The sequence below is a fragment of the Aythya fuligula genome, chromosome 2 (assembly GCF_009819795.1).
Source record: "Aythya fuligula isolate bAytFul2 chromosome 2, bAytFul2.pri, whole genome shotgun sequence".
NCBI lineage: Eukaryota > Metazoa > Chordata > Aves > Anseriformes > Anatidae > Aythya > Aythya fuligula.
Genome location: NC_045560.1, coordinates 29588393 through 29660481, shown reverse-complemented (window position 1 = coordinate 29660481; position 72089 = coordinate 29588393). Strand labels below are relative to the sequence as shown.

General features: G+C 36.6%; 1 protein-coding gene across 1 annotated transcript in view; it reads right to left on the bottom strand.

Moving 5' to 3' along the window:
* Positions 1 to 70348: 70348 nt before the first annotated feature.
* Positions 70349 to 72089, bottom strand: part of LOC116485338 — a 3009-nt gene continuing 1268 nt past the window's right edge. Inside the window, exons 3-4 of the mRNA XM_032180608.1 lie at positions 71621 to 71762; positions 70349 to 70442 (exon numbers count right to left, since the gene is read on the bottom strand). Of these exons, the coding sequence (XP_032036499.1) occupies positions 70349 to 70442; positions 71621 to 71762 (236 nt within the window). The remainder of the gene's footprint in view (positions 70443 to 71620; positions 71763 to 72089) is intronic.

Below are 72089 nucleotides of genomic sequence, written 5' to 3'. Positions count from 1 at the left end.
ATTAATTACAGTGCCGAATTTTATATTCTGAGTATAAGCCTCAAATAATAAAGGAAAAGAAGAAAAAAACAAAAGTCCGTCTAAACACATAGATACACAACAACTATAATTTAAACCATCTCAGATCCATTCCAGGATCTCCAAAGTAAATTATGGCTGTACAGGTAGGATACAGTAGACACTAATTCTCAAGTATGACATGGATTGCTAAATCAAGACAGTCACTAGATAGAAATACAATCTTGAGGCATTTCATTCTAACATCCCATGCTGTACAGGTGTTTTCTACAAGCTTTAAATCCACTTTAGAGACCAATGAGACCCTTCTGCATTTTCAGCCTTTGCCTCCCTTCCTGTACTCTTCCAACAGTACTTCAAGACAGCCATTCTCATTATTTTTCTGCTTTCAAAGAATTTGTAATCTTTATGAAATGCACATACCTCTCATGTTTTTACATTTGCTTTTATCCTAACAATGGCAGATAGGCAATTCCCGCTTCAAAGCTTAAGTTAATAATTAATGAACAGAACCAACACCACAGCCTGAGACTAGGAGATCTAGTGACTTCAGACCTTCAGGAAATGAATCAGCATGCTTTGTTTACAGGATCTCCATGAAGTTCTTGCAGTACCTAAATCAAAAGACAAAGTCAGCAGGGAACCTATATTAATATCTCTGTGTGTGCATATTTATATAAATACATATTCACACAAAACTGCACAAGGCAAACGTGAAAGGCTTTACTTTCAGTGTCTCTGAGCATTGATTATTCTAGCATGCTGAATAATTTGAGTGAATTTGCTTTTTAGTTCTGTTTAAGGTTTTGAAAGAAGGTTAGATAGTATATATAAGCAAGATACCTTATATTGCTCAAGTCTAACAGTGATTAAGATAATTCACCTCTCTCTCCAAATCATTTCCCCTCAACAGTTGAAAATTACCAAGTCTCTGGTGCTGCTACATGGATTGTAGACAGGGTTGTCCCTGAGTTGTACACAGATTGGCTCCATTCAAGTGGCATTGACACTGTATATCCTCTGGAAACGAGAGTGTGAAATTTCTTAACTTAATGATTTCAAACAGAAGAGATTGATTGAGATACAATTCTTGGAGGGTTCTTCTAATAATTGCCCTAGAAAGAATTCTTGTTATAGCACATCTGACCAAGGTATCAGAGGCATGTAACAACCTCATACTTTGTATAAAAAAGCGTACATCATCAGCAGGGCAGCTTTTCCTATTCACTAGTGAATCAAAGTGAACAGATAACTGCACTAGATAACTGCTGTGAAATGTATTTGAAACTGCCATACATAGTTGAGCCAATGATCAGCTAGCTTTTGCTAATATAATATTGGTGAACAAGATTACTGAATAAAAGGGTGCTGCCAGTGTGTTCTTCTACATAGGTAGAACTTTTAGATCTAGTAAGACACCTTTTTGTTCTTGTACTGAGGCAAAAACTCTTTCAGGAAGATCCTGGTAAATTGAAAGGTATATTTCATACTGCAACCAGTGTAAAGCAAGAGTTTTTTATCATCATCTTGCTACACATATAAGATGTGAGGGAGGAAGAACAGCCAGAGTTAAAATCTGATGGAAAGAATGAATTATAATGTAAGGACTTTTTTTCTGTCTTTGCCACATAGCCCAATCTCTGACACTAGCAGAAACAGATATGCAAGGAAAAGTGTAAGAACAAGATAAACATTTTGTGATACTTCCCTGTGTACTGTAACAGTCTCAAAAATTTGAAGCTCAGCCTCCTAAAACCACATGCAGATTCTTCATATGTAGTAATTTTCAATGGATTTCCTTCTCATAACACTACCCAACATATCTTTCAAGCAGTGGAGCCACTATATAACCTGATAGAGTGAATAACCAGGACCGGTGTGATGCGGATGTATGTGATCAACACACAATCTAAACTGGCTATAAATATGATGCATTCTAATGATCATCAAATGTCTAGAAATCATCACTTAAGGTCTAAAAGTCTTGTATTTTGTTTCTTCATTTCTCTGTAGCTCACAAAGTGTATTCTGAGGTTGAATTCATTCAGTTTGTTACTAATTTGGTCTCTGAAAATGGAAGATGCTCTAAAAGCACAGACTTTCTCCTTAACTGGTTGAAAATAAAGGGGGAAGGAGGGGGGCGGAGGGTGCAAGGAAAAAAAATTGACCTTACATTTTAAATTGTGAATATACATGTAATCTTTGTAGAGAATTGGGATAAAAAGGGGTTCTAAAAAGCACACTTGCATACACATTAATCTCATAGAGAAAGTACTGTTGGGATTTGTATTTTTAAGTTTTAATACTTTGCAACTTACAAACAAACAAAAAACAACAAGCAGCTTATTTCATGTTAAAAGTTAATAATACAATTCAGATTTTTTAAGACATGAAGGACACTGCTCATGTATTCATGTTCTTTTTTATATTGACCATACTGGAGGGATATGTGAATGAATACATTTCCAAAATTGGTTTGCTTTCATTCACAGAATTTAAAGTTTGCTACATGATGATTTTGTTGTGAAGTCATTCACTGCAAACCTGTTCTGATCATGAGATAGAAGTACGTGAAAACAAAGATAACTACAGTAAGATGAGGATGTTATTATCATTAATACTATCTTTTAATAATGCTACCTAATGATTTGTGCAGATTTATGTCATCATGCAGGAGAGCCAAATTTGATTCTAATCTCTCATTCTCCTACTTGGATCAACCTTATCATGTTAGGTCCTAAACAACTGAAGTGTTTGGCTTAATTTCAAGCACATGGCTAATTCCATTAAATCAAAAGGTTCGTTTGCATGCCTGCTATTACAAATGTACTTTATAATCATGCCAAACTGATAAATGCATCATCAAACAGTACATACATCCTAAACCACAGCTTCATCAGGGCCTATGACAGTTGAGGAGAGAACACATAAAACTTAACTCCCTGCAGCTTCTCCCTTCCCCTCAAAATTTCCTCAAAAGATTCCCTCAAAATTTCCCTTCAGAATACAAAAGCAATGAAATTAAGGTTTTGGTCCCCATTTTGGGGGACTGACCTGATGTTAATCAAAGAGTTTTTTCAAGGAAAATACTTGCAAAAGGATGTAATTATATGATTACTGTAATGGAAGTTGCAAAATCATAGCATCCTAGAACTCATTTCAATATCATCTTCCTAGCACTGAGTAAGACTGGAGTGAGTGCTCACTACATGTAGATTACCTTGCATTTTTCTGAATTAATTCAGGTCATAGATTCTTGCATAGTATTTCTTTAAGTGTCTCCTTGAGTGGGGTGTTTAGGCCTCGAGAAAAGAGATTTATTTGATCACAAAGTCCCAAATCTCATAAGCTGCAAACAATCAGATTGAAATAACATTTTGCAAAGTGTATATTGAAGATGCTACCATGTGTTTATGTCCCTCTATGGTGCCAGTGTATTAATACACTGTGGTAACCACACTAACTAGAACAGGTAATAAAGTTAGCCACCATATTTAGCTGGAATACAAAATGGCATTTTACTATTAACAACACAGAAGGAAGGTGTTTAATTCCTCTGTGCCCATTCAGAAACACAATGGAAAAAAAATAAATTATTTGAAGATATTCTGAATACCCAATCTCATGAACTCTTCAAGGTGTTTTTTGCTCTTTATGCTCTGTATGTATACAGAGGGAATAGAGGGAGGTATCTTACGTTTAATTAGAGTACATGAAGAGAAAGTGTGAATGAGAATTTAATACTACAATTTGTTTTACACTTTTAAAAGCTATAACCCATATTTTCACAAGAGTTATCTAAAATCAAACTTCAATCTCTTCTTAGAAAACATAAAAATGCCTGCTACATCAAGGGATAGATTTTTTTTCCATTCAGATTTTTTTTTTTCCTCATAAATAACTTGTGATTCTCTATTTGTTACAACAATGGAGAAAAATAAGTGAAAGACTCTCATTCTTAATCGTCTTGATGATGACATGTTTCTGGAGAATATTGATTTCAAATAATGAGGTTTGCAAGTTTGTTTCTTGAATTAAAAAGAATGCACTGAACCTGGATATTTTAGATCCAACCATAGACTTCAGCAATGCTGACCACTCTGGTTCACCAGATAAGGAACTCAGAAGGAATCAGACTATCTGGGAAATCTTTTGGGGCCTGTATCTGACAAAATTTATAAGTACTGATAAGTCATTCTTAGGATTCTACCTTTCTCTCATATTTTGCTGGAATTTTCCTGCTTAAACTAAAATTTGTTATAGTGGTGTCAGTCTCTCAGATCACATAACACAAGGAAAGCCTGACTCTGACATGACTTCTTAGAATTAAAAACAATCTAAAGCTAGGATGTGTTGCAGCACTACCTAACCATATACTTCTTCAGCTTGCTTGAATTGTCATGATACCATTGAACCACATTTTGTATCACTGGGGTGTGGTGAAGAAAATGATACAACAAGGATCTAACTTGTTAACAGACTTACTTGACTCCTAGTGTCATAAAGAGCATAACTTTATTAACCTGTCTTCTAGTCTGTGCTTCTCTGGATACCAAATCTTGATAATGCAAAAGAAACTGCACTTATCTTTCAAATAGTTTTCACCACTATTTGTTGGTCCACCCGTGAATAAAATGTTTCCCTTTAAACCTCATGACAGCATCTGGGTCCAAAAGTATTATTTGTTTCATAAAATAATGGTTGATGATTGGAAGACACTCAGCATGGTAAGTAACTGTACAGTAAGGAAACATAAAATCACTTCTAGCAATGTGGTTTAAGATATTCCCCCAAAAACATATGAGGAATCATATTCACCGGGTAGAGGCCATACGGTTATAGACAGAAAATTGACTTGGAGAGATAGAAAGAAAGATTGTTCAGCATAAAGGGTTGGGTAAAGGCTAAATGATATAAATGTTACAGCTTATGCTTGATAACAAGCAGCAGAGATCCCTGGCATATTCACAAACCTTTCCAAGGATTGTTAGAAATGTTTGCTCTCCAGAAACACTTTCTACAGTCTTAACAGCTTTAAACACAGTGTTTCTTTCCCAGGGTATTCTAAAAACATATTTGTTGACCCTTCTGCTCTAAGTGAAGGGCAGAAGAAAAAATGGAGACACAGGGTCCAATAATGATGAAAATTGCTATCTGCATCATCAGGATTTGGTGTCAGATTCAGATCATCACATCTTTTATGTTTTTTTGTTTGTTTGTTTGTTTTTGCTTTTTTTGTTTGTTTGTTTGTTTTTCCCAGCAGTCTAATGCACAGAGGAAAATGCAAATAAATTTTCAGAATTTTCAGAATGCAAATGAATTTTCATCAAGCCCCCATCATGACTATCCTGCCACATTGGCTAATGAGAAAGGAGCAAGGAAATTTTCAGAGATTTTTTGTTTGGCTGGTTGTTGTAGTTTTTAATGTAGAGTTCAATGTTGTATTACAAAAGTCAAATAAAATCAAGAGGACTGAATAAATCCATGAGAATATGAATGCTTGGCTGAGACATCTAAATTTGCAATGATGGATAAAGCATGGAAGTCAGGTAAAGTCAGACAATAGAGGAGATTCTAGAACTGGAGCTATAAGAAAAGGGCAAATCACTTATGCATTAAATTACCATTGGATGCATATCTCTGAAAGGTACTTCTTCAAAAAGAGATAGAGAAGCTAGAAGGCTAGTTTCCATCTTATTTGAAAGGGTAGGCTTCTCATATACCTTTGTCTCACTTATTTTGGTTGGAAATGTTGCTTATAAATTGTGCAAAAGCAGTATTATATGACTGAGGAAATATTTCCATGCTCCAAATCTGAGACTACTGAAGTTTCCTGTCAGAAAGCAGGGAAATCCCATTCCTGAGTAGGTGATTACATCACTTGGCTATCTTCACTCAAGATAAAGAAAAGTCAGGTTTCTTTTTCCACAATGGTGGAGTCAGGCCAGGAGTTTAGAACCAGCTCCTAATACCCAAACTCCCTTTCCTTTCCTCATTGCTGCTGGGCAGTTTTCAGGCACATATTTCTTTGGATATGACCAGAGATTGAATCTTCAATCTGAGACATATTTTCTGGCAATCACTGGCCAGCACATTTACATGGAAATTCAAGTTACAAATGGATTATTTTTTTTATTTTTATTTTTTTTTGGCAAAACTACTCATGATGCAATGTGATTGGCATAGGACCAGATGCAAGGAACATAACATATCTCCTTTCACAAAAGCTACTGGTTCTTTTCTCTTCTCCCTGTAGCACAGCAATTCTGCCATCTGCTCCAGCCATTAGTGCAAACACAGCACCAACACATTTAATCAGTTTGTCCTCTCTAACCTTTTGAAATAAGCTGTAATCACCTATAAAATGTGAAAAGCCCAGACCCCACCCTGTCTTCTCTTACAGACATCTGATGAGAGCATTGAAAAGGACACAATTCAGCAATGATCAGAAATGCATTTCTCCCTTGATCCTTCTTTCAAGCACAACTTTCATGTTTGACATCAGATTCCCCACCCTGCGTCTGGTAGCTATGGTTTATTGCAACACTCAGGCTATCCTCCTCCTATCGCAGCTGTTTCCCCTTGCCTCACTTCCCCCTCCACTTCATCTACCCACAGCTCTGACTGGCAGCTCAATGACACTACATCATACAATCAGACTTCTCCTTTGCTTCTGCCAAGCAGACAGGAATCTGACTCCTTTTGCATGCTCTAACAACTCTTTATCATGTCTAGCTTTTACACAATATGATTTCTCTCAACATTTTTCTCCAGCTTATTTATCTTCTCTGATGCTTTTGAGTCACAGGAGTGACTGGACTGCATGAGATTAGCATATGAATGATGCTTTGCCAACTCCTAATACCCTTAAATATTGTAACTTGATCCAATAATACATGTAATTTCCATCGTTCTTAAGAGTTCTGAATTATTTTTGCATATTAATTGTAGTCACAGACAGAGTTATAAATATCTTATGAATTCCTGGTAATTTTACAGTGTGCTATATACTCTGAAAATATAGAATATCCAGACAGCATGTTTGAACTCAGGTGGTTGATGACAGACTCTTACTCAAGTAATGATGTAAAGAAAAGTCAGTGTATGGGTTTGCAATAAAAACTTTGACATTCATAAAAGTTTTAAAGACATTCATCCACTTCACAAAGACTCCTATAGAAGAATAACATTTGTTTTTTGCTTTACTTTGCAGGAAAAAAAAAAAAAACTACATCAAAATGAAAAAGCTAGAGTTAGACACACAGAGGAGAAAAAACAGATATTTTTTCAGAGCCTACATGTTAAGAAAGAATTAATTTTCTCTAAGGACCTCATTCTAAGCCAACCTGAGAAGAAAAGCCAATGCTTTTTAAGCAAATGATCTGAATTTTACTATAATTGTCTCTTGAGCTAAAAAAAAAATAAAATTTCAAATTGTTTATCTATGAAAAGAATCAGTCTATCCATCATCTGAAGATTAAAGAAGAGGGACTCATCTGTTTTGCTGCTGCTGTTTATTTGTATATTTGTTTTTTAAGTTACTTTGTTTTGCTTTGGATTTTGTATTTCATTTTTAAATCTTTTGGTGTGAAGATGGATGTGAATTCCGTCTTTTTTTTTTTTTTAAGGTATACATACTACAGTTGTTATTCAAGTATTATAGAATAATAGAAGGATTTTAGCTGGAAGGAACTTTTAAAGATCATCTAGTCCAATCCCCCTTCCATAGGCAGGGATACTAGACCAGGTTTCTCAAAACCCCATCCAACCTGGCTGTGAACACGTCCAGCATCCTCAAATCTGGACAACCTATTCCAGTATCTAACCATCCTTGCAGCAAAGAATTTCTTTCTTGTATTCAATTAAAATACACTCTCTTTTGGTTTTCATAATATCTAGTACAATAATAAGCTTTTCTTCTACCTTAGATCCTTCAGCTTTCCTCCAGAAAAAGCACTTCAAACTTTACCTCCAAAAATCTCCTAATTGACTTGTTGCTTGATGTTTATTTTTATTTCTTCACTGTCTCTCCTTCCTTACCTCTCTCATTCTTCACACAAACACACACACACACATACACGCTTTCATTGAATACCTTTCAGGAATTAGCTCTGTGTATCTATTTTGGGGATGTGGCCCTAAAAATCCACTGGTTTCCATTTTGACTGTCAGTGGTGATAGTTTCAATCATTTATTTGTTTCCTCCAGAGTTATCTCTAGTCTTGTATGCTATCTATACATGTATAAAAATCAAGAAAACAAACAAACATACAATTCAGATCTATGAAGTCTCAAACTCCTCTGAAAACTTTGCTTTCCTGGGATGTTAGAAAATTTTGGCAGATGTTAGAATATCTGCTTAGTGATGACTAGACAAAAAAGAGACTAAACTGTTGCCTTAATGCTAATATAAACACTTTTCAAATAATCTGATGTGTTGCTGAATATTCAGATTCTGAAACTGATATTGTCTTATGACAGCATGCCTATTATTCAGCATACCTGATGCTGCTGTTAAAACACATCTGTCATTGCATTTTACACCTACAGCTCAGTCTTTCATCGGTTCTCCTTATTGTTTATGAGAACAGATCTGCCTGACAAAACTGATCATCCACCAAATTTTCTCAGTTCTTTCCAAGTTTACGAGTGAGATTTTAAAATCCATAAAACAATTAAGATGGCAGAAAATCACAGAATCTCAGATTATGCAAGAACTGAAGGCATATTGTCAGATAATGTTTAATGGCAGCATCACAAGAACTCTGTTTTTTTCTTTGTGCTGATCAACTCTTTCTGTTCTTCCACAGCCTCATGTGATGACTGGTTGTAATACATGTAATTACACATAATTACAATACATGTAATTAAAACCAATAGCACTGGTTGTAATGGTGATGCTACCCAAAGATCCAGTCTCACATAACTTGAAACATAACAAATATACAAATTCCGGAAATGTAAAATTTATGTGTTCTTGTTTGAACTCGTCTTTGGATATAATCTATCCTCAATCCTAGAGCACTTTGACATTATCTTTCACGGCACACTTTTAACATGATAATTTGAATTTTCAGCACAAATTCTGGGTAAAACTCAGAGAATTTTGTACTTTAGCTGAAAAGTACATTAAAGCACATTAAAGACTACTTAGATAAGGCTAAAGTTAGGCACTGTGTGATCAACAGTAAACAAAATCTTAAGCACAAGGAAGCAAAATACTCCGATTACAATAAATGCTTCCCATTTTGCAAGGAAGACTCTTGTGGGAACTATTGCTGTAATTGTTTGTTTGTTTTGGTGTCTGCCTCAGAAAAATACGTTGCGATTTGTAGAAATCAAATGAGTTAAAAAGTGTTAGATTGGTAGATGTGCTTCTGCTCTGACCAGCTTCTCACCAGTTTAACAGTCTACATCCTTGATGCAGCTAAGCCACAGTATTTCAAAGACAATGAAACTGCTGCAATGGTTGTTCAGGACGCTTCTTTAGAGCACACCAGAACATTATGTAAACCAAGATGAAATTACCTGCCTGAGGTTACAGCAAATTCCTCACTGTTTTCAGAAAGTCAACAAACATGTCTGAGGTACAACTTGTGCTTATATTAGAAAGAAACAAATTCACAAAGATTTGTCCTGAGCCAAGCCATCATTCTCATAATCCTCTTCCCTCTGGCAGGTACGCTTACATTTTTATAAGATGTTTGTTCTTATGTTGTAATGAGACAGGCCAGATTAAGTTTAGAAAATGGGTAGAGTGAAAATGTATTTGGATTTTGACTTTTTTCTTCTGAATATTTAACCTTCCTGTGGCCACAACATTGTCCAGGTATAGATTGAGGCCATTTGGCAGAGATTTCCAGATATCATCATAGCTACAAAAGGGACATCAGATGTTCAGAAATTCTTTACACATGCCTAGTAACAATGTGCAAATCAACTTCACAGTTCATGCACTTAGCCCTGGAGAAGAGTCCTTCAAGAAAGTGTCTGGCTTTGCAATAGCAAACAATGTGGTATTGCTATGAATCACCCTGGATTCTAGGTCAAAATTTTAAACAGGCACCTGACTCAGAGAAAGATGAAAAAGATTTCTTTTTAGGGAGTTAAGTATAATAAAACACGTCCAGAAATAAAGACGGGCCGTTACCTAAGCCAGCAGCATTTTCAAGATTATAGGGGTTAGGGAGTTTGGGATACACATGCCAAATCCCAGTACAAACGTTCCTGAAGTAAATTGTTAGCCAGCCCCACAAATTGACAGCCATTCATTTACTGAGCCTGAAGAGCAGAGATCCCAATGTTCTGAGCATGTGAACTTACTGAGAATCCACAGTAGCTTCTTGAATTCTACCAATGACTCACTGCTCAGTAGAGCAGCAGGTGTTAGCTTTCCAGAGACCATAGGTAAATGGCTATCATGCACCTGGGCTAAGTTCCCAGGTACTTCAAGGGGATATACCCTTTATAAATTCCCCCTATCTAGAGATACTTTCTTTAGCAAATCTATCTATATATATAGGATTATGGTTTCTATTATCTCTATATAGGATTATGGTTTACCTCACAACAGGTTGTGCAATTCTTAAAGTTTGCCTTGACTACAAGAATCAGATAGTGCTTCTGATTTACCATATCTTTTTGGAGAACATCTGTCCTGTTGAACATACAGCACCAATGGTATAGTGGAAGGGAAGCAAAATTAAGCAGAGTTTAAATATTCATGATTTAGACAATATACAGCTTAACTATACCTCACTGACAAGCCTGGATACATTTTACCTACTTTCTAATATAACATATCATACTGTAAAGCATATTTTGCCCTAGCAGGAAGAGAATTAATTGATTTGTCTGTAACAACCATTTTGTGTTCTAGACTCTTTCCAAGAAGCAATCAAACCATGAAGCATGAATTTTGATATCATGAGCATGTTAATTTTCCTGTTAAAAGATTTTTATCATTGGTCCAGATTTTCAGGCTGAAATACCCAACAATTAGTGATCCAAATTTTCAATCAGATAGATAGAAATTTTATAACTCTGAATTTTGTTTGCTTTTGGGATTAAAATATATATGTATATATATATATATATAAAGTCCTCATGGATGTATTTTAACTAGTTTTTTAAATGTTAGAGCCATTAAAAGTTTACTTGGTTTGTGAAGGAACATGAAAGTGTAGGCATGCCTACCAATTAGCAGAAATCCCTTTGTATATGTAAGTTTCTGTTCTTACTAATGGAATTTAGTTAAGATTTGTCTGAGCATGAGCAATTCCCTCATTCAGAGGTAAATGCACTAAAAGTTCTGGGCTTAGAAGTTAAATGTTGTGAACTTCAGTTCCGTTTATTTAGTTATTGAAATATACATCATGAACTCTTTTTAGTATTTCCTGAAGTCTTCTAAACTGAAACCTTCTGTGTGAGGAAAGGAAGTGCCACTGGGCAGGGGTACAATTCTTGCAAGTGGTAAAAATGATAAGGCTGGTTTACAAACCTCAAGATTAAAAGTAAACAAAATATTCTAAGGAGGTCAAATAACTGAAAAAGTTTCTCAAACAGCTCCTAAAATGTGCAGAACACAGTTTTCATTACGTCCAACTTGGCCATCACATGCATTTGTCTGTTAAGACAGCTTTATCAAGGAATGCAGATTTGGAGACACTGGGTGTTACTGTCCAAGCCTAAAAGACATCCACAGAAGCAGCTCAGGAAACATAGCTAGGATACTAATGTAAAGAGGAACATGCCAGATATTTAAAATAACTAAATGAAGTAGAAAAAATAAAACATCCCTTGAAAGACAACACACGGGTATCAGATTTAGTGAACAACTGTATCAGTCAGACAACAATTCCAGGAAAGCATGGCTCAAACTGTATTTCCTATTATGCAAGAACAGGTGCAATTATAAATAAACAGAACCTTTCCCAACAGCAATTAAAACATTTGTTTTTCTATCACAAAGCCAAAGAAAGCAAACAGACCCAATTTTAATTCAGCACATAGATTTGAATTTACAGTGCCAATAAACTTGCAGTTTCCTTTTAACATCATAAGCATAAGACACCACAGATGCAGCTTTTACTATGTTTTCTCAAAAAGTATTTTTCCATGGCTTTAAATGACAGTGATGTCCTGCATGCAAAGCTGGCTTAATAATGAACTAGATTCGTGAATAATTGCGCCATCAGTGTTTTTGTGTTTTTGTTTTTTTTTTTGGTGTCGTATTATTTTTGTGTGTGTGTTTTGTTGTTGTTTGCTTGTTTTGTGTTTTGTCATTGTTGTTTTGTTTTGTTTTTCCCTCAGGAGTCCAAATTCTCTTCCTCTAATGAACTTCTGACTCAGCTTGAAATGGAACAAACTATGTGAATAATCTTCCAGATGGAACATGAAGATGTCTTTATGGACCAGTGCTTAAAGAACCCAAAGTGTCAATGAATTTATACAGGAGAGGTGCTCTTAGCCACAGAGAATACTGAACAGTATTGAACAGGGGCTTAACAAGAAAGTGAATTGATGTCCACATGGAAACTTGTATGCAATTTTTAAATTGCCCCGTTCTACCCTGCAAGATAATTCAAGGCAGTTTACTCCTAGACAAAACCAAACAAACAGTAAATGCAAGGCAGAATCAGAAAGTTACTACAAAGCTAGCAGTTAGCATAGTTAGTTTCTGCAGTAGCTTATGCTGATAACTTTTTTGGTGCTCAGCTTTCCAGCTCAGTTTTCCAACCTAGAGGGAAGAAAACCTCATTGATTTCTCTGGTCTGTAAGCTGTTGGTAGTTGGTAACCAACTATAATGTTATTATACCAACAGTAATGTTATTATTCTTCCTTTTAAGTACTGATAGCCACTATTTTCCTGATGAGTCTTATGGTCTCTCTGAATCCTAATTAAGGGTCTAACAGTGTACTGCAAGAGGTAGCAGGACACCTAACCTAAGAAGTTGAGGACTCCGCTAAGCATTTGCACTTGGCAGATGGAGGCTGACTTTTCTGAGTCCTTTTGTGTATATTTGTGAAGTCTACATAATATCTATATTGATTTTTACAAGTATCAGGCTGGTGATATGATCCCAGTATGCTCATTTTCATATTCTTACATTATTGAGCTACCTAACTACTGAGCTACCAATGCAATTGGTTGAAAATTGACTGGAAAGACTGTCCAGAAAAAAGCTAGGCATCAATACATGGTCTCAATAGCATCTCTCTATATATCCATCCTGGTACTGATTATTATTAACAAGGCTCTATTTGTTGCAATCCCAATTATGCTCATCTGTTTTCTTGCCTTTGGCTACCAAAGCAGACCTGACATAAACAACTGGAAAAGAATTCTGCAACAACCCTAGGATATACTATTCATTACAGAGTGTTAATGCATTGGTGATCTTGCAGTGCACATACTTACTATCAATGTTATGCAATTATTCAGACTTTTTTTCACTTTTCTCTTCTTCATTAAAGCATTCTTACTATGATGTGGTTGTTTCAAGTATTTTCACAAAAAAATAATAGACGTTTAATTTCTCTCTCTCTCTCTTTTTTTTTTTTTCCTAATTGTCATTAAGCAGATTTGTTCACAGAATAACCCAGAATATATAGTCCTAATCAGTCCAATAACATTTTTAAATGTCTGTATGGGTCTGATTAGGATATATATTTTTTTCTTGATCCATACTTTTCAGTGGATGTCTTTGCTCCCCTTCATCACTTTAGACTTTTCATAGTTTCCTACTATGATCTAAATAGTAACTAACAGGAAAACAGCATTGAAAGAAATCATTCTGATGTTATTTGGAGGAAGAGAAGAGGGGAGGATTAAGGAAAAAAATGATAGGAATTAGAAAAGAGAAAGGTATCAGAGAACAATGACAGTGAATCAAATGTAAAGGCCTTCTAAAAAATAAAAAAATAAAAAATAAAAGTGTTTGTAAAACCAGAGAGAGCTGCTCAGCTGTGAGTTGTCATAGCTGATGTAAGTAGAGTTATGATAGTTTTGCATCTTTTTGAAAGATAACAGAAGTAGTATGCCATGAACTCAGGAGAGTTTTTCTTTATATTGCTTAAAAAAAAAAAAAAAAAAAAAAAAAAAAAAGTAAATTTGTTTTGTAGAACTCAGAGTATGAAGAACTAATATGTATATAGGCATCACCCATTACCCAGAGCAGTTAAAATAAATAAATCTTTTTATGAATTCTCACCATATTGTGGCAAAAGTGCCTTCATGTATATGTTGATGAATGGGTACATTTGTAGTTATATCATTATAATCTTTGCTTTCTATTGCATTCTGTTGTTCTGTGAGAGAGTTGATTTTTTATGATATCCTAATTGCTTTTACACTTTACCATGCTTAGTAGTCCAACACAGATATTCACTTCTATATTTTTAATATTTAGGACTATAGCAACACTGAGAAGTCCTGCTATTCTTGATGGTGTGATAACTAAGGGCGTACAAAACAACACAACGCTTTCACTGACTATGTATTAAAGTTCTATCACTTAAACCAAATGTCTCTTTACAGCCTGAGGGTGAGATTGACAAGGTTGCTACCTATAGCTTTGATGTCTCCCCTCCAAATTGCTGACAGGTTTCTGACTTCAGTACAGTATGTAAAGTAGAAGGTTTGGGTGAGTGTCAAACACACAAGCTTTTCAAGAGAAATAAAATTAAGAGGCACCTAAATGCCCAACCTAACATAACAACAGTTTTGAGCATGTGTAAATATTTGGGGGAAATCAAATTACAGTCACATGTATTTTTCAAGGTCCTGTGCAACACAGTATGAAGTAAAAAATGCTATTTGATCAGATAAACAAGTAATGACAGAACAGAAAATACTAAATTGAAGTGCATTGTTGAACAGCTGCTCTTTTTTGCCCAGCACTGTAGGGCTAAAGTGAGATGTATAAAACGACCTCCTGTGTACATATTAAGTATATGGAATCAAGTCAGGTAGAAACAAAAACAAGGACAAATATTGACTATTTCACTTTTACTGCATGACTTGTCATCAGTGTACCGCTCTTCATCAATTTCACATCAATTTCACCAGAATATAAGTGGAATAAAGCACCAAAGGAACTGGGGAGAACAAAGCCATATGTGTGGACAAATGGAATCTTGACTTAGTAGCTGTGACACAAACTGAGCAGAGTTGTGACCCTTAGCTCCTAAAAATGCCTCCAATCACACAATCATTACTGGCTGCCATTTGATGGCATGGTAGCGTCAAGTAAAAAGAAAATACATTCTGGTATTGGGATTATAGGCACGGGACCAGAAGAATCACTGCATTAAGCCTCCTGTAATCAGAGGCAGCCATGTAAATGTGTCTATTCCACAATATACAGCCTATTTATTTCATACTACAAAATACTTTTAAACCAAAGATCTCTTAATGAAAGACAAAAAGTCATGATTGTAAATAAAGTCTGCTTTCTGTCAGGCTTTATTTAGATAAATAAATTTATTTAGCCTTTAGATAACGATTCTGTCAGCCTCTCAAGATTGGTCATTTGCCCATGAGTAAATAAAACACCAGTTATAATTGGTAATTTCTTACGAAATTACTACCTTCCTTATTTGAGACACCAAGCACATAAACACAATATATACAGCAAAATGAATTCAAGTGGATTGGCATATAGTAGATTTTTAGTTTTGTTAGACCCAGTATTTCAAAAGTGCATGGCAAAGATGCAGAAGAGAACAAGGAATATGGACCAGGTTACGTCTAGAAAGAGGATACAAATTGCTGAGTAGAATTGATGCTAGAAGACAAAACATGCAAAAAAAAATCAGATTGCCTCTCAAGAAATTAGCTAGTCAGAACAATACAGAGAGGATATAGAGTGTCTGCAGGTAACTTTTGATGAATGTGGACTACGTACACATCCAGTTAATACAAAGCATGAGAAAAAAAAATGCTTTTGCTTAATGTTATCTAATTCACACCTAATTATAAAAGAGTTCAGATTTGCACTAGTAATTCATAGTGTGAAGCAGTGTGAATCATGGAAAGCATGTTATGGCGGATCCCCATTTGGTCAGTATACATTCATTCACTGGTGTTTATTACCTCGGACTTGGTATCTGGGTGAGTTCCTCTCACATGAATGTCTCTGTCTCCTGCTTTTTCTGCATTCCTGGTCTGAGATCGACTGCTCAGCTCAGATGCAGCCCCAAATGTTTGAGCCGAGCCCCATTTCCAATACCCAAACTAATAGGTCTCCTCCTGAGACCTGGAGTATTAAAAAGATAATGTAGTGATAACTACAACAGAGTTATAAAACCAAGGAAAATACAAACATTCTTCACATGGAGTGACACAGGGGTGTCCTCAGACTTTCCACAGTGTTTCTAGCCCCAGTAGCACAATTCTGAAGTTCTCAAGTTGCTAACATAATAGGACTTACTAAACTTTACCTTTGCACTGCACAAAACTAGATAAGCTGCTTTGGGATTTGCTGATCCTGGAAAAAATATAGCCATTTCTGTGTATGATTGTACCTAAATTAATAAGCCTACCTAAACTTAGGTTGTGTCTGTCTAGAGCCAACTTGTATTTGTTTGGTTGGTTCTGTGTTGTTTGTTTTTCTGCACTTATAAACTATATTTCTAAGCAGCTCACAGATAATGCGGATTATATAATGCATATTGTTATATATGAGGCTATCTAGAGAGTGAAAGATGTGGTTCTGTGTGAGATTTCATATAACCCAGGAGATTTTATTCAAATATTTTACAGGACTGGGACTCAAACAGGTGACAATCCATTTCTGTTACAAAGTTATTACTGAAAAAATCCAATACTGAGTAAAAGTTAGCATTCATTTGTTATTTTCAGAGGTGACACAGATTTGTTTTACTTTGCAACAGAAGTCCTATACAAAGAAATCCTTTAGTTTATCAATGTCTCTTTTAGGGGCATAGTCTCTCACTATGTGTATGCAAAATTAGCATAAATTATTATTTTTAAGGATGTATATGTTACACAGAATACATATTCCTATATTCATATATATTAATACTCTCAGAGAGCTGAGAAACACTGGAAGTAAATAGAAGATTACACATTTATTCTAGACTTTACTCTAGTATTCCCTTTAGCAAAGCTGTATTTCTAATGATAAAGGGTAAATATCCAATTTTAAGCGGTTCCTGGTCTCATGTCACTAGATAGATATACAGTCACAACCCCAGCTAAAGTACCAGTGTGCACATGCTTTTCCCCATTAATTCAGATAATTACAGAATCACAGAACTGTAGGGGTTGGAACGGACCTCAAAAGATCATCGGGTCCAACCCCCTGCCAAAGCAGGTTCCTCAGAGCAGACTGCCCAGGTGGGCGTCCAGACAGGCCTTGAATATCTCCAGAGAAGGAGACTCCACAACATCCCTAGGCAGCCTGTTCCCATGCTCCATCACCCTCACCGTGAAGAGGTTATTTCGCATGTCAGAGCGGAACTCCCTGTGCTCTAACTTGCAGCCATTGCCCCTTGTCCTATCCCCACAAACCACTGAGAAGAGGTTGGCTACATCCTTCTGTCCCCCACCCCTCAGATATTTATATGCATTGAGGAGATCCCCTCTCAGTCTTCTCTTCTCCAGGCTGAACAGACCCTGGTCTCTCAGCCTTTCCTCATAAGGAAGATGCTCCAGGCCCCGTATCATCTTTGTGGCCCTCTGCTGGACTCTTTCCAGGAGATCCCTGTCTTTCTTGTACCAGAGAGCCCAGAACTGGACACAGTACTCCAGGTGAGGCCTGACCAGGGCAGAGTAGAAGGGGAGGATCACCTCCCTTGACCTGCTGGCCTTTTAATCCTTTTAATGCATGCCAGGATCCCATTAGCCCTCTTGGCCACAAGGGCACAGTGCTGGCTCATGGTCAACCTGTCGTCCACCAGGACCCCCAGGTCCTTCTCATTAGAGCTCCTCTCCAGCAGGTCGTCCCCCAGCCTGTAATGATACTTCGGGTTGTTCCTTCCCTGGTGCAGGACTATACACTTGCTCTTATTAAATCTCATTTGGTTTCTTCCTGCCTATCTCTCCAGCCAGTCCAGGTCTCGCTGAATGGCAGCACAGCCTTCCGGTGTGTCAGCCACTCCTCCCAGCTTTGTGTCATCGGCGTACTTGCTGAGGGCAGACACTATTCCCTCATCAAGGTTGTCGATGAAGATATTGAACAAGACCGGACCCAGCACCGACCCCTGGGGAACACCACTAGTCACAGGCCTCCAGCCAGACTCGGCTCCTCTGATCACCACCCTCTGAGCTCCGCCAGTCAGCCAGTTCTCAACCCACCTTACTGTCCCCTCCTCTATCCCACGCTTTCTCAGCTTTGCTATCAGGATGTCATGGGAGACAGTATTGAAAGCCTTGATAAAGTCAACGTAGATGACATCCACCACTCTCCCCCCACTACCCAGCTGGTGATATCATCAATGAGGTTGGTTGAGCACGACTTCCCCTTGGTGAATCCATGCTGACTACTCCTCATAGCCTTCTTCTCTTCCAATTGCTTGGAGATGGCATCCAGAACAAGTTGCTCCCTTTCCAGGGACAGAGGTGAGACTGACTGGCCTGTAGTTTCCCAGATCCTCCTTCCTGCCCTTCTTGAAGACCGGAGTGACATTGGCTATCCTCCAGTCTTCAGGCACCTCACCCATTCTCCAGGACCTTTCAAAGATGATAGAGAGCGGTTCGGCGATCACATCTGTCAGCTCCCTTAGCACATGCGGATGTATCCCATCGGGACACATGGATTTGTGTGCGTTGAGCCCACTCAGATGCTCCCGAACCACACCCATGTCCACCAGGAGGGAGCCCTCAATTTCCCAGACCCTTTGTCCTATTGCCAGGGGCGAGGAGTCCCGGAGGAGTGTCCTTGAAGCAAAGACTGAACCAAAGAAAGCATTCAGTATCGCTGCCTTCTCAGCATCTCCCGTGACCAGGACACCCCCCTCATTCAGCAAGGGACCCACATTATCCCTAGTCCTCCTCTTGCTGTTTACATACTTGAAAAAACCCTTCTTATTATCCTTTATCTCTTTCGCAAACCTCATCTCTAGGTGGGCTTTAGCCTTCCTTGTCGCATCCCTGCAGGCCCTGACAACACATCTATACTCCTCCCAAGAGGACAGGCCCTTTTCCCACATTTCATAGACCTTCCTCTTCCGTTTGATCTTATTGATGAGCTCCTTGCTCATCCATGCGGGTTTCCTGCCCCCCTTCCCCGATTTCCTATTCTTCAGGATGCACTGATCCTGAGCATGGAAGAAGTGCTGCTTAAATGTAGCCCAGCTCTCACAAGCACCCTTGCCTTACAGCAACCTATCCCATGAGATACTCCCAAGCAGGTCCCGGAAGAAGTCGAAGTTGGCTCTTTGGAAGTCCAGGGTAGCAATCCTGCTTTTAGCCTTACTTCCTTTGCCTAGTTGCATCTGGAACTCCACCATCTCATGGTCGCTGCATCCCAAGCTGCCCCCAACCTTCACATCCCTAACAAGGCCATCTCTGTTGGTAAGAACGAGGTCCAGGAGCACCCCCTGCCTCATCGTCTCCTCCACCACCTGCATCAGAAAATTGTCCTCAATGCATTGTAGGAACCATTTGGACTGCTCATGCCTGGCCGAGTTGCTTACCCAGCAGATGTCTGGGTAATTGAAGTCCCCCATGAGGACCAGCGCTCGTGATCGTGAGGCTACTAGCAGCTGCTCATAGAAGGCCTCATCGACTTCCTCCTCCTGATCTGGAGACCTGTAATAGACCCCCACCACTGTGTCTCCCATACCAGCCCACCCCTTAATTCTTACCCACAAGCTCTCCCCTTGTCCTTCACCCTCCCCCAGCGGGAGCTGGGTACACTCTAATTGCTCCCTCACATAAAGAGCAACCCCACCCCCTCACTTCCCCAGCCTGCCTTTCCTAAAGAGGACATAGACCTCCATGACTGTGTTCCAGTCATGCGAGCTGTCCCACCATGTCTCAGTGATTACACCGAGATCGTGGCCCTGCGACTGAACACAGATCTCGAGCTCATCCTGTTTATTTCCCATGTTCATGGGAAATTCATGCTGAATTAGTTTCTTTTTCAGCTCTGCCTTCTACTTAAAGCCAAGATTAAGAATTTGTAACAAATAACAGAAAATGACATTCCCTATTTTTTTCTGTGACCCACTTTCTCTATATGAAAACAAAGAAGATCAAACACATTTTTCAGACTCTACTGTCTCCAAGAGATCACTTGGCTCACCTGGTCAAATCTGTTTATATAATACGACTTTGCACTGTATGTGAGTGACTTATTTTCTTTGGAATTTTTCAAAAGAATGAGGTTATGAAAAAGTATTTTTGAAAAGAGTCTAAGATCTTTTTATTCAAGTAAATATTGAACACATTCCTAAGAATAGCCCTTCAGATCTGGAATACATTCAAGAACAGTTACTTAACAGTCTGTAGAACAAATAAATTTTGATTCTGTAAGAAAAATATCAAGAGGTAGATTGGATTTTAATCATATGGTAGCAAATGCTTTGGGGCTTTTTGGTTTTAGGGTTTTCTGGTGAAGGGAGAAATCTAGGTACTAAAGAAGAATACTTAGCAGAAGTGAAATAAAACTATAAGTTTTATCAGTTACTCAGTTTATCAGTTCTTATTTGATTATCCTCATATTTGGTTATAAAACCAAAGAGGAGACCAAACCAAAATTCTTGCTCAGAACAACACAGAGGCAAGGGAACATCAATATCCCAGATATTCCCAGTAGGATTCAGAGGACACATTTCTGTTTAGTGACAGAATTAGTTTGTTTTTTTCCTTTCAGACATGCACAACTCTGGATCTAACTTTTGCTACTTCGTGGAAGATCTGTGATCCAACTGAGTACAGTTCAATTCTGTCCTTAAAACATATAAAACAAAACAAATATGCAAGCATGTCAGTGTAGAACTGTATGTTTCTTCTAGAAAACAATGTATACTTCCACAAAAACAATCTTTAACATGTTTTACAACCTTCCATTCCCCAAATCCCCATCTATATATTTTCCAGCCTACTCTCTGATGTCACCGTTAGCATCAAAGGCTTCTGATGCAAGTAGCAAGTAGTGTGAGAAACTCCAGGAGCAGGAAAGGTCTCTTCAATATATTAGGTGTCAAAATTAAGTACATTTATTTGCAGTTAATTTGACTCAAGAATGCAGAATAGAAAAGGTGCTGATATGTTATTTTATCTGAACTTTAAGTAAAACTGTGAATCATTAGTGCTCTTTTAAGTGGAAGATAGGAAAGTTGGCAGGCAAACACACACAAGTTTTATTAAGTGATTTATAATCTAGATCAAGTGAGAAATCCTCTGCTACTTCATTGCTTGCAGAGTGAGAAGGCCTGAAGAAGTTCAGTTTTAGCACAGCTGGTCCAAAACCAAATGTTTCTTTTAGAGTTATTTTCCTCAGATCCACAGCAGAGCATAGAACAAACAACACACCACATAAATATTTCACTCTTGGTTTTACACAAGGCTTAGTATCCTTAGAGTGCTTTATTGCTGATGTGTATGTTTGTTGATAGTAGATGGATTCAGTAAAGCCACCTGTCATTTACTGTCATATTATTTGTTAATGTGCTTCAAAAACAGTGCAGCTTGATGCTGTAATGGTTATGGTCTCTCACTGTATTGTGATTTATGTTTGAAGAAGTTTTGTAAAAGCATAAATTTGTGTTGGGTGGACCAAACTTAAATTATGTTGTTGAGTACACATCTGATAAAAATGGTCTCGGATGTCTACGGCAATAATTTCCAAAGGCATTCAAGCACACTTGCACATTTTCATATTCTTAGTCTCTTGACTGGATAAGACAGTGCCTTATTAACAGCAGCCTTTCCACTGAATTCAGAGGACTTCAGACCACACAAAACCATGTGGGCACTCACTAGAATGTCAAAGCACAGCAAAAGATGCTCTAAAATAACAATGATAATGATAATAATGATAATGGTAATGATTAATAATAATAATAATAAACAATGATAAAAGCTAGAAATCATAATAGCATAGTTCACCGCTAAATAGGAATTGCATAGGTTTAAACAATACGGTTTGGAATCATACAAATCAGATTTAAAACATTTAGAATATTCTGAAATGAAACAACACTTATTTTCTCATGGCATCACAATCTATTTGAATATACTGTTTATCTTTCTTTTGCTAAATAGATTATCATGCCACCATTCAGAATGGCTGGATCCTCAGCTGGGTTAGCTACTGCACTGATGCAGATGTCATCTCCATAGAGTTAAGTGAACTAAGGATCTGGCCTCTCAATTACCTATTCCTATAGAAATTGAGACATTTTAGCATCCTGCAGAATGGCAGAAGCTCCTTCTTTTTCCAAAATTTGGATTCATTCAATCTTTTGAAAACACATTTGAAAGCAGGTGTTTTATGAAAGAGCAGAACATTGTACTCCCATTCAAACACACAAAATTATATAAAATTCTAGCAAAATACCACTACTGCATTTAGACTTACAAAATACAGAATAAAGTTGCAAGTTTGCTTTGGTAAAATGCTAATTACTTTCACATGACTCTGAGATGTAATGAGCACATTTTATGTACAGAACAAAATTTACCACAGGAATCATAAATTATAAAATGCTATTTACAATATAAACATAAATATGCATTATGAATCTATGTGTCTATATACATACAGATTATATAAATCAGCCAAATTTATTATAAGACATTGTTTGAAAAATGAGACACAACCACTAGTAAATGTGGGAAATCAAGAAAAAAATATATATATATATTGTTTTTCTTGTTTGCATTAGATTGAACAAATTTTGTTTAGGTGACCAAAAGCTATTTCAGGGGTCTGCTTCATTTGCTGTGCAGGTGAACTGTGTTTAGTTGGGCACCTATCCAATGTTTTGTTTACACATGTTGTGCAAGCTTGATTAATAGCTAACAATTCAAACAGTCATTGAAGTTAAAGCTAATAATTGTAGTGTGAAGCTTTTTGTTTTTAAAAGTGATTACTTCACAAGGAAGGTAAAGAGATATTAAGCATTCTTATTGGCAACTGAGTGAAAAACCACTAGTACTTAGCATAATTTATGAATCTGATTCTCTACAGAATATATTTTGTGATATGTATAATGAAAATACTGACAAACTAATCAAATTAAAATTCAAGTCCCTGCTTCAAAGCAAAGAAGCAATATTCCTCAACTAAGCTTTCCTTTAAAAGAAAATTGGCCAAAAGTCTGTTAGCAAACCAAAGTTAATGAATAACAACTCTTTTTTTTTTCCTGAAATAATAAAGCAGCAAAGCACATTTTAAACCTCAAATCTGTCTATGCTGTGATTGAATAAAAGAGCTTCTTACAGTAGAAAATGCCAAAAATGCTGTAAGTGTGGGAACTGCACTACTTTAAATATGGGCATCTATGCAATTTATAATGATGGAAAATATCCAGGTATTTTTGGGATTAAGCATTAGGGCAGTTTAGAGTGCATTTATGATAATGTACTGAGAACGTCTGGGTTTCCCACTGGCACAAGAAATAAATGCAGACCACAAGATTTTACTTGAGGAACAAAGCTTTGGTTTGTATTGCATCTAGTTTAAAAGTATCCCTGGAAATAGCTCATGAATCAATAGTCACATGAAGCAAGTCAGCAGAAAGAAGTATTAGTAGGTTTTATAAACCTTTTTTTTTTTTTTTTTTTTCCCAGCCATAGTAATATGATGTAACATTTTTGAAGTAGTAAGAAACTTTAGTGTTTGCACCTCTATGTGAAAATAGTGGTGAGATCCAAGTCTTTTACTAGAGTAAATGTTATTTGAGCTTTGTGGTAGAACACTGCACTGAGCACTGTATCCTATACAGCTGTTTCTCCTATGAATTAATCTACTGACACTAGCATTTTTACTATTCCTTTTCAAAACTGTGCTGGATTATTCTCCATTCTTTCATGCTTTCAGGGTCATAGTTGCTTGCTTGAATAATAATAAAAAGCTAACTTCATTTTTATTTTTTTTAATTGCTTTTAAGTCATGAAAAGGTAAACAGGTAAGATGAATAATGAAGATAAAGTAGATGGATATTTCCTTCAAAAACATGCTGACTGAGCCATTCCTAATATCCTAATTTGACATTAAAGTTTTTTATTAAGGATGTAAAAATCCCCAACAATATAGCACAGTATCATGATTTAGAATTCAAATTTGCATATTTTGTTACAAACATAATTAATGCAAATATGTTAAATTCCAATACGAACTGCTGCTATTTTTTTAAAGAGGGGCAAGTTTCCTTTCCTCTCCTGCAAAGTTCCCCTTCACCACATTCTGCAGTTTCTGTGCAAACACTACTTGATTTTGCAATTAAATGAAAAAAAATGCTACAGCATTTCAGACTTCACAATATTGCTTTTGACAAATTATAATACTGCTTTACAAATAATTCTGGTGCAATCTCACCATTTCTACTTTCCTGCTGAAGTTCATTTCAACACTGCAGATGTGACATGGTGTACAAGGCCTCTGCATACTCATTCAGACATTTTAGTGAGGCATGTTTATTTTATAGTAACATATCACAGAAAAATTGAGGAAATCATCCATGTCTAGAATAAAAATATTCTTATTTTCATTAGGTAGACTTTTCCTAAGTGAAAGAAGTGATTTGAAAGATACTTTTTGCTTTGATCCTTTAAGACAAAGACAGATAGGTGGTGACAGCTGTTTATAAACTCATGCTCTACAATCATGCTGTGTTGAATTTCAAGTATCTAACCTACCGTTAGAGAAAAATTATAGGTAGCACTGCCTCTAACCTGCACTCCATAAATGTTATCAATTTCATGCATGCAGGAATGGTGAAATAAAGAAAAATGAACTTCTGGGGGAAGTTAATACAAATGTAATCAAAAGGGTTAGATTTGTCCGCAGGCTTTGTAGTTTTAGCAGTCTAATGGCTTTCTAGAAGTTCCAGTATAAATTAAAAAATGTTCAGTATAGGCTAGGTAGATATTGATTGATCACTTCAGCTTGACTAGCTAACAAAATAACTCCGGGTGTTTGTTAGTTTCTCCCAAGGAACAATATAAAAATATAGTTCTTCATTAGATTGCATTATCTATATGGAATATCTAGCAAAGCACTAAGGCAGGATTGTTTTTCTAATTCAGACTAGCCACTTATTCTTTTAGAGGCTCTCAAATCATTTTAACTTTATATTGCTTTAACATACAGCAGTTGTGTAGACCAGAATCAACTCAGAGAATGCCTGACTCCTTCAAATTATTATGTGCATCCAATAGGCAGAACCAACTCAATTCATTCAGAAGAGTACAGCATAGGAAGATTATTATGTTTGAAACCCAAGAGACTGACCGAGAAGCAGTGGTTGGTTGCTATTTGTGGTTCCTGGCTTGGTCACAAAGAATGTTATTTTCTGAGTATATGGAGATAAAATATACATGTATATATTTGACATTCTGTGACATGATAATACAGGATTTACAAAAGAAATAGCAAAATTGCATTACAACAAAAAAAAATAAAAAGGAGGCAAGGCAAGGCAAGAGGTCATTCATCTTACATGAAACAACCATGTTTTCTTTTGCTTTCTCTTCAACATGTAAATCTACAGCAGAGTAACAGAAATGAATGGGAAGTTATGAGTCTCCTGTAGGCATCTGAGCATACTAAACCTCTGGAGCATAACTCAGGAACATCAGCAAAATCAAGAAAAATATATTGTGTATCTCAGAATTAAATTCTAAGTAGGTATATAGATGGGAGAAGTGTCTTGTTCCTATTAGCAAAGGGTGAAAAGGAAGTCTATGTTGTGGCATTAGAGACTCTGAACAATTAGATGTTAATTAGAACAGCTAGTCACACAGTCCATGCATTTTGTACTTTAAGCTATTAAATTCCGTTACAAGACTACTTTCATTATGTTCTTACTACTGTTTTCTAAGGTAGCTATTTGTTATAATGGTCACAGGGTTCTATTAATGTAAGACACTGGCCCTTGAAATGGCATAGCAAGAGGAAAGGTACAAAGTGATCTTTTGGTTGGTTCAGTTTGAACCAGGGAAAAATTCAAACCTCTAACCTGTAGGAAACCAAATGTATGTGTTTAACTTGTAAGAAAACATGTACAATAAGAATAAGATTTCCATAAATATTAAGGGATTTGAAGTGGTTTATCTTGGTGACACCCATGAGTGCCAGGTGGAACTGAACTTTCTGAGTTATCCTAATGAGACAAGTTTAGACTAGCTGTAGCAATGTGCATGTTTTCTGTCACCTGGGGGAAAAAAAAATAAATAAAAAAAATGTGTGCCTCATTTTACATAAATGGTACGGAAAGAAAACATGTGGTGACAGTTCTGATGTGAATACTATTTAGTTGAATAACAACCTTTGGGCTGCCTAGGACCAAGTGCCAAAACAATGCAAAGCTTGATCCCAAAAAAGAGCAGTGAAGCCAGGATAATGAGAAGGTATTTACTTTGACTCCTGACAAAAATTCTAGGACTACTTATTAGCTAAAAAAGAATGTTGCTGCTTCTTGACAGATTGCAAGGTGTGTGCAGAACTGGTTTTATGCCTGTCACTTTGTGCTACGTTCATCTTTTAACAAGTGCAGTGACTACTTAGCGAATTCAGTGTGAAAGAGGAGGACAGGATCCTGTGCTAAGTCATTAGAGGATAAGGAAGAAATAGAGAGAATACAAGAGGTCCACATTTCTAATTTTTTCTGTTTCAAGATTTTGGTTCTTTATATGATTTGAACATCTGAAACCCTGATTCACGCTCAGAGTATCACAACAATGGTGCACTTCAAATTTCAATGATCCTCGCTTGAGTTTTTGCTGTGGTTTAACTAGCACAATAAATCGCATGAAGCTCCATTTATAGCAGGTGAGGAATTTTAGAACTGCTTAAATTGTCTGGAAAAGTCAAAAGCTGGTAAATGTGTACCACAACAATAAAACAACCTTGCCAAATACAAAAAAAAAAAAATCTTCCAAAAACTTCATAAAGACAATGTAAGCTTTCTACTTGTTCCACACTTTCCTGGTAAAACACTAGGCCCCCCCACCTGACCTTCCTTCAATGAGCTGAAGCTTTATGTATAAAAACATTTTGTATGTATTTCACAAATAAAAAGAACCATTTAAAAAGAAAATCATCTCTATGTCACAGTGGACATGAATTGGCTGTTTAAAATCACTGGATGAAGTAATATACAGAGAAGCTAAATAGCCATTTTCTAGTGGATGTTATTCAAAGGTTTTTAGTTTTATTATTTTTATTCTAATTTCACCTGATTCTGCAATGGAAACTGTTTTCATGCCCAAATGTGTTTCATCTTTGAAGTTAGATTAAAAGGATGGACAAAGGGAGGAAGAAAACTTTTCCTTAACATTTACACTGGTGGATGCAAAGAAAATGTAATAGAAGTCACATTTTTTCCTGCAAAGGACATATTTGCTAAAGTAGCACATATAAAACCACATGAAGTGAACACTTTCTCCACAAAGTCATTTCCAGTTTATAAGTTTCTTGGTGCTAAATAACCCATAGGGGTTTTGTTTCAGACTCTGAATAAAACTGTAGGCTATCTTATTGAGACTGGCACATGTGGGCTTCAAACTTTGAGAGCAATGTTAGGCCCTACTCACAGGAAAATCAAAAATAAAATATACCCCCCAAAAATTATATATATATATTCTCAATGAAAGGTGTCTGAAAAGGAGGAGATAAAGGTGTTGGGGAAATTCTAACAGACAGCATGTAAATAGAAAGGAAACATGAGATAATGCGGCATAAAAGGGATGCCGTATACAGTGGAAATCAATGGGGAGAAATATGGGAAACAATAAGAAGGCAACAGAAAACCACGATAAACCATAGACAGAGAAAGTTAAAAAGAGAGAGATTCTCCTTTGTTGGAGAAGAAAATGTTAGAAGGGACATTCTTCAGAATCCAGGGAATAAAACAAAAGATATTTTCTTTCATGAAATGAACAAAATTTTTCTGTACAACCTAGATGGGAATTTAAATCTGAAAGAGTTGTATTCAAATCTAGAACATCAAAGAAAAGGAATGGGCAAACAGTTTAAACAGAGAAACTGGGTAAGGAAAAAGTGTGATTTGTTATTTCTACATTTCCCCTTTATAAGCTATGTCTTTGGAGAACTGTTTTAGCTGTTTTTTGTTTTGTTTTGTTTTGTTTTTGTTTTGTTTTGTTGTTGTTGTTGTTGTTTTCCCTGAAGGAGGGAAATGGCCAAGTGAGAAGTGGATGCTTTCTTTGGAACATGCTTAATCAACCCACCCACCTGCACAGAGGTAGCACCCCATGTCTAAATATTTAAAAGCGAAGTACACAAGAGATAAAAATCATAACAATTACATTGCATAACCTAAATGAACAAGGATCACAACCATCTGGATAAGGTGATTATAGAATGAATCATATAGCTGAATCAGAGACCAAGCTTTCCAATTGCAGGATCCCAAATTTGGAACTCACTATAATGAGATCTGAATCAACTTATAATAAGTTATAATAGATTATACTGAGAACTGAATTCAGGCCTCAGGTCTTCAAGACAGCTATTCTCATAAGAAGGCAGAAAGAGTAAAAGATACACCCTACCTCCAAATTCTGACTATAGGGAAAAAAATGTCATTAGATCAGTATTTGGAATGATATTCATCTTACATAGCTTTAAAAATCAGGCATCTAGTCTAAACCACAGCAATATAGACAACAGAGATTGGCAAAAAATAACATTTTATAATTTACATGTCTGGATGCACCACCCTTCTGTGCCCAGTCCTTGAACAGGTTAAGGTCCTATATAAGTGTTGTCATATTTTGTGTGCTTTGTTTCCACAGGAATTATACCCAAGTGTGGGGAACTAAAGGGAGAGCCAGCATGCCCTGACCAGATCTTTTTAGGCAACCAGGAGATAGGAGCCCAAGCCACTTCAGATAGACATCTCTCTGTGCTTAGACATGGCTACAATTGACTGAGACAGTCTTAAGGTGGAGAACTTCCTGTAGGTTTCTCCAACAACCACAGAGGAAGCCTTTGTGAAAAACTTGACCAGGTTTCTATTATTTAGCTGGGTAAAATTTGATAGACTTTACACAGTTTCATTAAGGGACTGTGAAGGATATTTTAAATTAGTACCTATGGTTCAATTTGTTGTTTGACCTGTAGGTGTCTATAATACATGCATGAGCAACATTCCTCAAAAGTCTATAGACAAATAATTTCCTGACTCAGCTATAACCATTTGAATCTATCAGCACTGATGCTCCACCTCTTTCCAGCTCTTACATGGAATATCATGCAAGCAACTCAGTTCATCCACTATGGACACAAGCAATGTCTCTGTTACAGTATTACAAACTAGACATGCCATATGCTTAACACAGGCAATGGCAGTTGTTAACCACTGTGCCTAATTTTACAGATTTACTCAATGGAGACCAGAGTTTATCCTCGTTCACAAAAGATGTCACTTAATCCAAGCTATACAGTGTTCTTCTATTAAATAATAATAATAAATAAATAAATTATTGAAGGCTGATATTTTCTGATCCAAGAAAGGTAGACATTGAAAATTAAAAGCTGGACTTGGGGTTTAGACTAATACCACTTAGGAAAGTATCATAACATAAACAAGGAAGCAATTGTAAAAACATCAGGGCTTTCCTTTAAGTAGTCTTTTGCAATTGGTAGCTGCTTTTTTAACCAAGACTATGACTGCAGATGTCTTCATGTGCTTCTTTAACACAAAATTAACAATTTTTAATGCAAGGTGTGATAAATAACAAGTCATGTTGTATGGCCAATAACTGTATTAAAGACTATTCAAAATTTAATAATAATATAATACTTTTATATTGTATTATATTTATATTATAATAATATAAATTATATTATTATATTATAATAATATAAATTATTATAATATAAAGTATATATTATATATAATTTAAATTAATATATAAATTTATAAATATAAATTATTATAAATTATAATTATAAATTATAATTATTTATAAATTATAAATAATTTATATTATAATAATATAATATAAATATATTTATATTATAATAATAATACTTTTTCTTTCAACCACCCAAAGCACAACAAAAAATAACCAAGAAATTATTTGAAGTGCTAGAGAAGAGCTAGATTGAAGTATCCTATTTTACAGCAAAGTTAAATATAAGATGTTTATCTCTCTGTTGGCCTAATTTGCTTTACATTTAACAAAATATAACTATTGAAAAAACTGGAAATCTTTACAGGAAATACAACTTAAGAGAACAAAACAAATTGTTATAATATCCTTCATATAGCTGTTATAATATCCTCAATTTTCTCAGACATTAAAGAATGTTTGAACATCTTCAAGGAAACATGAAAATACCCAACACTGAGTCTAATACGTACCCATCTTCTGCTAAAAAAGAGATCAAAAGATCAAAAGACAGAAACAATGCAGTATTTTATGTAAATCTCTTTCTCCATCACAATATTCAACCTTTTGTGGCAGCAATAATGGCTTTTCTTTTGTTTCTGATTCACTAAGTCGTTACTAACTATTCCTCTGTAGAGCAAGGGCATTGGAATTACTATACTGGATTGTTAAGAGAATTACTAACATTGAGTTTCAAGTCCTCCTATCGATCTCAGTAGACTCAGTTTAGTTTTTGATATCCAAGTAGTATCATCATCACTGGTGTGTATCTACTATTGCTAAGTATGTGTCTGTTCCTAGTCTATTGTTACGTGTTAGTAAAATATATATGTAAATATTTTTCAATAAATTAAACTGTGACTAAATATGGTCATATCAAACATCTTTAGGAAAACTAGCAAATCTGCCAAATGAAACTGAACAGTCAGGAATCTTAACCCTATTCCAAAAAGCAATAAAGCAAAGAGCAGCATTTCACCACCTTTAACAAGTGCTACATCCTGCTTGCATCACACATGCAAGCATTTCTTGTTTGTCCCCATGTTTGTTTATGAAACTAGTTTTGATATCAGGAAATGCAGTAGCATAGTACACAGCAATAAATTAGGGTAATAATTTGTGATCTGTGAAGCTGTATGATGTAGCACTAAGAGCATCAACATGAATGAGGAAAGTAAACAGCCTTATCACCCAAGGATCCACAGTGCAGCTAAATTACTCACCCAGTGTCACACGTCTCTGTAGATAGAACAGGAGACAAGCAACACATCCTTTGGCTAGATACATGAATTAATTTCCCACTATGACTATCTCCCCGTCCAAACTGTCTCTCAGCCTATTCCTTACCTATTCAGGTAAGGAATTCTTTTAAAGTAAATTCAAGTCTTGTCCTCTGACATGAGTTAAAAGATACCCAGTTAGATATAATCATAGAATGGTTTGGGCTGGAAAGACTCTTAAAATCCCTCTCCAGCTTTCTCCAGCTGTACCTGGCATTCAGCTGATTTAAGTCCATTTAGAATAATTGAAATCAGTGTTCATGCTTTGATTTTCACTGTTTGAAGTTGTGCTTCAAATTGCAATAGGGCTTGGGAGCGTGGGTTATATCTGTAATAGGATAGTGGGTTATCACAGTAATAGTTTAGGTAGCTGCTCCTTTAGCAATTCCAGCAGACCGTTTCACATAGTAGTAGGAAAAAGAGTTTTAGGACAATTCCATCACAGTAATTTATTTTACGAAAGTGTTTGAGTCAATGTGCAAGCAGTAATTAGGTTAGGTCCACTACCCAAAAGTAATATTAAAAGAACTGAGATAATCATAAAAAGGAATTTCTTAACCATGATGATAAATAGGGAATTCAAGGGCAAAGCAACTGAGGCATCTCCATAAAGCTCCTAAGTTATTGTTAGGAATCTCAAACAAGACCTTACAGCCCTCAGATGTTACAGCAGAGAAGCCTTTTGCCCATCAGAGATAGCCAAAAGACTTCTCCCACAGTTAAATCAGCATGGTTCAACTGTTTTAGTCCAGGAAGTCAATTAGACTTCAGTGGACCTTTGAACTCCATCTACTCTGCAATTCATCCTTTGTGAATTTGTACTTTTTTAATCCTGGATCAGAATTCAACTAACAAAAGCCATTAAAAATCCAACAACAGAGAGCCTGTTTGTATAAACTAATAACCAGGTGGATAGCACTTCGGGAACTAGGTATATAATTGTGGAGCAAGAGAATTCTAGGTTTCCTGGAACACTTATAAGTGCTGTATGAGCTATTATTTACAGTTCAGGTTTGTCGTGTAATTGTCAAATAGGAGCTGATAATGGGCATTTTCTTGATAGCAAATAGCTATCACTACCAGAACAAATATTGCTAAACACAGGTGTTTTTGCATCCTATCCTCTGTGGATTCTGGCAGCTTAAAGGATCAGATCTCGTGAAGATGATGTGAACTTATGCTACATTAGGCTATATTATAGTCAAAACTAAGAAAAAGAGGAGCGCACTTACACACAGCCTCACCGTGACAACATTTGTCACGCACTGTATACATGTGCAAAGGTTTTCCAACGTGCAGTACAATAAAAAGTCAGACCTTGCAGAGCTTAATAGCTAAGGAAATACTGGGATCCCACTTCAAGCTTCTGAAGTTCAAGTTTTTTAACAGACTCCTCTTCCATAGCACCAACACTCAGATTCCATATAACACACGCGTTCCTAATTATTTCAGTTTAATGAATCAGTAAAAAGAAGTTTTGATATAGATGATAGCATAGGTAAGATACACCTAATCAGAAAGAATATTTTAAAAAGAACATTACAGAGGCAATATAAATTACCTTAAACTCTTAAACATAACCAGAATAAAATGAAGGTCTGGCAAGGAATCAGAAGTTAAATACGGTAAAGAAAACAGAAAGCACTGTAAGCCTTTCCACAGGCCACAGGGAAACTTGTGCTCCAGGCCTGGAACCCCTCCTGCCCTTTTTCTGCACTGACCTTGGGGGCTGCAGGGCTGGTTCTCACTCCTCTCTCCCAGTTGCTGTTTTACAGCAGGGATTTTTTTTCCTTTTTTAAAATCTACTCTCACAGAGGTTTAACCAACATTGTTTATTGGCTCAGCTTTAGCCAGCGACAGGTCCCTTTTGGAGCCAGCTGAAATTGGCCCTTATCTAACATGGGCCAGCTTCTGGATTCTTTTCACAGAGGCCACCCCTGCAGCCCCCCACTACCAAAACCTTGCCATTCAAGCCCAATACAAGAACACATCAAAAAATGTTTTTTAACGTCAGTCCCCTTTTCTCCATGTTTGTGGATGTATTAGGTATGCCTAGTAGCTAACCTTCAAAAGTTGCTGTGAGCTTGTTATATGCTAAGTGAGAGAACTGAATTGTGAAACATCATCTTTGATCTTACTGCCAGGAGTTCAGAGTCATTCTGTTAAGCAAAATGTAAACGTGAAGGAAAAAATACCCATTATTTTCAAGTGATGGCTCTACACAGAAGTACTGTGAATATCCTGGAAAAGTCACAATTACAAGTCACATTACAAAACATTGCTGAGGAGTGAGGGATGGAAAAGATCCTGAACATAGAAACTGCACAAAGAAAATGCTTCTGTTAAAATTAAATAAAAATAAATGGAGGATGGGTGGGGAAAGAGGTATTATATTTGCTACTGCCAATACACTTCTAGAAGATGTGTACTTCACCTATATATATATTTAAACACTACAATATTCTAGCAGTATTTGGATAATGAAAGAGTCGCTACTAGGAATAAATGTACTTGAAATTTTCTATTACTCTGTCTGTATTTCAAGCTGACTGGACCTTACTGTTTTTCATCTTGGTAAGTCAACACAAAGCATAATGGACATTAGTTCTATTGTTTAGCAATATAATCAAAAATAAGACTTCATTTCAATTTTTTTTTAATGGATATACAAGGCCAAGGACCTTCCCAGTACCAAAATTTGCTGTTGCAGTGTGCTAAAGGGAACTGTATGTTGATAAAATTCTGCCAGTGAACCGCAGAGAGAAATCCAGAAAAACAGCTCTGACTTCATCGACTTATCTCTGGGTAGGTAAGGGAACATAATTTTACCACTTCTGAAGTAATGTTTTGCTTTCTGAAAGAGAGCACAAGCATCTCAAATCTCTGAAATATTTTACCAAAGTGAGATTATTAGAGATTCCATGCAGTTTCTCATACAATACTCTTCTAAGCACTATTTTGTCCCTCTGTTTTTCTTGAGATACTTTTCATAAATTTAATGTAGTATTTCTGGCAAATGTGAAAATTCTTGATTGTCCTGAAAGATCCTTCCCTTGGATACAGTTATGGGTATTGTACACACAGAAACCTACTCTCTCAATTCTTCTATCTCAGACTAGAAGTATGATTTTAGTACATTATTAATGTAATGATTTGGCAAAAGAAATATATATATATATACATACATAAAATTGCGATAAAACAGCAGCCAAATCTTCTGCCCCTTCTCTCCCTTCACAGTGTATTAAACGAAGTATTTAGCTGGCTTATAAACTACTCTTTATTGTTTGACTTCTTTTCTTTCCTCAGAGAAATACTAGAGTAATGAATGGTAATGAACTCACCTAATTTCACCTGTCCAAAATGTATGTACACAGTGCAAACAAGACACCAAGTCTCTTACCTCTATCTATAAAAGAAGGAAAAATAGTATCTTCAGTGAGGTGATCCTGTATAGAATCCCAGGTCCTGCCTCTGCCCTCTACTCAGAACGCTAACCCAACCGTGAACAATCTTCCATGTAAAACTCAAATGTGATTTAGATCACATCACAAACTATGTTGTTTACCACCTTTCCAGTAAGGCTCTTTCCTGACATTTTTCATTGTGGCTTTCTCCTTGTTTCTTTGTGGCCCTTTTCCTGCTTTCAGCAACAGCTTCCTCTCGGGTAGGAAGACGTTCTCTCTGTACATAATACAATTGTTATGGTTTCTTACATATCTGAACTCTATTACTTGCAGCAGACCAGTGTTTATAAAGATTTGTTTATAAAAATGGACTCTCATAAGAAGGGACTTAATGAGCCACCACAAGCAGAAACATTGACTGTATTTGCTCTCACTTGCATTATTGTAATAAACAAAATTGGGAAAACAGCAAAGGGTCCACGCTAGGGGAGAGTATTCCAATGTACTCTGTCAGGACTCTAAAAGATGACTCAGGCATCTGAGTCAGATGACTCAGGCATCAGACACTGTGCATACCTCCTTCCTCACTTCTGTTATTTTGTAGTCTTCAAAATTAAGAAAGAATGCTGAATAAAATAAACTTTCAGATCAACAGGAATAGCATATAACGCAGGGTCTATGTAAGAGCATCTTAAGGTATTGGGTTTTTTGTTTGTTTATTTTTAAGTTTGCTGATAGCAAGCATGATGCAAAATCAATAAAAAGCATTTCCAATCCCATATTAACACATTGCTAAAAAATATTTTCCAAAAGCTGGATCTCATCAGGTCTTCATATCAGAGTTTATGTGCGATTCCAATACAAAGAGTGAAATGTTAGCTCCAGGAGTGAAATAGGGAAAAGAGGAGCCAGCAAAGCTAAACAAGGGAAATCATACTATTTGCATTTTAAGATCTGATTGACGATGTTTTGTGCTTCTTTTAATAGTCATGCCCTGTTAATCTCTTTCAGTTAATAACTGTAAAAAATTTAACTTTAATTTTTGAAAAATTGTATTTAAAAATAATTTTTAAATGGTTATTTCCACTTATGTCCTTTAGAGGTGTAGTTATGCAAATCCACCAAGCACATTTCTGACCCTATTTTCTTTGCTTGGTTGAAATCACTGTTAGGAGAATGGATTTATGTAATGGCATCTGCTACTCCTATTACAATTTCTATTTTAAAAATAAAACGTGGGCAAGGTTGGTGTAAAAGTTATTGTACAACAGTTTCATTATTCATGATTTCAAGTAGTTGCCATTTCAATTTTTTTCTCATTGTTTAGTAAGGAAGTAAATGAAGGACTGAGAAAGAGCAAGGAATCAAGAATACAGATTAGGATATTTGCCAGCACTGGTCTCATCTCCAAAGCACATCATTTCTGAAATATGAATACTTCATGTTTGATATGGTTGAAATGTATACACAGAGCTGGATATAATAAATTTCCCATTTTTCAAGTGCCATGAAGATACATATATTTACAAAACTTGAGGCATAAAAACAAATATTAAAATATACAGCTCAATATTCTCTGATTGCTCACTCCTCCCGTTCTGACTTTTTTTCAGATATACATGTATATCTGAAAAATATATCTATATTTGCAGATATACATGTATGACTCTCTGATTCTTTATCACATGGCAAGTAAACAAAACAGTCCTTCATCCTTACAGCCTTGTGCTCTAGCACATTTCATATCAGATCTCAGATGGTAATTGCCTTCTGATACAATTTTCTACCTATCAGGTTTTGGCGTGAATGACTTTATATATGGTGATATCTTGTTTTTCATTACTTTTATTTCTTGACTCCCTAATTGGTTGACTTCAGTCTAACTACAATAAATAAATCAAAAGCAAAAATCTTGGCTAAAATACCTTCATGATTCAATAATCTTTTGATTCCTCTTACATAATAAAGAAAAGAAAAACAAACACAAACAAAACCAACTGACCAAAAAAAAAAAAAAAAAAGCAAGCATAGTTTTATTCCTGTGATACCATAATATAAAGGGTTGAACTACTGAAGCATGAAACAAGATACAACAGAAATATAAGTCAATATTTGGCATCATTCTTTATCCCAAAATAATATAACTTCTGTCAATTTGAAGTTGAAATTTGTCAATGTCATGTGTCATGGAAAACAGAGTTTTAAAGATGAAAAAGAGGAGAAACGGTCATGAAATTACATATGCATTCCAGGTATTAACAAAAAAAAAAAAAGTTCAACCCAAATGAAAGTCAATTCATGAGTTATTACCATTTGGTAATAATTCAGAAACTTTTTCTTATTTTCATTCAGGAGAGAAATGCTGGGAAATCACATCACTTTGTGAACAGAAAAGTAAATAACTTGGAATAAAATAAAATACAGTATATTTGTCTTATTCCAGGTGTTCGGTCTGTTTTCAGTTTTTCTCTTCTTAGTTTTCCAAGATATTTAAATTTATAAGTCTCCTTTCCAATTTTGCATGGGAAAGCACTTCTTTTAGAGGATATCAACTCTTTCTGAATTCTGGGATACACATTCTCATCTAGAGATATCCAATTTTGCCTCCAACATCTGCTTTGAGAGACAAAATAAAAATTAGATTAAAGATGTTGACTTGCAGCATTACTGTTGTTGACACTTTCTTGTGAGTCCTTTTTCTCACCAATTAGAAACAATGAAAGCGTATTTTAGACTACCTTATCTACCTTATGAAATAAATTTAAGTTATGAAATATTTCACAAAATGGTATTCCCTTTTTTTTTTTTTTTTTTTGATATTTTGAAGTAAGTCTAATATTAAATTTGAGTAAAGAACCACCTGCCAATCCACAGGTTTCTCTGGAAACAACAAGAAAAAGATTGCATGCTCATTTAAGAACCTAAATCTCATATCAATATATCCTAACAACACCAATTCAATGATGAACAAATGACTCGAGTCAGTCAGCTACTAATTGTGTCATATCTGCACAGTATGAATTATAAAAATAAGAAAAAACTCAATAGGTGATCATTTAATTATTACTAGCAGTAGAAGTGGTATTAGTAGTGTGTACATACTTCCTTGGAAAGTACCAAGATAGTATCTTGGCCCCATAAAGTACACAATATAAATCAGGAATAACGAGAAACACGTAAATAAATGCAAATAAATGAATTGAAAACAACACATACTTCATACAAATATTTTGTGCTCTTTTTCTGTCCACTCCTCAAAATTGACACATCTTAGCACATTGCACCAAGATTACTAATTTTTCAAATATGTTAACACCAAGATATTCTACATAGGTGTTTTTCTGCTTTATTTGGGAACAGTGAGAGAACAATGAGACTGGGCTAGATCCAGATTTCCATGTTTTCTTGTATCTTTAAGTAGTTCAAAAATAGTTTCCTTAAAAATGGGGCTGATAGCTACCTGTCCTCTTGTCTTTTGCATTTAAGGCCATGGCACTAAGTACTTTTCTGGTTGTCTATTTTAAATAAAGAAAACTTTCATATGCAATAACAACCCTGGATATTCCTCACTCTTTTTCCACATTCGGCAAGTGTTCTAACCTTGTATTTATTGATTTGATAATGCTAAGAGGCACTACCTACAGTATGGCATCTGGTGAATTAATCACTGTTACCGTAACAGTACATTATCATTCAGTCCAAGGCTTTTGTGTTTGTTGCATGAAGTAAATAATGTTTATCACGGAAAGACTACTAAGCTCAAGCCAAGCATGCTGTGTTATCATATTTTTTATCAGAACTTCTGATATTAGACTATGTTCAGCATGCTTATCTGCTCACTGGATTTCTAAAGGAAGAAAATGGAGAATTTCATCACTCTGTCAAAATGACAGTCATTACCGCAAAATTTGTAATAAAAGATTTTGCTGTGCCACCTCTAATTCAAGTAGTTCCTAAATTCCACTCCACTTCATTTTTGCATTAATATTGAACTAGTTACTTTTCTCTCAACAGCAGACTAGTAACTTTCCAAGCAATTTTTAAGAGATCTGGCAAAAATGAATGCTGGTATTCCCCTTTTCTTTGCAGTCAGAACCAATTTTTGTTGCACACTCTTTGAACACTAGTCTGATACTTACTGTAGGTAAAATCAATGAGTTTGCTTTCTGTAAAGAGGCATTACAGGCTGTTTTCTCTAAACAATAACTAATGGTACAGAAATCATGACTGCCTCCTTCTTCTGGACTCTGCCTAAATAAAACAAACTAAGCATGTTTCACTAGAGACAACTGTTGAAGTTAAATGGCAGTTGGACCTTTTATCACTGTAAAGTTAGTATCACATTTTATTTTGCACCTAGTAATATCATGTTTACTATAAAATTTATATACACACTTTCTGAGTGAAATCCTTGCTTAGTGCAGGGCTTCTCTCTCTAGAGGCAGGGAAAATGCAGCAGACCTAAGCACACAAGGAGCAAATGTCAGAGCCACATCAAGAATGAAGACACCGTTTAACACAAACTGTGTGGTTACTAAACAAGCTCTCCTCATGTTACTGAACTTCTACTTTTGTGGGGGATTTATTTCACTGTCAGACATATATGTGCCATATCTGTATGTCTGTATGTGGGCTTCTCTTCCTGAGATTCCTCTGCCAAGGAAAAAATAATAGATTTATGGCCTGAGGCATCTAACCAGCTTTAGATGCCTGTTCCAGGATAAAATGAATTGAAAGCATCTATTTCTCTCTTTTAACCATAGAGAATGGGATGTCGGGTTTGATTTGGAACTCGTTACTAGGGCAATGTAAGAATTTGTCCAACTTCCCTGTCAATAAGGAAAACTCAAGTCTACTTATCCTGTGTTTTCTCATCTTCATGCAATTACTTTTGACAATGATAAACATTGATCTCATGGGAGTTCAGACATTTGTGCACAAGACAGCAGAGAGCTAACAGGGAAAGGTGGCAGGTCTTTAAGATGTCTGTTTCTTTCTGTAACCTTTTTTTTTTTTTTTTTTTTGTAGTAATGAGGAAAAGTTAAACACCCTATTAAAATAATTTGGCTGGCCTTCATTTTCTTTACTAATCAGACTGGCTACCACTGACTTTGTGGTAGCTGAGAAATACCTGTCTTCTAAACTGTACTAGTTACACCAATTAACACAGCAGGAAATATAAATATTACTCTGTGCAAGTGATCATTGCAAAGCAACCACAAACCACATGTTGATAAAAGTGAATAATGACTCCCAGTAAGTGCATGTTTCTAATTTCCAGCACTGAAAAGGAGAATAGGGGAAATGTATTTTTTATCTTTTCTTTTTTTTTTCAAGTAAGAAGTGCTAAATTCTTAATGAAGAAAAAAAAAAAATCCAAAAGCTGTATTTGCCAGAATGTGAAAATGCATGTTAGATGCAAAGTCTATTAGGTTCTGTTTAATGTCCTCCCACTGGGGAACTTTATAAGCAGCAGCTAAGGAGAGATCAATGTTGGCCTCAATGGAAGATTTATAGGGACAGCTCCTCTGACTGACTTTTTGGCAACATGAGATAAAAACTTAATAAAATAAAATAAAACTTAATAAAACTTAATAAAATAAAATAAAACTAAATACAACTAAATAAAACTAAACAAAATAAAATAAAAATAAAATAAAATAAAGCTTAATGACAGTCTATAAAAGAGAAGAGTGGGAGACTAACACCACAACAAGGAAGCAATCTCTAACAGCTCCTGTGACCTTTCTTTATTAAAAATTTGTATACATGGACAGACAATGGAAAAAGAATGGATTATTCCCTAACTTTGAGAAAGGCAAAATAATCAGATCACAACACTTCAGTCACTGCAGAGTACAAGGACAATTTGTCTGAAATAACATCAGAAAGCTACTTATTCTTTTCCGGTTTGCAAACTAAATGGCCCTATTCTCATTTCTTTGTGCTTATAATAGTCTCCTGACTTGCACTGATGCAAAGTGCTACAGGGACAATGTAAGAGTATACAGTAGCTGCACCTAATACTATCTTCAAAATATAGTCTCCCCAGAAAAGAAACACTTTTCACAAATATTAAAGAATGTACAGAAGGCCCCTATCTGCTTTCACATCACATAGCCTTAGATACGTATCTCAGCAAATGTTAAACAGCGAACCTACACCTGAAAGAAGCAGAAGGGGACGTTGACGTTCTCAGAGTCATAGATAAACAAAGCTTGAAAATCATATGAGACAAACTAGACTGCACAGTGACAGTCTCCAGGTAAAAAAGTTAGCTAAATATTCATGGTGAGTAATCTTCTGATGCATATGTTCTCTCCAGTTGGTACTGTGAATCTTTTATCTGAGCCACTGGTCTCTGTTGTATATCTTTGTGGTGTATAGAGCACAGAAATCCTGTTGTGATCAGTGAAACTTCTATACATAGAAGGAGCAGGGAATGAGCAACAGTGATCTCCAGGGTAAAAAAAAAAAAGGTCTTAAAAATCAAGTTCAAGGAAGGTGAATTTCCCCTGTGCAACTGAGGAGAAGATTTCTTTCAGGCTTTACACAATTCACTGAAAGCCAAAGATAGGTCTGGCTTTTATTTCTTGTCACTGCCTTTTAAAGAAACACTGAATTAATTGTGTAGGGAGCCAGATCACACAGCACAGTGTACTGTCCAGCAAAGAGCAGCAACTATTGTCTTCTAGCACAGGGAGAGTCAGTGTACAGATGCACCAAAGTGTAAGCATTGCAAATTAAATGGGAGTCTCAAGCCTAATGTATAGCTATGCACTTAGTCTGAAGTGCTCTCAGCAATAAAGAATCAGGACACAACATTTACTTAACACTGGAGTACTTGCTTTTGTGTTTTGTCTCCTGGTGGTGATGAAGACACAGAACAAAGCTTGTTATAATGCGAAGTGTTTTCATCCATGCAGGATTACTCCCATCTCTCTTACTTCGGTGTTTTCATTTTTGTGCTTTCCAGATCAAGTATATTTTCCCAACATATGATGGAAATATTGGGGAAAATGAGTCCTCATAAGGGTTGATAGCTTATCAACACTGAGCTCACACAAGTATTTCATACAGACCTCCCTTGCTTGTATCTGCTAGAAAACGGCAAAGCCTGAAGGATACCAAGATCAACTGAAAACAAACAAACAAATAAACAAACAAAAACAAAACATTGGAACAGAGTAGAAAGTTTGCTTTAAAGAGTATCTGTTTATGCAATTCACTTTGTCTCAAAGCTTCATAATTAGGTAAATGCTCCTCTTCATCTATGTTAGTACATTCCAGTGTATCATCACAATGTCTTCAGCTCATCCTTTGTAACTTACCAGTATAATCATAGCATTAACATGACTGACCTGGAATGCATGCAAACAATCAGCATCTACACAAAACTACCTCTATCAGGCTACATGGGCTTACAAGGTACAAAAGAGATTACTTCCTCTTGCTACAGTCTGAAATATTAAGAAATATTTCAGGAGATATTTCAAGTTTCAAATCCTTTGTCAATTATTTGCATAGCAATCTGCTTTCTATACATAAATGAGAGACAGCTTTTCTTACTCATTTTTGCCTGTCTTCGCTGATGTATACTCACTAGCATTAATGGAGGATACAAGAGGTGGTTACATCTCCCACAAATGTGAACTTCCCATCCTCCATGGAGTGAGTCGACTCATTAGTTTTAAAGATTCATTCAATTTGCTTGAGAACATATCTGTTCATTACTGTTAGGTAAAACTTAGGGGCAACTTAGGGTGAAAAAAAAAAAAAAAAAAAAAAAAAAAAGGTAAAACTTTGGCAACACTATTTATTTATGTTCAGATGATAAAAAAGAAATCAGCTCAAAAACATAATACAAAGCAGTGAACCCCACAATATCGGTGAAATACATTATAACAGAAACACTTCAGAAAGCATAGGACCCAAACACTTAAACTAAAATCAGTTCCCATTAGTACAAAGACATATACCCTATTTTGAGAGCCAGTCTGTAGAGATTGGGAAGATTACAGACAGTTGTTCTGGTCTCAAAATTAAAGCTCAGGTTTAGAAACCTGGAGATCTGGTCTCTGTTTCCATCTGGGCCTTAGGCAATCACATTGGGAACTTTTCACTGACTACATGGAAACTGTCTTTGTAACTCAACTAGCAAAATTAGGCTTCAGTTCCCCATACATTTCAGAGAGAGAATAGGAGTCTTTGGAAGGCCAAGTCAACTGATCTGCGAGGGATGCTGAGTGCAAAATGTATCAAGCATCACCTTATCTATGTCACAGTCTCTTTACTGGGGAAACTGAGATATTTTCTTCATAATACAGAAACTGAGGGAAGCTAAAGTAACTGATGTTCAGAAAACCTTACTGTGATGATGTAAACCAGACTTAACCTATGGATAAGGTTTGACAGAGAAAAGAGAGCATGCCTGTGATGGTCCTAAACATGAACATCATTGCATCATCAGTCATGGGACAAGAAAAGGGAAAATGGAGTCATTATTTATCACTCCATGGCACCATCAACCACAGGACTGTCCCAAGACCTTTCTTCAGTATTTTCATACAACTTCCACCCCACACAATCACCTAGATGATAATTAGCTTTTAAAAAGTGTCTTGTCCTTTCTAATACCCTAGCTTTTTTTATTTAGGAGTGTACAGAACCTGAAAAGCTAGGTATTTATGCTTTTGCTCAGATAAAACATGAACTCTGAATAAAAAATGGCCCCAAATCTTCACTGAGCATCAGCAGCATCTCAAAGCATTAAAATCTATATGCCATTGACTACAAAATACTTAAAGGAAATCATCAAAGACATGTAAATTTTTTCAACTTAAAGCACTGACTTCCTTTGCATTCACTTCACATATGTCTAAACCACTCTTTTTTACAGAGTATGAAGAAGATCTTCAGGGATTTAGTGAAAGAAGCATGTGTGTACTGTTTTACTCTCTTTGCGAACCTTCCCCTCTAAAGACATAACCAAGCTTAAAGGATGATTAAATAGGTAATGGAACTAAGCATACTATGACCATACTGAAAGATAAGAGGGCAAACACAAGTATTTAAACCTTTCTTCTAGCTCTTGATAGCACCAATTAGTCAAGCACCATTATGTGGAATAGCCTTCATGTTACTTAAAATATCCTGCATATCTCCCATAATACTTTTGTGGAAAATCATTCCCTGCATACATAGAAGGAATCATATCACATTATAACTGGCAATGTATTCTTCTCTGAGCACAAAATGTTTTTAAATTGCAAAATCCATTTTTATTTTCTTTTTCATTTGTCACCCCACCACTGGAAGGACGGTTTCCTGGAGCTCATTCCATTGCATGTCTGACAATATAAAGTCTACCTTCAATACATTAGTATAAAAATTGAGTATAAATGAGTACATTTACATTAGGTCAATGAACATGTACAGGAGACAGAAAGCATACAGGATTCATTGTATTTTTTGCTACAAACCTGACAGAGATTTCTTGATGATATGCACAAAATAAGAAGTTGGGGGGGGGGGGGGGGAGGAGGGCAATAACTCCATTTTTAGTGCCCAGATAATTTTCAGGAAATTTCATTAATATTTGGGTAAATAAACTTGATATGGATATATCTTCTGTGTCATCTGCCTTCTGACAATACAGCAACATGCTGCATAGTGTTAGCCTCTCATATTTCCAATGAGCATTAACAACAAAATGCTATTTATTGACTGAAATGTCTTACAGATCATTGAAGTTTAACATGAGGGGACATGAAATTCTCTTTTGTTCAGTACAACACGGACCTGACCTTAGCCTAATCAACCACTTCTGGCACTGCAGTAGAACTTCATGGTTCCCAGTCCCATTTTTCTGGGAGCTTTCCAAGTCACAGACAAATCCAGTCACTGACATTAAGAGATTAAATTATTAGAAAATTTAAGATGAAACAAATAAATAAAGGTGGAGTAACAGAACAAACAGAAGTATAAGCAGTGAGAAGGTAAAAAGCCAGAAAACAGGTTCATAGACTGATTAGGTGTTCAGTTAGTAGTTCTGAATAAGAAGCTTTTTTATTTTTCAAGCTTATAAAAATAATAAGGAACCATTCCAGTAGATTTTTATTTTTTTTTCTGAATTTCATTTTATGAAGTTCCTTGGAAGGCCAAAATGAACAGCAATGGGGAACAGCCAGACAGACGGTACTGCTTGTTGTGATAAACCAAGAACCATCCTACCAGCCTGATGCCCAGGGTCCCTCAGACAGAGTTCTGTGTCAGATACGTCAAAAGAAAGTTTAAGAAAGCAAATTGTAGACATCTGTGAAGTAAATGTCCTGCAAGAAAGCATCTATTGCCTAGTCATTCTGAAGCCTTGGAGATATATTGCAGGATTCTCACTCATTAATCTTACTGGACTACATATGAAACTACCTGACACTACTTGGGAAATATCAACCTGTAAACTTAACTATGCTCTTTTAGATTTCACGTTCTTCTAGTAGCCTTGAAACATGGTATGGTTCTCACTGTTTTTGCAAAGCCCTTTTGCACATTTGACTGCAGAAGGAAAACACAAAAAAGGAATTTCACACTAAAATCATTCCTAGTCCTAAGACCTTCCCAAGATAACTGTTGCGTTCAACCATCCTCAAAGCCAGGTCCCAATCTCTGCCCTCCCTGTTGTTGAGACATGTAACATTTGTTATTTTTACGTGACATCTTGGTCTACATAATACACCAGACATAATAACATAATACAAGGACATTATTATAACATGTTGCCCAGCAACATGTACCTGCACAGGGGCAACACAGACAAATTTAAGAGTCCATGTGAATCTCTTTTTCTTTCAATGTTGAATGAGGATGAATTCATCCCCTAACAAGGTCTCCTGACAATTGCAATCACCTGCTACAGAAAAGACAGGGGAGAGACTTCCAGTGCAAGCAAGCCCAGTTGCCTGCAGACCCACAACTTGCCCAGACTAGTCTAATTTCCCGTAGTTCATAAAGTATGTTTGACAGGGCTGCATTGTGCTGAATTTACACCTCTGCTGCTCATTTGGAACTAAGTAATCTGAATAAAATTTAATAACTTTTTATCAGAAGTGACCTCTCTGTATTTTGCCTTGATAGTTGCACTTTCAGTCACTCATTTTCAAGACAAAACAACTGAACACACCAGACCTAATCTTTTTACAGGGCTCACATAAGGCTTCAATCTCTGCCTCAGTGACTGATGCTGTATTATATCCTAGAAAAGAGGAGTTTCCCATGTAATCTCTGAATAAACTTTTCCAGAAAATGTATTTCAACTCTTATTTCTTACAAGGGAAAGGGTTAGTAAAATCACTATATATTTCCACTTTCAACTTCCTATATGATATACTTTTCATGAGGTTTCTAAGTGATATATGTCAAAAAGTAAATGTGAATGTCCAATGGAATGAGGCAGGCACAACCATATACAAGCTTACATAAAATGTAATGTATTTCTCCAAAACAAATAATGAAGATAATTCCCTAATTTTTTTTTTACATATATTTACATATAAGAAATATTTTACATATTTCTTCTTTTCAAATATGGACCTCATTTTCCTCTCAAAGTATTTTGAATTTTCTTCTGAAGTTATAAACTTCTGTTATTATCCATCAAGAGTAATGACACCTTATTTTTAACAATCTGATCCCCTTTTACTCCTTATTTTAATCAGGAATAACACATAGTCCTAAACACCTATGACAAATTTTAGAGAAGAAATTTCAGCAGTCACAGAAATAAGAATGTAGACAGATCTCAGATCTGAAATGTCATACACAATTACCCTAGAGACCTTGACTCTGAATTTCCAAATAACTCCGAGCATTATTCAGACTCTCTTCTCCCCTGACAGCTTTCAGGACCTTATACTTCACTGACTTCAATGAAGTATAACATTCATCCATCAGAAGTACTGGCTAAGATGAGAGCTGTGACTTAATGTGTAACAAAGGTAAAGCAACAGTTCTTACAAATTAAGCAACAGACTGCAATCTATTAACAAACACTAAGAATGCCTCACTATGCAGGTTGTCTGATGATTGTTGTTTGGGATCTCTCTAACCTGGACAAAACCTCCCTCTTTGAGATGGTGAAGCACACACACACCATTTTAGGGAACCAGGTTTGTATTGTGAGTCCACTGAATATTAAAATTTCTATATTGTGCTTGTGTCATGATTCAACACACTACTGTATTACTCTTCTAAATCAAAATCCCACATAACACAAAATGTCTTCAAAGTAAACCTGGCTGTAAAACTTGGAGGTACTGGAGCCCATAGAAAAGGCATCTGCCAAGCCTCCTGGGTGCTAATAGGGCTGATGACCCCCCACAAGTTCTGTGACAGCTGGCCCACAGCCCACTGACCTCCTTGTCCCTGTAGTGCCAAGCCAAGCAGAGGTGAGTGGGTGCCATTCTTTGGGTGGTGTGCCAGAGAGATGTTTCACTGAACACGAATCAAGTTGTTTGGCTTTGTAGACTCAACATTGTATGTCCCATGTTTTCGTGGTATTTGTAGGTATCCAAAATTCATACTGACTTTTTTTTTCTTTCTTTTTTTTTTTTTTTTTTTTTAAATCTTTTAAAAGATCCAGAGGATCTTAGGATGTGAGCTTGGGGTGTGTGTCAAAATTCAAGCTACTCTTGGGACTGGCTGTCAGCCAGGCTAGTTGTAGACTTTTATCCACCTCTTCAGGAAGCCTGTCCCATTGTTTGACCACCACCCCTGCACAGACATTTCTCCTCATGCCCTGCCTGGCCCTCCCCTGGCACAGCTCTGTACCATTCCTGCATCTGTGCCATCACTCACCAGGGAGCAGAGGCCTGCACCTCCCTCTGCTCCTCCCTCCTTGGGAGGGTTCCCAGAGTCCTCAGCTTCTCCTTAAAGGGTTTTCCAGCCCTCTTCGTTGCCCTTTTCTGTTAGCTTTTTATCTGAACATCATTTTATATTGTGGAGCCCAGACATGCACACAATATTCAAAGTGAGGCCTCACCAATTCTAAATATAGCAGCACCTCTTTTGGCTGGCTGGCTGTGCTGTGCTTAATATACGTTATAAGGCAGTTTGCCTGCCACGGCACACTGCTAGCTCATGTTGGTCCTCTTGTTCAAAGGTCTAGTCTGTAAGTTCAATGTTTTTGCACACATTTACCACTGGTTACCATTTATCTTGAAGTATCTTTAAGTATGATTCAATCAATAACTTGATTCTATTCCCCTAAAGTGAAACAAGCATAATACCTGTAAATATATTTTGCATATAGACACACTTGGTGGTGCTCTGAGGTCTGGCCCTGCATATCTAATGGGTACAGAAAGATAGATATCATCTAGGATTCTAGACAATGGATTGTGATGGATATGAAATGAACGACTTGCTTTTGGCTATAAAAATTCTTTCTGACTGACATAACAATTTTGCATAAGTTTCCACAGCACAGAGAAAGACATCAAAATTGGAAGCAGAGGAACATGCAAGAAGGATCATGGTTCTCCTTGCTTAGTAAAACTTCAAGTTCAGGTTTTTACATGTGTAAAGTGCTGTCTTAGTCCTAATGAAAAGATAGACGGGTAAGTTTAAAATGTCTGCAGCAACATTTTCAAGGAGGACAGAAACTGTATTCATTAGAAAAAGTTATAGTTTTGTTTGTCAAGCTGGATATTTGTAGCTGTAATCCATGAACTGTTCATTGCTAGAACTACTTAAACAGAATAAATACTTCGCACATTTTCTCCTCCCCAAAGATTTTTTTGTGTGTGTGTGTGTCCGAGATCATCATACATGAAGGCAAAACAATGTTTTTCAAGTTGATTTAATGATGTTCTCTAACTTCTGCATCAAGAATTTGTATAACAATAACAGTTTACTGGAATATTACATTATAGATTACGATAGTGTGTAAAGATGTATGCAAACACAAACACATGACCATTTATTTGGCCTATTATAAAGTTTCTCATAGGAGACCAAAGATAACACATACTTACCAATAAAGATAGACTTCTAGATATAGAAGTTTGTAGACTAATACACTGTGCAGTTGTGATTTTGTCAGTTACATTTCCACATTGGCATGGCTATTTTGCTTGATACTGACTTCTTACATTTTCTTTTATTGTCTGGATTAATTCTGACCAGATGGCTTCAGGAAAAGCCAATTTGCATTTATTACAGTTGGAGCTGTTCCTGTGTCTAATTTTATTTTTATTTTTTTTCTATTGTATTTCCTTCATGAAAAGCATAAAACCAGTACAGTATTATTGAGCTGCAGATTGAAATCTAAAATCATGATTTGCACATCTGCAAAATATTCTATCTCCTGATATTTTTTCCTTCTGATACTCACTTATCATCATCAAGTGGCCACAAATCCCATTTGATCATTGAATATGATTTAGGCAAACCTCGCAGGACAGCTGGTATATGCATGTAGTCTGGACACACGCTATGAACAAAACAATCTCAACTAGAGGATTTTTACTTAATTTAACTCATTACCAGTCAACACCAACTTCTGATTCTGGATTTGGGGGGGGGGGGGGGGAGGGGGAGAAGGGGGGGAAGGAGGAAGAAAAGGAAGAAAAGAAGGGGAAGGGGAAGGGGAAGGGGAAGGGGAAGGGAGAACATAATCAAACAGGAACTTAAGTAAACATCTTTCTTCCCTCTTCTCCAGGCTCATCTTAAACCAAATATCTATGCCTCCCTCTTCTAACTTCAGATTGTTTGTGCTTCATGTTAACCCAGCTCCATCCCTCTCCTACTGGAGAGGCAATAAACAGCAAAGGAGAAGGTCATGTGGCTAACAGTTTCTCTCTGATGTTCCTTATTAATTTCACTATGTCCCACTGTATGTCACCCATGGCCCACCACCTCGGGGGTGTCTTTGTCCTGGTGTGGGTTGTCCATGACCGCAGTGTCTTGAGGTTTTCACTGCCCTGGGCTGTGTTCCCCATGCCATAGTCCCAAGTCCTGCCAGGTGTGCTTAATGCAGACTTGCAACAAGGCTAACAAATGTAGGATGCTGTAGGCTTACAACAAGTATGCAAGACAATTCTGAATCTTAGACTCCAACCCTAGATTCACAGTACAAATAAGAAGAACTTATTTGTGTGTGTACATGGTGACCACTGACGTAAAAGCTAGGTCATTTTATAGTGGCGAGTCCTAATGGAGACAAGAAGTATGTGCAATTATCCTTGTTTAGAGTATTCTAGCAGATGTTTCATTAAATGGGGAGTTTGCTGAAACTGCAAAAGTAGGCAGAGCTATTGATCTCTTTCTGGCTGCAGGATCTCAGCAGCTTCCTCTAGTCCCCTGGGGACTGTGACCCCTGTACTGGAGCTGCTCTTCACAGAGACCAGCACTCTGCACTTCCATCCAAACTAAGCAGCCCGAGGGAGAAAAGGATCAAAACTTACTCAATCTAATTGAGCCTGGAAAAACAGTTTGAATATTGATTTGTGGCCCATTGACCTTTTTGAAATTACATAATTGGCCCTCAGGAAGAAAAGCTGCACATTGCTGATGTAAATAAAGATATTAATTAGGTTCTGACAGAATACATTCAATCCTCTCCTAGTTCTACAAAGTAATTTTCATGGCAAATCATAGACAGCATAGTGTGAGAGTTATGAAGCTAATTGACAGAATGTACATTGGATTGTGACAAACAAAGGGGAATTATTCAAAAAATATATATTCAAATTATAACCTGGGTTCAAGTCTGCACATCTGGAATCTCTCAGATACTCTTAGTAGAGTAAAGGCATAACATTTTAAAGGCATTTTTAAAAAGTAATTCTGAACTTACTATCTGCCTGAAAGTAAAACAGGTGTCACATTGTTGATATTACTGAATATTATTCACCATTAACAGCAAACTAACATGTGATGTCTGAGCTGTATTAGACAATGCTCCAACTTTATACAGTTGTGGTAAAAGAATTTGCACCATATTAATAAATTTTAGATTTATAATCTTATTAATGAACAACAACAACAAAAAAAAAGTTCTGTTTTGCATTTTATTTGATATGTTCTTATCAAGCATCAGTTAATTGATTATGCCTCTAGTGCCAGTGATAACAGCATGTTATCTCTTCTTAGCAGGTAGAATTATAAGTGATTCCCCTACTCTTAAAATTACACAAAATATTCTACAATATGTAAAGTGGACACTTTAGGACAGCTCACGAGCTCCAGCCCTGCCAAAAGGCAGCCAGGCCTGGTCCGCCATGGGTCCCAACTCACAGGCTGATGCTTCAGCCTGGCCTCAATCTGTCTCTGTACCCACAGAGATGCCCAGTGCCCAGAACTGGGGCTGTCCTGCTGCCCTCAACCTGCTGGTGAGATGCACCCTGGCTCCAAGGCCCTGCATTAAAGTCCCAGAGAGCCCTCATGCCCCCACCCACACCGCACCTTGACACTAAGTCATAGAATCATAGTATATCCATGAGTTGAAAGGGACCCACAAGGATCATCAAGTCCAATTCCTGGCTCCACACAGGTCTACCCAAAAATCAGAATTCAGAAGTCCCCAGAATTTAGAAGTCCCTAGAAAGCTTTGCTGAGCTAGGGTCTCTTTCCTCCCTCTCTTCCCTGTCTAGCTTTCTCAGGAGATAGACACCTCCTAATCTTCTATCGTGTGCTTAAGCTCGTGCATACATATGGCCAAGTAGAGTTAATTGACTCAATCTTATTTACTTCAAAGCTGCCATAGTGCTTATCAATATTGTATATGCAAAGGTAGAAAATGATGGGAATGTTTAGTTTCAACTGAACATCTGCATGAAATTAAATGAAAGGTGAGGTTACAAACTTGTGGAGGTAGAGCTCTACAGGATGATCATAAAGGGAGTCCCAGGAGGAAGAAGGAAGTTATCAATGCATATTTCATACCAGATATCAGCTGCCTGAGAGCAGTGGAGGATATGAACCAGGAAGAGAGTAAGAGGAAAGCTGTATGCATTAAAATGTGATTAAACTCTTTGCCCTTTTCTCTATTGGTGGGATAAATTCACCTCAAACATAAATAATTTCCAGCCAAGCAGAGGTTGGAAACTTCATGGGAAGCATTGGGACAACTGAGCCTCAGGTTTGGCTCAGAGAACAGCTCAAAGAAATAGCTCTATTTTCTGGTTTTCTTACAATTTTTCTTGCAATCCAAAAGAAAAAATAATGTTTATAATTTGTAACAGCTGTTGTTCCTGTTGTAGTTACACTCTGTTGTAGTTACATCATCTAGCTTCACTATTAAAAAAAGTAAGTATGTGTACAGGTACAGTCCAGGATGTAGAACAACTAGAAAACAAAAGCTGTTGTAAGGTCATTATGTTTTTTTTTTTTAAAGAATGGTCTCTTACAATCACATTCCTTCAAGTGAATGTACTACTGCACATTCATTCAAGTTTGAAAATCTCTGAAAAAAAAAAAAATCTAAGTCCAAAAAACTAACTCCGTATATCTTGTTAAAGGGACCCTACTTTAAATCAGTAGTTCTTCAATACATCAAATGATAGTTACATCATATTTTCATTTCCCTATTCAGCCATTTAGATATGACTCTGAGCAAAGAAGGTATCATAAAGACTTATTTATTCTAAGTTTTACCGCACTTAAGAACAATCACTCATCCTCCATGTAAACCTGCTTGATATAACAATAATATAAATAGCTTTATTCATTAGGAAAAAAAATTGCTTACTACACCTTACAACAATCATTCACATGAATAGTATGAGAGCTGTAGTACATCTCTTTTCAGAAGAGAACTGTTTAGAAATAAATTTGGACCTCTGGAACCAGAGAAGAAGAGTTAAGAATGAATCGCTTGAAAACCTAATCAGAATTTATAGATGGCAGGAACAGATGCTTACAATAGCAGCATTGAGGTATTGGCCTTTTGGCTAATGTAGTGCCATAAATGATTAAGAAAATTTTCCCTGATGAGGCAGCATAAGTATTTCAAAGGTTTAAAGGACTGACAAATTATTGTCTTCAGTAGCTCAGTTGCATGACTTTTACACCTCTATGAAGTAAGTGAATAGTACCAAGGCTTTCCTAGATAACAATAGTGAAAAGATGGTTACAATTCACAGCAGAAGCAGCAATAATTGACATCATTAAAAGAATCAACTTTGATGTGGCAAGGGCTTCTTTAATAAGCAAACATTTAACTACTAATTATACTGATCACTCAAAGTGTTTTGTTGGTCACACGATTAAAACAATGTAAAAGTTGTGATTCAAGGCACTTTTTCTTAATGAAAACAAAACAAAACAAAACATTACAATATATTTTATTTATTTAGATTCAAGCTACATTTCCACTTCCTTTTACATTTCCAAATGTTGCTAGTATCATGCATAGAGTAACTCATTTGTCTTAGTAAAACCCTCAGGACTTGTCCTCCTAAAGCTGTCCGACCTTTTTCACAGCAAAGCAGTGTGCTGTGACCCAACATCTATGCAGAAGTTTGAAGTTTCCTGAAACTTCTTTTTATCAAAATAGCTTCAAAGATTATGCTCAGTTGATAGGTGAAAGTAGTAATATCTATTAGACTTCTCAATCAGCTGCCAGGCAAAGAGAAATACAAGTAAGCCTGAAATGAAGGGATACAAATATCCCCATAGCCAGCATCAGTGAAGTATAGCAAACAACCCAGCTGCTGAGAGTCCTAAAGACTTCTGCAGTTCCCCAGGGACTTGATATATTCAACTATTCTTGCATCTAAATTAATGTAGGAATTCTACCTACTTTCCCACTGGAAGAAAAATAAAGTCATGAAGACTTATATTCATTCAGATACATCAGATATGTCCAGAGGTTAAACAGACATTGGCTCAAATTCTGTTATATATGCCATCTCCTCAACAAGAATTGTGTACCTGTTTGTGAGAGCAAAAGTAAGTTTATTTACATAAAATTTGGGAAATGACTTGTTGCTAATTAAATTTTTCTGTGACTTTACAGTGCTGATAGACAGATGGTTAATGGTTACACAAACAGTTAATTAGTAGTTGGAAAGACAGCTTCTAATATTTCACTGAATAATCGGAAACTACCTACATGTATGCCATAATATTGGGAAGCAGTTAGTCAGAATCACCTTGAAGGTGATTCATTTCAGATTCAGAGAAAGAGGTGGGAGCAGCAAAAGCATGGTCTTGCTGAACCCTTCAAACAGGGAGATGCTACATGCAGGCAAATGAATGGAGGGAACAGCTCTGCTCCATTCCTAAAATAGAGGCTGCAGGTTCAAACACAGTATGGCCACAGTCTGAATAATCTCAGAAACAGAGAACACATAAAGGAATTTGGAGCTGAAAGTAGCTGCAATAAGAACTGAAAGAGCTTCTCTGCCTGCTATTACTATATGTTCAGCAGTGATCAGTTAGGCAGGAATTTACTGCAATTTATTATTAGACTGAAATTAAATTGGCAGAATTGTTGTTATCTATTCAATGCAAAGTGCAATCCAAAATATTTTGGGATATTCATACTTCAAGAAGTTCTTCAAAACATTTCTCCTTTCCTAGTTACTAAGACTAATATTATCTTCGCATGAATATCAAAACAGTACCCCAAATTCTACCTCCCCTATAAGTGGCTCTGTTAAAGGCAGTTGTTTCAAATACCAACATACCAACCCACTTCTCTGCTGGGGTGGAAAAGAAAGGGCATATGAGAGGAGGGAATTTATAAGGTCTAACTATAGATTACATATTCCTTCTTCATTCTTGCATTCCACATCATTCATCTAAATATCTGTCTTCTTTCTAATTCAACCCTCTGTATCCTCTCCATGACTATTTTAAGAAGAACTGAAAGTAAAAAAAAAAAAAATGTTTAGGATTGGACTTGCCCATCCAAATTCAGTGCTTACATGTAAAAGCTTACTAAACTAATAAATAATAAAAAGGTTTACTTCAACGAGATTTGTTTTTGAAATTTAATTTTGAATTTTGACTTATTCTTTAACATATTATTATAATATTAATATTTTCAAACTTTTTGTCAACAAGAAATCAATCTTTCCTTCCTAGGGAAAAAAAGAATCAGATTACAGAATACAAATAAATAACAAAAATAAATGGCCTTTATTTTTTTTCCAGTGTGGATACAATTACTCTTTAAGATCTTGATCAAATTCTATGTTAAGTTAGCACTATTTAGATCACATTATATGAACCAGATTCTACTGGACATTTAAACTGATCAAATGGCGCAGAAAGCATTCAATCTAACTACAGGCAGCAACTGAAAATTATGTCAGAGCTACAAACAGTGCAAGGTTTTACAACTATATCACCTATGCCTCTCCACTGTTAGTCTGTTTGCCAAGTGTGTCAGAGATGAATGGAGTGTATCAGAGCAAGAAAGGTCTTACAGGGCCTTACATTTTTATGAATATTATGAATATGATATTATATGAATATTGCAATTTACAGCAGCCCAGAAACTTCTCTAGCACAGGGCACAGACCACCACTGAAAACTAAACATCCAAAAAAGGACCTGTAGTAGGAGTCCAGGCAGTCCCTATCCCTTGTTTGATTATTTTATTTAATGCAGCATCAGTGCAGGACTTTATAATGAAACTTCTCAGAGCACATGTAAAATCTTTATCTTACTGTTCTAATACAGGAGGAGGGAAAGGTAGAAAGGAATGAAAGCTTGCCTGTGCAAAAGTGAGGCTTAAGAGAACTCAGTGTATTTTGTTTTATTTTGTTTAAATTATCCTATATTTCTTTTTGAGGAAGAATCAGTTGACTACAGATTCATGAATTTGAGAGGCACTAAAAATGCTTGATCTGGACTTCTTTTCACTAAATCTTTGGCTTTCACATCTTTGCCTTACATCTGCAATTTCCAAATCATTATTCTATTGCCAAGCTATTGTACGTATTTCAGGATGCCAGCCAAATTCTAATAATGGCATCATTAAGAGAGAGCTATTGCAATGGTAAATGCTGTATTACTTTGCTCATTTTGCCAATCAGTGATGTCAGTAATATCCTGTTCTTTAGGAACTCTAATTAAATTCTTTCATTGAAATAATCAACATTTGTGTTTCCAACCACTTTGCAACTACAGTAATTCTTTGTCTGCCAGCTGTGAGAATTTCCTATCCTACCCTCTCACATCAGCAAACTGAAAGGGGAAAAGTTCATTTCACACTTATATCATGTATTCATGGTTGAAGTAGGTAACAGACATGTTTTGCTTGTAATAATAAAGCCTAAGCCACAAACTAAGATAGTTTGGAATGGTCTCAACTCAAATAAATAATTTATCAAATACATTCTTTATAAAGTGTCTTCAGGAATCACTGTCCTTTTATTAATAAACAGCTAGTCCACTCATCGATTCAGGAAGAATATGATCAGTCTTCATTCGGATCTAAATCAGATGAAACTAATGAACAGCATACTTTAATTAGATTAAAAGTCATTTACAGAAAGTTTGCATATGAGGACTCTGGTTCATGAATTCTAAAATATGAAACCAGCCATAAGCCAAAGTAGCAAAAGAGATTAAAAAAAAAAAAAAAAAAAAAAATGCAGACTACCTGCAAGATAAATTTCAAAGGAATGCTCTGTTGCACACTTTTGATCCTCTTACTGCTAGTGTTACACTGCACGAGGACTTGAGCCTAGAACCAATAAGCATTTAATCTGTAATGCCGAGTGTAATGCCCGAGCTTTAGGCAGAATCCACTGCCAAGGAAGGCCCATGCCTCAGAGCAGAAACCCAGAAAATGGTTCTGGATAAGCAGAAGGCAAGCTGCTAAAAATTACCATGTAGGAAAAGTGAAGCACAGGGACATGAGAACCTTTATCTGCCTGGGATCCACAATTTGGAATTGTCTTCTGAACTAGAAGGATAGATTCAAAACATCTCTTTAGAGAAAGACCAACTTTTCTTGGTATACAGCTTTTCTACAGGAGATAATAGCTAGAATCCTCCCTTCTTGGAAATCCCCATGTCTTGGGGAGCTTGGAAGGTTACTAACCCACCTCTCACATTTCATGGGAGGGTGAAAGAAGCCACCTTCCACCCCGTCCACTAAATCTTCAATACTGTGCAGAAAATTATGCACAATTCTAATTGCAGAAAGAGCCTAGAATTATTAACAAAATTTTGTGTGGGAAAGAATGTTTGGAGGTAATCTAGTGCAATCTCCAGCTCTAAATAGCACAATTTAATTTTAAAGCAACCTGATCTAACTTCACATTTGCACAAGGCTTTGTCCAAACAAGCTTTGAAAACTTCTAAGGCTGGAGATTGCAAAGCCTGTTACACTGTTTGTTGTTCTACAGTGAAGACACTTTTCTTTCTTTAAGTCACAGTTTGGACTGAGTTTTTTTTGGTCGTTTCAACCTGTACCTTTGAGAAGACTCTAATTTTATCCCATCTATAGATCTCCATTAGGTACTGGAAGACTGCATTTATATCTGCCCTTTGTGATTCTAAACAAAGGCATTTCCCTCCGTCTCTATTAGCAACCTCTGAAATATGCCAATGGAAAGGACGTGGAAAGGACTTTGATAACCTTGCTTGTTGGTCCAGCCAGTTCTCCACGCGCCTCATACCTTACCCATTCAGTCCATATCTCAATTTGGCTAAGACCACACCATGGGATAGTCAAAAGTCTTGCTAAACACAGGGTAGATGATATCTACCGCATTCTCCACATCCACTGCATTTGTCATTTCATCATAGAAGGAACTGACACTGGCCAAGCACACTGTGACACTGGTAAGTCTGTATTAACTGCTTCTTCTTTTTGTCCTTTACTCATCATGAAAAAGACTTCTAGAAGGATTTGTTCCATAATTTTACTAGCTAATGAAGCGGTGCTGACCAGGCTGAAGATCTCCAGCTCCTCCTTCTTATCTTTTAGATGGGCATAACATTTATTTTTTTCTCAGCCACTCCAGACCTCTCAACTGCTACAAACTTTCAAAGGCAATAGGTAGTGTTGGCTTCCAATGATGTTTACTGTTTCTCTCAGCACATTTCCAGGTTTCTCACCTGGTTCCAGACCTGCTTATGTCCAGCTTACTTAAGTAGTCCCTAATTTGATACTCCTCTGCCATGGAGTTCAACAGTTCATCCAGTATCTGTTCACTCTCAAATAAACTAACAATACATCTTAATTAAATGTACTGATCAATATCCATTTTGTCATCTTTCTCTAGCCTGTGGGGCTGGCTTTCTATTCTGTAGTGTCATCATATTTCCACTGAAGGAGTCACCAGATCACCAACATCCTCATGAGTAAGGTACTCCCAAGGCATAAGAGATTTAGGTATGAACCACTTCAGGACACTTTCAGGGCAACAAGGAATTTGGTTACATGCCTGAATTCAGAACCGGTCAACTCTTCTGAATGCTGCCTTGGAGTACAAAAGGACACATTTTTCTCTTGTTATTATTCAGAAACAAATGATCAGTGCTCTTCCTGAGGAGGGTGGTACAGCGTGTTGCTATATGTGCTGAGGATATTAGATGAACTGAGTGTTTCAGGTGGTAGAACATATACTACGTGAATCTGAGAAGGATATAATAGAAGAGAAAATAAATATTTCACTTCAAGAAGAGAGAAAATTATACCCTAGAGAGACTATAAAAGCTAGATCATGAAGATTTCAGCTACAAGCTAATAGTGGTCTGAGCCAAATGCGATTTCCAGGTTTTAGGCCTAAGTGACAGATGGCTGGTATTGTCCACAGTAACAAGGGAAGGGAAGAACAGACTGGTAAACTGTTAAGCTTCCTCTAAGCTGATGTCTGGACATTCACAAGTTAGTGACAGACATGTATGTCAGGATTTTACACTGCACAGGAGACATGTGAGGTCAAAGAGAAAAAATGTGTTTCCAGGTGTACACAGTACTGAAAGGTAACAGCCTAAGCACTAATGCTACTGTATATCTGTGATAATTTGTGTCACTCTTCAGATCAGTCTGCTCAGCTTCTGCTCAGAACTGGCTGATAGAAAGGAACTGTGGCCATAGATAAATGCACTTGGAGAGGGAAGGGTTTGCGTTGGTTAAGGAGATTCTATGTCTCTTGGCGGAGTGATAAAAGAGGATTCATTTAGTGCTTCTAGCACAAACATGAGTGCAGAACTCAGCTTATGGAGACAAGACTGACTGAGGATCAGAGAGGGAAAGGTAAGCCCAAAATTGTGGTTTCCCTCAGACTCCCTAGTTGCCCAAAAGGTCTAATAATGTTAGATCTCTATGGTTTCAAGTGGTGTCAGGATGCTTTTTTGATAACAGAAGGTGGAAAGATAAAAATGGCACTTACGGGCACTGGCACAGATAGTCATGTGTTTGGAAAAAACAAAGTGACAGAAGATCCAGGCAGATAGTCTCACTGGACCCAGTAAGCTCAGGAGAAAAGGACTGAAACTTTGATTAAAAGAACTCACTCAAGATGATTTTAAAACTCCACCAACCTCAGTTACTATTGAAAAATACAAGACTTTACTCTCTCAATAGAGAAGAAATAGAAAAGGCATTCAAAGAGCAATTAGAATTTAAATATTTGAAAAGTTATTTAGGAAAAGTCAACAGTGGTATAAAAATAGTTTTTATGTATTCAAGATACACCATTTTATTTAATGTTCAGAATTATCAGCAGCAATTTTTATCTCTCCACACTTTAAATAAAAGCACTGTTTTAGCTTAAGAAGCAAAGGAGCCAGAGTAAAAGATTTGGTGCTAAACCAAATTTATCTCTATGTTACTTTCAGTGCTGGTCTGAGAATAAAAATAAATACTAATGAAAATATTCACTAGATGCAATCAAAGCAGAAGGCAAAAGGCTATCAAGCCATCAAATATTATTTAGTTCAAGTGTAAAGTCCCTATCAATGGAGTGTTAGTTAATTAACACTAGGCACAGACATTTCTTTGGATCGCATTCAAACTAGGGGTGATAAAAACATTGTTCAGGTTGAGCAAGTCAGCTGTGAAGGCATGGAAAGTCTGTTTTAGCAGCAACAGGAACAAAAGAGATCTTGTCCTTCTTAATGGGCTTTTCCCCATTAAAATTATAATTTCACTGCACAATTAGCTAATAGAAAGCCTGAAAAATATCCACATTTTATTAGTTACTGTAGTAGGACACACAGAGATCAGATGTTATTCTCTTCCTTCCTATATTATTGTGTCTATATATATCCTTCTTCATCTTCTACCTGACTGCTGTTTACGTGCACCCTTCCAACATGCACAGCTTTCAACAATGTTATTAGAAATAAAAAAGAGGTACCAAGTGAAAACAGCAGTTGTTTTTGCCTGGGCATTTGAAAAGACAGATCCCCTTGACATGCTTAGAAATCACACAGAAAAGAGATATATTTTTTATTGCATGATTAGATTGTTTTGCTTTACCTGGCATTCCTTACCATAATTACACAGAACCCATTTGTGAACAGAGATGGTGAAATTTGACTGTGGCTTGATAAATGTCTCTCCCAGTGCAATTTTTGTTGGTGTTCTATACCACAGGGTCATAGGAATGATAACAGCTATTGTTTCACAGGGCAACAAAATATTTTTTTAGGTATGATTACTCTTTGTCATTGATTATATATTGACGATATATTTATATTACATGCACCTTTTAATTGAACTTCATTCAACTTATATGACTGACTTTGAAAACAATATATTGCCTCCTATATATGCTGTAAGCAAATAAAAACATAGGACATATTACACAAATCAAATGATAGCTTCTGATCTCTCAAAGAGAGATCAGATTTTTTAAAATTCATTCTAATATCATAAAAGTTGGGCAATGTTTTTGCTGATTAGTTCCTGGCCTGAAAGACAAAACTGGGCTCTTTGACTCTTTATTTAACACATATAGATAGGCTTTCAGGGAGATATAAAACAGCAGAGTCACCTACAGTTCTTACACTCAGCATGAAACTGCCTAAAATATGCCAAAAATATATATGTTATATACAGTATTGTATAATTTTGTACAATTTTCAAGTAGTTAGTTCTAACCGTATAATGAGACTTGCATGTATTTCCTTCTCACCCTGAAGAGTTTGAGCAAGGTTTCCTAACTGTCAGTTCATGCATTATTTTGGATGCACAAAGAAATAAGAAAAGTAGAACACTTCCCATTTTTTTACTGAAGCAGTTGTGCTGTATGGAATATAACTCAAGGTTCAATGAGATAAGAGGAGTGCAAGTGAACCTGACAGTATAACCCAGGAGCCAGATAATTTTCAAGAAGGAGAGGGACCTGGCTCACCATGGCACAAGTTCAGAACTAGTCCTTAGAGCAGTATCTATCCAGTTGATCTGGCCTTCACCTAGAATAAAACAGTATTCTTGACTTATGTCAGGAAAACTGACTTACATCTGATGCTAATATTGAGTTTCTTTTGATAAAGGAAGTGACATAGTGACAGGAAGTTTATTTATTTCAATTCCTTCTTAGGATGTAGATTTTTTTTTCCAACTTTAAAATTACTAGCTTCTCCTTCCAAACAAAAGCATCCAAACTAACCATAATAAAAAATGCCATTCAACAGAGCTTACAACACATAACACAAGAGCCAAGTCAGTGGAAGGGCTAATTCCCTCTTAACCATGTAATCATTAAATCCTATATTACTAAATATCTTTGAGCCAGGTAGATGAATGAACACCATACAAGTTGTATGTCATATGGTATCTTTCCTAATTATATATTTCTCTCTCAGAAAATAGGGTTTGTGACAGAAAGACAGCAAAATACATCAATAAAATATAAGTATATTTGCCACGCCTGCTGAGCAGTGCATAATTCAAATGAGGAGTGGTCAAGATGTTGCCATGAATGCGTCATGAGAATAAGTTGCTACACTACCTTTCCCTTTGATTCCCAAAGAGAACAGAATTTGTTGTTTGTTTTAGGACTATTGATAAATTGAAAAGCATTTTATAAAAAGTGCTGGAGATTTTTATACTTGTAATTGGAGTTATCTGTGTGGATTCAGTGATAACATGATAAATTGATGTGCCAAAGATGGGAATCTTGGAATCATATTGCTGGCACACATGAAAAGCAACATTAACTTAAAATGTGCTATACAGTTTTTAAAGTAGCTAAAATTTGCTGCTCCACTAGCAAGAAAATGTTCGTTAAGTAAAAACACTCAATACTGTACATATTTGTGGAAAGACAGTACAATATTCAACTACTGTTAGCTGTTCTAAATCCTGCAAATTGTATGTGTTACAGGAGAACAGAAAAACTGAAAGGTGGAAACAACTTCAGCAATTTCTTCAAATTCAAGATAACTTGTAAAATTAAGAATCAGAGAAAGTTAGAAAGAGAAATCTGTATCAGGACTTCTATTATCTGAGAAATCACCTGTGTACAAGTGTTTGACTAAACACATTTTGCAGTATGGCCTCAATGAAAATGTTACTCCCTCCATGTTATGTTTTCATGAGCTGATAGTAACATTTCTACAAATTCTGCTTGGAGCCACTAAGTTCAACACATTAGCTTTCTGTGACAGATTGTGTGATGGTACATACTAAATCTGAAGTTAAAGGTTTTCTCTGTAGTCAAGCCTGCTCCAGTTTAATTAAAAGTGTAATTTCAACTCTATGAGACAAGAGATATGGTAAGTTTTCTTCTATAATTCAATTCACACTTCACAGACATTTTTTAAGTCATTTTCATCTCAGGTTAAATCAACAGATGTCAAGGTTGCACTGAATGCAACCTCATGGATGGATTAGTTCAAACCATTTATAACCAATATGAAACTACACCGATAAAAATTGAGTGTGTTTTTTTTTTACACTGATAGGGCTGGTAGCTGTAGCAAAAATAAAAGAATAAAAAATAAAAAAATAAAATCAACAGGGTGAGATATGACTCAGATGACGTAGCGAAGTGTGGAAATTTGTATGTCTAAAAAGGAGGATGTGGAAAAGGTAGCATAAGAAAGTAGAACAGCATTATCTAAACAGCATAACAAAGATTTCCAGCTTGTACCATCTGAACCTTATTTTCACAATTCCTTGAAAATGCTTTCACTGTTCTATTTTTTATTCTACTGGCTGTGTCAAGTATTAAATAGTTTAATCCACCTACTCTTTGGTATTGCATAGTTTTTGTAACTGAAATGCATAATTAGGCTTTGATTTGCAGTTTCTAATTAGTAGCAGAAGCAACATCTAACAAGCTGTAGTACAGAACTACCATATTTATGGAGTCAAGAAGCACAATAATTTAAATTACTCCTATATATTGTTGGATCCTAAAATTGTAACCACTTAAGAACAAGATATGAACATATTGTAGGCAAATCACCAAAAACCAAATGATTATAATACAACTGAAGTTTTAAAAAATCAAATTTAAAAATTCTTGTTTAAAAATCTAGACTTGAAAATCACTTTGAAAATCTATAGTAATATAAATTGAGATAAAAGAGTAATTTCTTCAAATACATTGCTCTAAAAATATAGCAGATGCAGAAGGAGTCATGGGATGAGAGAAGTTATCAGAATATATATTGAAAGTTCACAGTATTAAATGAATGGAAGATCTTTTGAGACATAAAAAGAGTATGCACACTGTCAGCATAAGAATTTCTTAAAACTCCCCTACCAGAGGAACAACTCCTAGATCCAGCCTGAGATCAGCTCCTATGCTGAGGCATGGGGGTAATTTTACCTCCCAAAGAAACTTGTTCTAATCCTTAGCTGCTGGAGAGGGGTCAAACCCTGATTTACAAAGTTTTTTATTCCCTGCAATGTCTTTTTGCTAGTACTGTTTATTTAAGCTTGTTCTATTCCTTCTTGAACTTTGCTAAATCCATTGATTCAAGGACTCATCACTCTCAATGCAAGTTCCTTTTGCTTTGTGTCATAAAAAGAGATAAATGAGACAATCTGAACTGCTAAACTATTCAGCTATTCAGTTTACTTTTATCTGGTGTTTTTCTAAGGTAAACAGAGCTAAGTTTTAAAACTATCTTCAGGCTAAAGTGTTTATCCCTGTACCATTTTTTGTCATATCTATCTGACCTCTCCATAGTCTTTCAATATCCTTTCTGAGACTAAGAATTATAATATCATAGCCAAGGTAAGATTGTTTATTTACTGGTATAGCAGCATTATAATGTTTTCCTCACTACTCCCCATCCTATTCTTTATATTGGAAATATCTTGTTTCCATTCATGCAACATTAAACAAGATCGTGCTCATTAAATCAGATTTCATCAAGCTATACTCAAAAACAGACAGGCCTATTTCCTGAGTTAATACAGGTAATTTGGAACCCTGTATGGCAACTTAGAAATTTATGTACAGCTCTGGGGGAGTCTAAAGTGATCTTTTCTTCCTTCTACAAAAACAAGGAATAAATACTGCTTACAGATCTCCTACAGGCCTTAACTATCAAGACAAAATAGTGCAAAACATGAGGATACATGATTTGCTAGTTCTGAAATAAAGCCTTGACCTCCCCACTGGGACAAACAGGCACATAGGCTTTTCCTTTTATATAATTTGGTTCATCCATAAATGAAGCCACACTGAGAAAGAAAGAGAAAAAACAACAACAAAACACCACTTGTGATTCAGGTCTCAATGAGGAAAAAAAATAAAAAATAAACTATTTTGAAGAGGGTAGGCAGCTGGAACTAGATGTTCCACAGATATCTAAGTGTCACCTCATTTCTTTCACCTCATGTTAGCGCTGTAGAAAATGTTCTCTGGATCCTAATATGTTTTTTCTTCACCTAGGTAATAATTCTTAATTTACTTTTTTCTGTCTTGTCTCATTTAGAAACAGCTCTTTACATAAGAATTAAAGTCAACAGTCTTTGTATTCTGACAGATAGGATAGAAACCCCTTCCCAGTATCCTCCACAACACTGCACAGTACCTATAGTGCAGTTTTAACCCATACAAGTTAGTATTACCGTAGCTGGCTCAGACATCAGCAGTAGCATTATTATAGCTAGAGAAGAGCTCTTTGCAGAGCTAAGCTCCAGGCAGCTGTGACTATATTCTCAGGAGTACCTATGGCAACCAGGCTAAAGGGGGCTCACCTACAGTAAATTTGAAGTAATTCCTTTCAGTTAGTTTGAAATAAATATACTCACTTTTGATTAAGGTAAAAAAATAAGTTCCCCTTGCACAGCTGAATACAGCTGCCTTGGCAGCACCAATCTCAGTTTGAAAGCTCAGTTTATTCATCTTTGGCTGGAATGAGCTGCATTTACATTATGTTAGGAATGACTTAATTATAATCACCAAAGTTTTTCAGTCTTCACCTACTTTCATGCATTTAACATCAAGTTATGTTCACACCTCTTACTACCAAGCTGACTTCTGAAATATTTAGAAGCAGAAAGATCGGCCCATTTGCTCCCAAGAGACATCATATTCATCAGAGGAAGAAGGATGTCACATGGATGACACTCTGCTCTTGTATACAGCTTACTGTTTGAATGCAACCAGAAGTCTGGTATGAAACTATGCTGCATTGAGGAATATGTGGAGAAACACCATTTTTTTTTTTTTCCCCCACATTTACCGGCACAATTTTTGCTTTCTTCTGCTCTTACTGGTTCCAGTAAGGATATTTGGGATTCTCACAGTGGGGAGAAAATAACGTGTTACCACAAATAAAACAGTGATGTCCTGGCCATACTGGCATACCAGGAGGAAAAACAATAAAAATATTCACAGTAATCACACGTAGGCTATGCTTGTTATGAGCTTTGACTGCAAGCTTTTCAGGAGCTGTTTCTCAGCATCTGAATTGCTGAGAACTCGTTACCCAGAATAATGGTCCATTTCCTTATAACATTATTATATGAAAGTTCAGTTCTCCCTGTGCTATCTCAGGTAAGATGCAACAAAAAGAGAAGTAAATAAAAGATGCCGTAACCTCATAGCCAGTAAAGCAGTTTTACCATTGCTAGCAACAGACTGTAAGCTTTGTACAGAATTGCAAGGCGAGAGGACTGAAGCTTGGCAGGCTTGCTCTGTCTGAACTTTTCTTGACCTGTTTCCAGCTTTATTTACTTAGTTTAGATGTGACAGCAATTTCCCTGGTTGACCAGTTGTCTATGGTTAATTTATTTTACTTTTATCATTGTATAGTGCAACTTCATGTATGTATAAATACAATGCAGTAACAAGCAGTTATACTATGCAGAATGAGGTATTTACATGTATGATTCCAACATGATGAAGTAACTCAGAGAATGTCAGGCATGGTACAACAGCAGAGGCCTCCAGCAGTGAAGACAAGATGTGAGGAAGAGGCCCTAAGCACAGGATGCTGGAAGAAAAGGGCACAGGCTAGCACTGGAGACACTGTAGCTATAAGCCACTCACTGAGCTGTGATAGTTGAAGGTCAGTTGAAGAAATGAAGCCTTAGCCCTGGACAGAACTGATTATGGGGGTAACAAAGAGAAAAAGAAACCTAGCTTAGGTAAAGGCATCATGCAGAAAACTCAGGTCTAACAGGGAACAGCACACCAATGTGGACATAGCAAAGATATAAAAACATGTCAGCAAATGTATGAAAATTACTCCAAATAGATGATAGAGCAAGGAAAAAGAAACCATCAACACAGACATCACATTCACCACAGCAAAGAATTCCAGATGCTGATGATTCACCGTTAATGCCCTTTCACTGCCTTCACTGCCACCAGTATGAAACTGTCAACCTCAGCACCCAGGGGAGCAATGGAGAGGCAAGTATAACAGAAAAAAAAAAAAAAAAAAAAAAAAAAGTCTACAAATGAGGAAGTGTGCATATAACAATTTTAACTGCATTGTTCCTTTTCCCATAAGCATTGTATCTAGACTAATAGTGATTCGTGGACTGGACTGTTCAGGTTTTAGTTATATTCAAAATGAATTCATGTCTCTATAAATGGAGGATGTTTCTTCTGGAAAAAAAAAAAAAAAAAAAAAAAAAGACAAAAACAACAACAACAGCAAAACACCTCACTCTAATTGGAGTAGTCTCTATTTCCACCAATAGCTGAATACACAGATGTGCCCATCTGGAAACACAGAAAATATGAATACTCTCAATTAAGATGAGCTATGATAATAGCATTTAAAATGGATTGTGATACAGACAGAAGGTAAGACAGAAAATTCTGTGTACATTTTGATAGAACACAGCAACACAGATGGACTCAATTATATCAAAGTATATTGCATTTAAGTCTGTCCACTAACAAAATTGCATATCACACATAATTAACATCTAGTATTTATTGTCTTGACAGATTGTAGAAGCCAATCTCTTAATATGATTCAGAGAAAGTATTGCATGTTTATTTAAAGCAATTAAGTACAACTCAGTAAGGAAAAAATAGACTGAATATAAAGAGGCACTATAACTTCTGCCAAATATCATATTCTCAGCTGAAACAAAATGGCATAAAACCATTGATTTCCATCAGGGGGTGACCTGTTACAGGCATAATGACTCATGCTACAGGCAACAAAACATTCTCCAGCAAACTCTGCGAATCACAGAATTGTCTAGGTTGGAAGAGACCACAAGATCATTGAGTCCAACCTCTGACCTAACACTAAGTCCTCCACTAAACCATAACGCTAAGTTCAACATCTAAACGTCTCTTAAAGACCTCCAGGGATGGTGACTCCACCACTTCCCTGGGCAGCCCATTCCAATGCCTCACAACCTTCTCAGTAAAGAAGTTCTTCCTAAGATCCAACCTAAAACACCCCTGGCGCAACTTTAGCCCATTCCCCCTCATCCTGTCACCAGGCACATGGGAGAATAGACTAACCCCCACCTCGCTACAGCCTCCTTTAATGGACTTATAAAGAGCAATAAGGTCGCCCCTGAGCCTCTTTCTCTCCAGGCTGAACAAACACAGCTCCCTCAGCCGCTCCTTGTAGGACTTGTTCTCCAGATCCCTCACCAGCTTCATCGCCCTTCTCTGGACTCGCTCGAGCACCTCCATGTCCTTCTTGTAGTGAGGGGCCCAAAACTGAACACAGTACTTGAGGTGCAGCCTCACCAGAGCCGAGTACAGGGGGACAATCACTTCCCTAGACCTGCTCTTCCCTAGACCTGCTGGCCACACTGCTTCTTATGCAAGCCAGGATGCTCTTGGCCTTCTTGGCCACCTGAGCACACTGATGGCTCATATTCAGCCAACTATCCACCAATACTCCCAGGTCCTACTCTGCCAGGCAGCTTTCCAACCACTCATCTCCCAGCCTGTAGCTCTGCTTGGGGTTATTGTGCCCCAGGTGCAGGACCCGGCACTTGGCCTTGTTGAACTTCATACAGTTGAAGTACGAAGTTGACATTGGTCCAGCCTATCCAGATCCTCCTGCAAAGCCTTCCTGCCCTCGAGCAGATCGACACACGCACCTAACTTGGTGTCATCTGCAAAATTACTGAGGGTGCACTCGATCCCCTCATCCAGATTATCAATAAAGATATTAAAGAGGACTGGCCCTAGTACCAAGCCCTGGGGAATGCCACTAGTGACCGGCCTCCAGCTGATTTGACTCCATTCACCACAACTCTTTGGGCCTGGCTATCCAGCCAGTTTTTAACCCAATGAAGCGTATGCCAGTCCAAGCCACAAGCAGACAGTTTCTTGAGGGGAATGCTGTGGGAAACAGTGTCAAAAGCCTTGCTGAAGTCAAGGTAGACCACATCCACAGCCTTTCCCTCATCCACCAAGCGCGTCACTTTGTCATAGAAGGAGATCAGGTTCATTAAGAAGGGCCTGCCTTTCATAAACCCATGCAGACTGGGCCTGTTCACCTGGTTGCCCTGGAAGTGCCATGTGATGACACTCAAGATAATCTGCTCCATGAGTTTCCCTGGCACTGAGGTCAAACTGACAGGCCTATAGTTTCCCAGGTCTGCCCTCCGGCCCTTCTTGTAGATGGGTGTCACGTTTGCTAGTCGTGAATCAGTCTCTGATAATATTACCCTATTATTGGCTGTTCCCCTGCCTCTTCCTTTTTAGTGAAAGTTCAAGACACTGTTTTAAAGTATGGAGACAACTCATCTGCTTCAGCATAACAATGACAAGAAATCCAAATAATGTCTTTAAGAGGTGGAAAAATTCATATTCTTTTGATTAAGGCCACAGTTGATCAGTGACACCCAGCATATAGGTTTGTGTATTGCACAAGTTCCATCACAGAAGAGAGGTGCATCCTCTTCTTAGTTTTCATTGTATCCCCTAATTTAGTGTCCTTTTCCTAATCAACAACTGCCTTAGGAAAAACAGTAATGTAACACATAACTGATGACAGGCAAACACATTGGAAGAAAGTGATGCAGAAAGTTACATTTATTAAATATTTACCTGAGCAATAAATAATAAAGCCTGTATTTTGGCTATGTTCAATAGCTGCAGAATTAACTTATTAAAATATATATAGTTACCAAATGTCTTGAATTCCTTGGGGGTTCATTCAAACTATCCCTGATAACAAGAAGAGGAGGAGCACACAGAGTCAGCGGCCCTTCTGATACTAGTTAGAAGGACTGGAGAGCATGTAAGCAAAGTATAGATGACAGAAATAAAATATTTATATAAATTTCCTAATGTACAGAATTCAGGTTGTCAGAGAACATGAGAAAAATTATTTGTATCCTGTAATTAAACCAAATGTTCTATACCCAAAAATCATATATCATATCTGTTCTTAGCTGTATAATTGTTTTGTCTGGTAAAAAGTTAGATATTAACCTAACCTAGAAGGTACCCTCTAACACAGGGAGACAAGAATTATATAGTTTTTTTCTCTGGGCTGGATATGCCTCGGTTTTCAAGGCTGAGCTATCTGCTTTTCCAGATATAAAATTATCTAGAGGGGATGTTTCAGTGCCAGGCATTTAGATCCACAGATAGTCCAATGCTACTTCTGGGTAAAAAAGGTATCCCTTTTTTTAAGGGATACCTTAAAAAGGGAGGGAGGAGAGGAACAAAGATTTGAAGATTCTGAATCTGTATTTGACAGTATTGAAAAACAAAAAGCATGCTGCCACTGATTGCTACTTGATTTCATTGTAAGAATAATTACAAGGCCACATACGCAGCCTTTTTCCAGCTACAAAAACATGTCAGTTTGTCATAATCCTTTTCTAATTAGCTGTGAACATTTTGTCTTTGAGTTGCTGACTCCACCTTGATGACAAGTAATCGACTATAAAGCAAAGCTTTCCATAGCCTTTTGGTCTGATTTCATCACTGCTCAAAGGCAGGAACTTAACCAAGCACTTGGGAACCTTAAATGCTCTTTGTATACTCAAGAGACCCCCTCAGGAGAACTTTCTTGACTTGTTTAGACACTCAAGACATCTAAAGAAATCTAAAATTTCAGGCTTTTATAGTGCATCAGAGGGAGATAATAATGGTCTTTCAACAGGGTAAAAGTAGGTTTGCTGGCCTGTCATTTTGCAGGAGTTTAGCTTTAGCCTGAGTGCTTGGTCAAACACTTTGGTAGTGAGGTGGGGAAGACATTATTAGCATTCTCCTGTGGCTTGTGTTGGTCCTGTTTCAGCCACCACAGCTGCTTCCTCTGCTGCCTCCCTGCATTTCCATGCTCGCTCAAATCTTCTATTTATAAAAGAGAAAGGATAAAATTTCTATCAAGTATTAGGAGAAACCCAGCTCTGTGCCCAAATAACATTAATAATCCAAAACTCCTGAGATAAAACCATCATCTTCCCTTTGTTCACAACCTGAAATTTGCACAAGGGTACTGAATACATCCCCAGCTGTCTGCAGAACTGGCAACAAAGTCAGTTAAGGTTCTGCATACAGAAAAGAAGTCAGAATCTGCTGCTTAGCTCTCCAAGCTTCATTTCTAAAACTGCCTTCCCTCCACAAGGAGCAATTTGAGTAAGTGGTTTCTCTGTAGGCAGTCTTCAATAGCCTTGTCAGGAAGCAAAAAGCAAAACAAACAAATGAAACAAACAATACAATGAGAAATAATGGCTAATAAACAGGGAAATGCAGCAATCTAATCTGATTCTATTTTCTATTTTTATACACTGGGGACCAAATCTAGCAGTGATGTGAATTGGTTAAGACTGAAATCCATTCTAATTCTTATCAAATCACTCTCAGTGAATCAGAGGTGCAATTGGGAAAAAAAAAAAAAAAAAAAAAAAATGCTATCTCATTGAATATACACTTCCCAGCAATAGAAGGAGTGATGTTGACACTTTTACTTACAAGGTTTTTCTACATACAACATTCTATAACATGGTAACAAAACAAAGATAAAATATGTACACATAAACACATATATAAAAATTCCTATGTATGCACACAGATGATAATGCATTTGTTATAATTTAAAGAAATCATGGCTGTCCCCAGCCACTGGAGCACCTTACTTAGACAATCTGTGTGTGGTTTATGAGGAAATGCATGACATTGAACTGTTAGGATACCAGCAGTACCAATATTTTTTTCAATGTTTTACATTTTCACAAGTTTTATGGAGAAAAGCAGCAGAATTAAGGTGTATCCCATATTCTGGCCAGACTCTACTTAAATCCTTCACCCATCTTGTGGTCCACTACTGTAGCATAGCTAGATTTAGGTACTGAAACTTTACTCATAGGGCCAGCCAAACATAAAATAACTTCTAATTCACAGCTCTTGCCCTAATCAACTAGATAAATAAGTTTCTTTCTTTTCTTCTGCTTTGATATTTGCTGACAATCAATTTAGTTCAACAGAGGGGTGGAGGAAGACAGCAGAAAATGGTGCATGCTGCCACCAACTCCCTTTGGGGTGTGCGTATTGGCATCTCTTCTGGGTTCAGATTCTTGCCAGTGCAGTTCTGCTGCATATCTGTGTTGCCTTCCTCCTCTAATCTCTCTTCAGTCATATACAGTGTAATGATCATTTCAATCTCATTTCTACCTCCCTAATAACAGCAGTGTATTCGAGCAATAAGAACATCATATCTCTTACCATCTTTAACTCCAGTGGCTGTTGGAAATTCCTTTTCTGGTGGAGACTTGGCAGGAATTAAGCAAATTTGATCCCACTCATGAATGAAATGTTTCAATGTTTCTTCCTGTAGTGGCCAGTTCTGGGAATCAAAATGAAGGTGGTTTTAGTTACAGCAGAGGGAACCATATTTTATTTTATTTTTTATCCCATTTTATTTCTGCTTTTTTTTTTTTATGAATCTTTCCTTTTTCATATGGCTAACATGTGGGTTCAGTGTTCCAAACAGTAACCAAG